The following is a 72,089-nucleotide window of genomic DNA, read 5'->3' as shown; positions in this document are numbered from 1 at the left end:
TTTTAATGAAGCATATGAATCAGAGTGTAAGATAATCCACTGGGTCACACAGTCAGTCAGTCAGTCAAGGACTGAGCCAGACAAGATGTGACATCACTGATATTGTGGATAAGATAAAGTAAATCCATAATGATTTGCCCTCATTATAAACCTGCACTCTATTTTATGTCTAAGATTCGACTTATTTTTGTTGAAATAACTGAACAATATATTTATATAATCTGTGGCCTCATTTTCAGATGAACTTTTAATGTTTGTGTAATTTAGAAGCCTCATTTCAGGTCGATTCAGGATGTTCAGGATGTTCCATATTGTTACACTCAAACTCAAAATCATATATACATTGTGAGCATATGCAAAATAATGCAGGCTCTGTTAAAGAGTTATCTGTGTCCGTCATTTCCATTTAAAGAAAATAAAAAACTTTCCAGCGCACTTTCTCCTCTGCAAATGTTTAAACAAATTCAAAACATTTTTCTCCCACACAAGTTTCGTCCTGCTCGTCACTGGATACAGGACCAGGTGTAGGAATGCACCCGTCTGTTTGACAGACTGAAGAAATCGAGGAGGTTTGCAAATCAGGTCACGATCCAGACACGGATCCACGCGGGACCTCAGAGTCATCGCTTAACTTTTCATGACTTTTTTTTTTTTTACAAAACTAGTGAAAGCACCCTGAGGACGCAAAACACCACTCCAGTTTCCATATCTGGGTCATAAACTACACTACATTTCCCAGAAAATGTCATCAAAATCTTTTCTTTATTTTCTTAAATTATGCTGCTCACAGACAAACACAAGTAAAAACATAACTTTTTTTGGCAGAGGTCATAAAACAAGAGCGCCAGTCTGATTTTGGATAGTCAATACTATGATGAGAGAAGTCCACATCCGCTGCTCAGCTGGGATCTAAGTCGTGGCCTAAATGTCAAGTTATTCTGTAGTACAGCCCTGGTATCAGTGAAAATCAACCCTGCACTTTATAATTAAATTCAGGTGTGTGCAAAGACTAACCAAGTGAAGGCACTCTTCTTTCAAGCTGCCCGCAACATCACCAAGTATCTCAGTGTCTCTTCAGACGCCTCACAAGAGCCAAACCAACATCTGCTCTCCGGGCAGGGATGGCACGATACCACTTTTTCGTATCCTATACCAATATCACAAACTAGAGCATGTACCGATACCGATATCCGTCCGATGTGGTCATTTAAGACTCAGCTAAAATGCTGCTGCTGCTTTGTGTTTACATTTTTAAAGTCTGGGAGTAGTAAAGCATGCAATATATAGGACTTTTTGAATAGTATCATTTTTTATACTGTATTTTAATCAGTCCCAGATCCCATCCTGTGATTTTGACTGATATCAGACCGATACTGATTCCTAGCAACAGGTTGAGATTCTTTTATACATCCAGATAATATGATGTAATTTATAGTGAACATTTCTGTCATGTGTTTTATGTGTAACTGTATGTTTATGTATTGCAAGGATGCAAACTTCATTTTAAGGCTGAACAATTTTTTAATGAATATCTAATTACCGATTATTTTGACAGGAATTGCGATTTAAAAGTATTATTGTCTGTTATTTGTGCAGATCTGTAAGAAACAAAAATGTCCTCTTCAGTCTGTAGTGTAAGACGTGTATAGATCAAGACAACAATGAATCTAAAATGATATTTTGACACACGGTTTGGCTTTAACAAATATCGCACCTGCGCCGTATTGTCAGTTTAAACTGAGTTATATCAAATCATGATCATTTTTTAATGCCGTACAATAAAACAACTATTTCTACAGACGCACGCATGACGTAAACAATGGAAATCAAATTTTTTAAAGGATATCGACTTATTATTGTTGTTGTCAAAATCCCAGAAAATATTGAGATATTATTTTTCGCCCATATCGCCCACAACCTGAGATCAAAGCATCAAAACTGTCTCCATAGACACATATAGAAGGGTAAAAACACAAAAGGACATCCTCTAAATACCATTAAATCCATAAAACTACAATGTTTTGCAGGGTAAAAACAGGATGAACTGTGTTTTCAGCTTTGGCAGAAGTGTTGTTTTAGTAAAATGATTGTACAGTAATACGTTTCTCCAATTTATCAAATAATCTCAAATGCAGTTAATCTGCAAAATTACAGTATCTCTGAGCTGCGTTAAGCCACTCAGGCTCCGGTTGAAACCGACTCGCGCAGCTCAATCAGTACCCCAGAGGAATGAATTGGTTTTTGAGAGTACAGCGTATTGTGTCTACACAGCGAGGGGAAATATAAGCCATGTCATACGCAGCTGTCTGTTCCCTCTGTGACCAGTGGGTCAAAATCAGCATCAATCTGGACGGTGACAGTGAAAGCTTGACTGAGCAGGAGTCTTAGTTTACAGCAGGATGGGCGCGCTGCCACACTGTTCTCTCAGTCACCACAGTTCAGCAACGTCTCTCTCTACATTCTCAGGACATTACTTTTTTTTAAAAGTGGATAAAAGTGCAAAGAAAAGCAGGATTTTTCTTAGTTGATATATTGACCAAATCCAGTCTGACAAAGAGGGAACTTGATAATCAAGTTTGAAATGATCAGATGATTAATTCAAGTATCAGTGGAAACATAATCACTGACTATTTTCCCACCTATTTCTCAAGCAAAAGCAGTTTTGGAAATGTCCCACATTCTCCCCACCCTCCTTCATTATTGGCAGGATTTGCTCATTCTATTCTCCTACATTTTAAAGTAGACTTAACTGTTCACCATCAAAGCATCAGATGGTTTCCAAATAAATTTTGCAGGGCGACTCTTTTGGACATTTGCATTATCACGTGCGGCCCTTTCTGCGTTAGATGGTGCCCTGCTCCAACGCACCTGATTCAAATTGTTAGCTCGTCAACAAGCTCTGCAGAAGCCTGCTACGAGCTGTTCATCTAAAATCAAGTGTGTTGGAGCAGACAATCAACACTAGAAACAAACTTCCTGCCAAGACAAACTGAGCAGTGGAACTGAGGAGAACTGGTGCAGAGGAGGGAGAGATTACATCTACTTTTGTATGAAGTAAAATATTCATGGCACTATGAAAATATCCTCACTTTACTCTTCGGGTCATGTCATCAAACCCAAACTCGGTGCCTCAGAGGGTGATTTCAGGTTGAACCTGAATTCAATCCTGTACTGTTTGCGGATGAGGCTCGTTGAGATCGCAGTACTGATTAGGAAATCGACATCTCCCTGCCGCGCTCATCAGTTTGACTCCGAGGGAAACAATCCATTTGACATCACTAAGGCAGTCGCGTCTCCCGTTTCTCCCTCTCGAGCGATTCTGCCTGCTAGAAACGCCACACGCTTCCTTTTCGTAAGATTTCTCTATGCGTGCACGACAGGCACAGGCAGGCAGGGGTCATGGCGAGGGAAGAAGGACGGAGAGAGAGAGAGGCTGCGTGGGGTTGTCAGAAATGCGACTGACAGCCAGCAGACAGCAGCTCCTGAGGTTTCCATTACCTGAGACACCCTGCCCACTGCCCAGCCACTGGCAGCACTGTCACCTTAGAAGGAACAGCATTCTCAACTTCAGCATGAACCCAGACAGGGACACCTGTGATGCAATATTCAAGATATTGTCACAAAATGTCAGTGACAGACAGACTATACAAACACATGACATGAAAATATCATATGCAGTGGATGGAGCTAGCTTAGCACAATCGAGCATAAGCTATTCTTTATACCTTACAAAATTAAATGGCTGTTACTCTACCATTCATCCATCATCTATCGCTTCATCCTCCACATGAGGGTCGCAGGGGGGCACCGTCTCAGCTGACATAGGGCGATACAGGGGGTCCACAATCACAGGGCCACATATAGAGACAAACAACTATCCACTATTGAGAGTGTCCAATTTATCTAATCCCCAAATCTGCATGTTTTTGGAATGCAGGAGGATACCGGAGAACCTGGAGAACACACGCACACACGCACCCACAGGGAGAACATGCAAACTCCATGCAGAAAGGCCCTTGTTCCGAATCCAACGTCGCAAACCCGGTTCTTCTTGCTGCAAAGGAAAGAGCGCAAACCACTACACCAACCATGTGGCCCCGACTTTACCATACACAAACAAAATAAGTGCCATACATGTGACCCAAACGTTACTAATGCTTGTGAAGCCAAAATTATGAGAAGTAGTAAAAAAGACGCAATCAGTGGCTCTTATTTTGAAAGCCAGATTAAAAGGAAATGGTGCTACTTAATATTGGCTTAATTGCCCTATGTCAGCTGAGATTGGCACAGCACCCCCCGCAACCGGTGCAGGATAAAGCGGTAGATAATGGATGGAAAAAAATTAAGATGTGGTAAAATACAGAGGCACATGCACAAACACTGCTTAAACTAGTTGACATCGTACGATCACTACCGGAGCCCTGTGAGCAATCAATAATCTCTAATCTCTGAAACCGTGTTTTCTTTCCAGATGTGACACATTAAGAAAAACACTTGTACTTATTACCCAGTCCGAGTTAACAAATTGCATGTGACGGTTAGACTGGATGACACAACGGGGTTAAGCAAACAACATTAAATGACAGTGAGTGCAGAGGAAGTAAATAAAAATCACAGACTTAAAATTTCCATGTCATGCATTTGTTAAACGATGTAGTTGGTGCCTTTTTGTCGTCACCGTGGGCAACAGTCTAATTTGGACTGGCAATTGTTCACAAAATGTGCTCCAACACTACACACACACACAAAGTTTCACCGCTATTCTTCTTTGGACACTGCATTAATTCAGTTAATTCAGATATCCCGAACCATAACCACAACTACAATTTTAACCAGTTCCACAAAAATTAGGTTCTGCCTAATTGGAACCAAGTCTCCATCAGGACCCAAAACGGGTCCTTCAGAGGTAACAAATCCAAGTCCAAAAACACACACATTCTTGTACAGCTCATGAGGACACTCATCCCTATTCCCAAGCTCCTAGCCATAACTTCAACCATAACAACTAAATGCATCACCCTAAAACCAGGTCTTACCAAAAATGTAAATCCTGTGCACACAGATCACACATCAAATAATAAATATCACCCTTAACCATTACCAGTTAATCAAGTTAATTCTGAGCCCTAACCTTTACCACAATTGACATGACAGTCATCTTAACCCTTACCTTAACAAGAGATTAGAAATGAGGTTCTGCCTCACTTCAGCTGGGCTTCGGTCTCCATGGAGGTCCTGACAAGGTCAGCGTTTATTCCGGAAAAGGTCTAGATCATGTACACACACACACACAGGGGCAGAGAGAGGATGAAAGGTTTAAAGTGGGGAGTCTGTACAGTCCCAGTGGCAGCTTGTCAGGGGGGAAACGTGAGAGAAACGTGAGGTGTAACGTGGCCCTTTGTGCTGTGGCACCTGCAGCTAGTGAGCATTACTGCTGCCTGCATGCAAAGCTGCAGCATTGGTTTACTTCAGTCACATAAGCAGGGAGGCGAGGGAGGGGAGGGGGGATGCATTTCAGCATGTCAGAGGTGGACTGTTTGGATTTGGCTTATTAACCCGCAACACTGTAAATAAACCTGCAACCATTTTTAAAAATGAGCCTGATTAACTGCAAATGAATCAGTAATTCTAATAACTAAATGAATTAATTAGTAATTGACTACTAAATTGATTGGCTTTTTTTCCCTAAAAAAAACAAGTTAATGTGAGTTTCTTTCTGGTTTATTTGCTCTTTTATGACAGTAAACTGATTATCTTTGCTAAATAAACCATTATAGGTCATCATCATTTTAAGGTTTTGACATATAAATGTCTATATAATATGATAAACATTGCACTGACAGCATTGTTTTGCCACGTGGGAAAGATGAAAATGCAAGTGATTTTAGTGAAAAGTGATATGAGCGGCACGTTCACACTCACAAATAATGAAGTGGGTCTGGAGGAGGTGTATATGCCTGCACTCAACGCCCGTTTCCTCACACATCGCCAACCACTCAACACATTCAGAGCCACGTACTGTCATGGACACGAGAGAACAGAGGAGGACACACGGGATGAGTCGCGTGGCTCTGCTGCCAATCTGCTAAATGAACAATCCTTTGATGTGGATTAAATTTCAGCTTTGAAGTTCAGGCCTTATCAGAAAATGCCATTCAAAAAAAGAACAATGTAAGGCTGATCTTAGTAAGTATAAGGATGGGCAGTGTCCTGCGGGGACATGCAGGACAGTACATGCATCCAGTGAAGCCTCTGAAGCAAAGAAATCTAGCTGGGCCAGACATGTTCTGCAGCCAGTAAGCAGCAGGTGAGGATACATTTAAAATGTGCATGTGCAAAAGCGCATTAAAAAATAATAATAAAAGAACGAGCAACAAAATGAGCAACAAAATGAATTCAGCCATACCTGTCTTGACCTAAAAGTGTCTAAAAAAGTGCACAATAGTAACTGTAACTATTTTCAATGACAAATAAACATGCAGAAAATCTAAAAGTTGCACATTATTAGCATTTGTTTCTCTTTTAAATAAGATAAACATACAGTTAGGCCCATAAATATTTCGACATTGGCACAGTTCTCTTTATTTTGGCTCTATGCACCACTACAATGGATTTGAAATGAAACGAACAAGATGTGCTTTAACTGCACACTTTCAGCTTTAATTTGAGGGGATTTAGTGTTGTAATTCCTACACCGTTCACTTGATTTGGATGTAAATCCCCTCAAATTAAAGCTGAAAGTGTGCAGTTAAAGCACATCTTGTTCGTTTCATTTCAAATCCATTGTAGTGGTGCATAGAGCCAAAATAAAGAGAACTGTGCAGATGTCCAAATATTTATGGGCCTATCTGTATGTCATATATGACCCACAAACATCTCAAAGTGCCTTTAACATAATACAAAATAACTAACACTGCTATCAGATCTCTGTAGGAACCTTTGAGGGACAGTGAAAAGTGTTTCTCTAGTTATTTCTTCAGTTATTACTGGTGGAAATAATATTCACTGTATATAGAGATGGGACAATATAAGATATTATCACTAATTGTGATGAAAAAAGCTTATAATAGCTAACAGTATACTGGGCTTTTATTCTTCTTTTTTTTTAATTAATGGGGACCTGCGTCTTTCCTTGTGAATTAATGTTATGAATATTTTTCCCTGAAATTGAATATGTAGCATATCTGTGCTGTTTCTTAAGTTAAGTTTAAGAATCTTAAATTATATTTTTTCAGTCATGTAACAAACAGTCAGGATAATAATGACTGGAATGTAGAGGCGCAGCTTGTGAACAGGCAAGGCAGGCAACTGCTTGGGGCCCCGAGCCGTTGGGGGCCCCCAACACTCAGAACCTGAGGGCTGTTTTTACTGAAATGTGCAGTGACCAGCCGCCTCCCCGTCCCCCTTAAACAACAACGGGCGATTTGCAATGACATCTCAGTAGAAAACCTCCCTAAAGGGGCCTCACCTCACGTTAACCTGTGTGAAGTTATCGTTCTGCAAGTTGGAAAATGAAGAGGATTATTTGCAGAGTAATGCATATCTTTTTTACTCAGTTTATATAGTTTTTTTCAGTTAATTACAGTATTTGTAGTTCTATATATTTATATTGTTTTATAATGTGGGTTCTTTACAGTGCAATGTATTTTTTTTTACTAAGTTAATATAGTTTTTTAAAAGCTATTTACCGTATTTTATTGTTCTTTAGATTTATAGTTTCACATACTTTTTAATGACAGTTTTTCCATGTTATTTCATTCATTTTGAAAAAGAAATAATATTTTGAACAACTGTTGGTGTCAGATTATTTGTAACATAACGGTGATGAACACTGGTTGGAATTGGGAATTTTTGCTTAGGGCCCCTACAGACTCTAGAATCGCCTCTGCTGGGATGCCTGACTGTATAATAGATGATGACGTATGAATATTTGTGAGGAGTATTACTATAATTTACTAAACTAAATGTTCTATCTATGTGGAATATGGCCTGGACGAAATTTGTGGTAATAATAAAGTATATAATAATATTTTTCCAAAAGTTAAGTACTGTATGTGACAGGTGCACACACGGCTGGACGGCTCATTTAATCAATCAAAACTACGCATGGGTTACTAGTTGTCAAGTTGTCTGCCAAAAAGTGAGCCACTTCACCTGTTCACTCGCTTTTCCCCGTCCCGTTTCTTACCTTCAGCTTTATGGCACAGCTCCACCACGGACTGACATCTCTTCTCAAAGAATGTTTGGAATTATCTCTCTCCGTGTCTCCGTGTCCGTGTCCGTCTCCCACGGTCCTCCTCTCCGTGTGACACACGCAGCTCAACCGTCACGTCAGTTTCACCATCACCCGTTAACCAGATACTGAGATGCCGCGAGCTCACGGGCAGGGGAGGGGGGAGAGGAGGGCGACGTGCTGCCTTCACGGTCTCCGCGCTCCCAGGTGTCTTCTCCTTCTTACGGGATGATTATCAGAAGGAAGACAGCCTTAATTACAAATACGTTGTTTTATGACTGCGTTAGTGGGTAACTGTTACCTGTTAACTGTAATTCTTTATTTCTGCCTTCACGCGTCTTTTGAACACATTTTATTACTTTGCTGATCCCCTGTGACCTGTCTGTTGATGTGAAGTTCTTTGGGATTTGATATAAATACATGCATTTCTATAAATAAAGACATAATTGTTATAATAGCCACCAAACATTACGTGGAACAAGCCAGTTAACTTCTAGTACTAGTTTATGGGCCATCAACATGCAGGAGGAGCAGTTCCCATTGTATTTGGGAGCACCTGAACGCAGCACATGCAGGGTCAAGTGCTTGGATGAATTACTCACAGTTTCCACCAGGAATTTGGAACTTTCAGATTAAAGATTATTATAAAACACTGTTACTAACTAGCTGCCATAATCCAGAGGGGAAGGCATCTGAACAATAATAGTAATAGTAATAGTAATAGTTAGTAAACAAAACAAAAAGGATCATACTCTGGAGGTAAGTGCTCTCTCACTGAGTTATTGAAATTCTCCAGCCCATATAGGCACTTATTGATCAGAATCTATCAAATCAACCTCTGAAATGTCTAAATGTTGGTAATTGTTGTCTCCTGGAGTAAAATAGGAGGCTCCAGGCTCCTCTCCTTTGGAACAAGCCACACGTTTTGGATGAGGAAGAATAAAAACCCTGTCGATCAACTAAAATATAAAAATAATGCCATAAATCCCAGTATCCTTAATTCATCTTCTGAAGGACAAAACATAAGAAAGTGGGACTCCTTCTAAAGGTCACATAACTCACACAAACTTTTTAAAATTTTTAAATATAAAACTTTTATTTTAAGGCATTATTCCTTATTCCTTGCAAACAAATCAAGTGCCCCTTGTTTAAAAAAATAAAAATAAAGCAAAAACAATTAAATCACCCTTTAAAAATTGATAGTGCATTTAAATCAGCAAATAGGTGTTGATTAGATCAAGCGTTGTCAGCCGCTCTGACTGTGAGACACGGCTCTGGAGCCTACGAGCTGGTTCTGACCGGTTTGACAACCACTGAGCTGCCAGTGAACTTTGTGGAGGAGAACTCCATCATGAAAGAATTCTTCAGGCGGTGCGTGAAGTGGACATATCTCACCCCAGGCCCGTAGCCGGAGAACACGTGCGACACCTGCAGGCCGACACAGAGACATGCAATGAAAGGTTTGCAGGTATTTGCACACACGTGCAAAACAAGACGACAGGAGGAATCGGAGACTTGCCTCTTTCCAGGTGAGCGAGTAAGCGCTGCGGTCTTCCTTGGGGCTCACGGAGTGCTCGGCAATCACCGTGCTTTTGTCCGCTCCCAGTAACTTCACCTGCAGCTTGTAGATGTAGTCGTGCAACTGACTCTCCTCATACCTTATAAAGGAACACATTAACACGTCGGTTAAGATACCGATGCTTTGTTTTTGAGGCAGTGACAAAGACATCTTAACTACTGAGAATATTAAGTATTGAGTTATGGTATTAAGTATTACAGAACAGTGTATTACATACTGTTACTATGTAAATATTTGGTGAAGGGATCAAGTAGTCCATCAACTGAGTTGTGTGTAATAGGAATGGGGGTAGGTGCATATAAGTTTATACTTCTGCCTACTTTTCAAACACGTGACTAAATGTAAATGTAACACTGTGTTATCATTGTAAATCTAAACTATTTATATTTGAATAATAACAAGGACAATAACACAAGCTAGTTATGACAAAGTAAATTATATTCCTGAGAATATAATATACTATTTACCAGCTATATTTAAATTCCCAACCTGAAAATGTCCAGTTAATTCCCATATATTCCCATGGAAAGTGTCCACTTTTGGCCACAGGCCACAGCATTGATAACTAAGTTCACGGTCTCTTGTAAAGGCATGGAGGTGAGCAGTGTTGCTCAGTGACCCACCAGTCATTGACGACAATTTCAGGCTGAAAGTGGTCCAGCAGTTCCTGCCACAGTCCCTCTGCTTTCAGGTCCACAATCTGCTCCATGGAGAACCAACTGAGGACAACAAAGGAGAAACATGTCATATGTGCCAGTTACTGTGCATGCATTCTGTTTAAAATGTGCAATCAGTCGATGTAACCAATCTCGGGCTGAGTGCTACAGGGTGTATAGAGTCATTGTAGATTTACATTCAAACCTGTGGTGGTGTTGTGCTTATGGAGTCAGGAGGAGGATGATTTACTCTCTAACAGCTCAGACAGGTCTAAGCCACATCTGCAATAAAAAAAAAAAAAGCACCCACCTGAACTGAGACATGTGACATACCACAACACCAGGCGGGATGCCGCTCATGTCATAGGGGAGGACCTCTGTGTTAGTGGTCCAGCCACTGAAGTCACCTATGACAGAAGAGATGGCCGAGATTAAATTGCCGCCACATGTTTTCCTATGGTTTGGGACAAAGTATTGATATTGTGCTGTATATGTATGAATAAATATGAATATTTTCAGTTAAAAATAGTTTTGCAATGCAGCGGCTATTGCAGCCCATACTGCATATCCTGTCATATGCTATTACTAACCCACTGTGTCTCTTACCGTCAGGTGTAAAACGTGGAGGTCCATGAGACGGCATATCAGCGAGCTCAGGTTCAGGTGGAGGTACATCTTTACTCAGGCCTGTGACAGGGGAGAGACAAAGGGGGAGCTGTAAAAAGGCACCACACCTAGAGGCCACCATAGTAACTCAGTAAATATGACAGAGCCTAAGAAAAACAGTAATCTTTCATTCTTACAGGGTTACTTTGTATGTATGGAAAACCACACTGCTACACATTACTCAGCAGTTCAGTTTATACATTCTGTTTTTACCTTAAAACAAACTGAATAGTTTACTTTAAAAGTTGTGCAAAATCTGACTCCGACTCTGCACAAGAGGCTCATGCACACCCACTTCGAGAAACCTTGCAACTACCCGTTGCTATGACACACTGAAGAGGAAAAGGGATTACCTAACAGGAATCTGTTTCACATACAGATATTTGGTAGAAACTTCATCACCAAGGTTACTAATTACTTCCTGAAAAGATAAGGCTTGGATGTACAGGGTCAGTGCATTAAAGACACAAGGGATCTTTTTTTTTTCCGTTGGCCCCATATCATATGGAGGTGTGTAAATAATTATGCGGTTGCTGTCGAAATCTCCACCGCTCATAGGACACTGATAAGAAAGCACAGAACCAAAGATATCACATGGAATAGTTCAACAGCAAGGTGGTTTTCAAGCTCAGAGGAAAAGGAATTTATTCCTGAGTGCTTTAACCTTCTGGTTGCATATTCATATTCATTCAATATTCATTTTTAGACACTTTATTTCTGCTCTTAATGGTTTTGTAGACTTTTTACTATGGTACTTAGTACAGCTCATGTCTGACCTACTTTGTGATGAGCAATGAAAATCAAAACAAAAGCTTTGGTCAAGCTAGTTCAGTCAAATCAGACAGAAACTAACTAAACTTGCATGGAAAGTTAGATTAGAATAGGTTTCATCAACACAGTGCAGATCTGTTCTCTGGATCAGCTCTATAAGAACAAACAAATCACATCATAAAGAGAAAGCTGTAAAGTACCGAAAGGCGAAATGTTCTTCAGTAGATTCCTGTTGAGCGGCTTCGCCTCGTAGATGGACTTCCAGTCCAGGCTGTCGGGCATCGGTGCTCCCTGTAAACCCCATTCAGCCTCACACTTGTTCTTCCAATCTGACATGACTGCGGTCGGTGCACGACTTGTAGTCCTACCTGCGACTCTTTCAGGAACTGAAGTGAAGGTTCGTGTGTTATTATGGTCCGTGTTTAACAGCCTGAGTCAGCGCCACACCCCGCTGTTGTAATCTGTATGTTGTTCCCTCTTAAAGTCACAGTAAACGAGTAAAACTGTTTCCAACAGATGAAGCTTTTTACGCCACTGACAGTCATTTTGGTACCCTAGCGACCATGCTAGCGACAGCGGAAGTCGTCACGGGCTTGGAGTCGCTGTCCGTCTGGAATTCGTTCCCCAAGTTTTTCCCCGTCGACATCCGACAAAAAATAATTCTAAAATATCTAATATTTGTCAGAAACGTTAGTTACTTAACAATTATTTTGTCGGACAGCTACTCCAAGCCCGTGACTACTTTTACTGTCCAAATTGAGCTGTCGCCAAAACTCAGTAGCCAATCAGCAGGCAGCCTCCTAAGCCCCGCCCATGTTCAGAATCGCATATAAATAATATAAATAAATGAAATGAAATATTTTTTTTGAATTTTTGTGTGTTTTGATTTTCTGGTTCATTTAGTTTTTGCTCAATTCATACATATGTTTACTTTTGAAAACGTGTTTGAAAATATTGACACAAATCCAATTCCATACATATATATATTTATATTTATATTATGTGATGAAAAACTATATCTTATGGTAGCCAACTACTTCTATTGTAAGAAGTACAATCAAGTAAAAATGTTCAAAGAAAAATGAAGATATGCTGCATAGTAATAATAGATAATCGTAAATAAAATAAATACGTAACTAAGCGACTTCTTGGGCCCCCATGACTTCACTTTTGCTTTTAAAGGTTTGTTAGCAGAATTTTTGTACCGTTCCTTTAAACCAGGGGTTCCAAACTCATTTTCACTGAGGGCCACATCAGCATAATGGTTACCCTCAAAGGGCCAGATAAGTGTCATACAGAATAAATGTAACCAAATATAAGGTAACTACATATTGCTAAATAACTTTCTGTATTTATTACTAATTCAAGTTACAAATATGATGCATTATAGATGTAACCCGGTTCGCGATGGTGTTTCTTGACAAACTAACAAAAGCACGGTCGATTTCCTCAGCCACAATAAAGCTAGCTTTCACTGTCTCAATCTCAATTTCACTCGTCGCATGATGCATATACAATGATACACTGCCATCTAGTGGCGGGAAATGTAGTTTATGGTCAACGCACGCCTTAAAGCAGCATAGAACTATTTTAACACAGATTTTTAGGACCAATTAATCACTCACGGGCCACATAAAATGACATGGTGGGCCACATCTGGCCCCCGGGCCTTGAGTTTGACACATGTGCTTTAAACAGACATCTCTTTCTTTTCTGTAGACAACGGCAACTGAGGACAAGAGAGGACAGAAGGAGTTGGAGTTCTTATGAGGAAGACAGGTGGAGTGATCCTGACTCATGTCTGTGTATTCCTCAGGAATAACTGAAAACTGTGATAGGATTTGTTTCCCTAAATACTGGAAAGCCCTGAAGCAAGTGGCAAACACCAGAACTTTCCCTGGCAGCTGGCAGATAAGTTGTCACGCAACAGAGGGGTAGAGAATAATAAAATAATAACGTTAAAGTTAAACGTTTTTAATACATTGTCTACACATAGACATGGCCAGAATGAAACCACAAAACCACTCCATATAACAAATGCCAATATAACTTTCTGATTCATATCAGAGTTCCATAAAGCCTAAAGACTCAGCTCTGCCTTGCAAACGTATGAATATGCTTATGCAGCAGATGCGGAAATTTCTTAAATGTGCAAAATAAATAAGCATAAATAATAGCTGTAGGTGGCACGAGCATAAAAGTCAAGGAGTTACAAGCTTTTTCAGTCTACTATTGTAGTCATTAGTCATATCAGCAGTGCACAAAATAACAACGTGTTAAAAGTCGTTTTATAACTCCAGATTATTTAACTTTTCAACTATAATTCACGTGTTCATCACATGTATCACTAACTTTATGAACAGATAGTGACGAGAAGACAAAGCAGCCTCACTGGGAATCAGTGGTGAAGTTCGCCAAGTATGTTTAAAATTTTAACAGCAAATTCAGTAAAGTAAACTATTGTAAAAGAGACAAAAATACATAAAATATGTATATATAACTTCTTAGAGAAATGTTTTAAAAATGGTAAGGTAAACATTATAAAAGTAGAACAAGTCAACACTATAGACTTTTACTGCCGGGTTATTGCTCTTAGTTTGTGTTGAATTTCATCACATAATATCATATTATATTTTCCCTATAGTCCCCTAAAAAGTAGACAATGGATTTAGGAGTAATAAGAAGAAATAATAAGACATAATTCTGTTTTGGTGATGATCCAGACATGGACCCAAATTCAGGATCTCAGGGGAAAATGAAAAAGTTGACAAAGGAGGATAGGGGAGGAAACTTGAGCAGCCTTAACCACTAGATGGCAGCAAATTTAGTTTTGGCCTTGAAGCTCAATGTACAGCTCACAGCTCAAAGGCCCTGTTCCCAGTCTATGTGCATATCTAATCTAATCTCACCCCCACCTGTTGTACAGACAGCAAATAAGAATATATTTCCCTATATTTCTATTAATTCTTTATCTGTAAATGTACATAAAAAAATAAAACATGGTTTACAAAACACTCGAGGGCATTTTAAGTGTTTATTTCTAACATTATTATCACATCAATGGACTGAATTTGTAAAATATTGTATTTAAGATAATAGATTATTTCTATGTTGCACATTTTTAAGGAGCCATAAAGATAAAATAAAAATATAAGCCTGTGCAATAGCCTGTCCATTGCTCTGTATATACGGTATATCCTTGAAACACATCAAGTGAAAGCAGCAGATATAACTTGATCTTATGCCATGGAGGTGAATTTACAGTTCAGCTGATGATGACATAAGAAGAAGCACCCAGAGCCAGCATGGTTCATGGTTGGTTAAGAGCCAGAGAAGCGACATTGGGAAGCAGACACAGTGTCTGAAGACAGAGCAGCTGTGGCGCGACATGCTGTGCTGTGGTTAAACAGTCCCAAATGATGCACTTATTCAAGCACTGGTGCATCTAAGTAATGAAATGTTTGAGTGATCGAGGTCGCAGGCTGTGCTGCAAAAGCAGGACAGGAGTCTAGAGTAAGGTTATGTAACAGACATTTAGTAACGTGAGCACAGCGATCAGTGATTGGACACGTGTTACTGTAATGACAGGTGTCTCGAATGAAAGACTCCACAGTCTGACTCAGCTGTCTCTTGGTGGCTTAAAGCTGCAGTGCACTGCAAATTCTAATGATTTTTTAGTCATATTGTTGCTTTTCACACTAATAGTCCGTTAGACTCGGTTCAATTGGGGGTTGCAACAGTCAGCCGGTCCGAGTTTGCTTTCACACTTTTGCACTTCAGTGAAACGAGCAGAGGCGATTCTAGAGTCTGTAGGGGCTCTCAGCAAAAATTCCCGGGGGCCCTTCCTTCCAACCAGTGTTCATCACCATTATGTTATAAATAATCTGACACCAACGAAAAATGTATGACTTCAAAATAATTTTTTTTCAAAATGAATGAAATCGGTCTGTCGGGGGGAGCCCAGGGGGACCTGGCCGTGGCTTGCCATGTCTCCTGGGAAGGGTGATGGTGGGCGGCGAGCTGGTCGCTCGGCGGGGGCTGACTTTGGGCGCCCTGCCCTGGGTGGACAGTGGGTCCCTATGCCGGGTGGGCGTGGGGTCCACCGTGGCAGATCTTTCGGCCTCTGACCCATACCTGTGCGGGGGGGCTTGCCCGGGGCGGATCCGGGACCCTGCTGTCTCCTGTTCCTTGGGGACCCCCGGCTGGGATCCCTACGTGAGCCTCTGCCTACCAGACGGCTGGTCACTGCACATTTCAGTAAAAACAGCCCTCAGGCTCCAAGTGTCGGGGGCCCCCTATCAGCTCGGGGCCCCAAGCAGTTGCCTGCCTTGCCTGTTCACAAGCTGCGTCCCTGGAAATGAATTGTACCTTTTGAATCACGTCTTACTGAAGGAGAAGATAAGACCACAATGAACTAGAAAACTCACTCGTCGAACTGGTAAATGCACGACAACTTCTGTTTCCGTCACATAAGAGCAAAACATGGAGCTGACAGTTCTCCTGGCTATCTTTGTACATGCTGCATTCTACCCACAATGCCCTGCGTTGTAGTCCGCTTCCTGCATTTGGTTCACATGAAGCGAACCGAGACCTACTGTACGTATTTAGTTGGACCAGAGTTCGCTTCTTTGGTGCACATCAGAATTTCCGTGCAAAGAAATTTGGGGTCGATTAAAGGTGCCATATGTAAGAATGTGGCCAAAAACGGTTACTACATTCAAATTCAAAATACCGAGGTCTTTTAGGTTTCGTTTTCTGACGTAACTGGCAACCCGTGGTTGCTCGGCAGCCGAGACTCTACTGACTGCAATGATTGGTAGACGGCAGTAGGTGGCGGCACATGCCAAAACATGATTTCAAAACATAAACATGATTTGCAGTCTGCAAATTTTTTTTTTTTAATGCAAATACTTTGTCTGTACTGTTGTTGTTGGTGAGTTCAGTTTGTTATATGAACATTATTCCTGAGTCTCTGTGACATATTAGGAGGATTTTATGGCCAGTTGATTTAGATTTATTACATAATGCACCTTTAAACCAGTCAAGTGGTTGAAGCAGTTGAAAAAATAGTTCAGAGTGGTGACACACACATTAGCTTTGCTCTCAGAGGATCATGGTGATGATAATAATAGTAGTATGCAGCTTTAAAGCGGTAGAGTTCCGGTGATTTTCTACAGATTGAATCTGACAGAGGGAAGGTGGTGGATCTCAATTAATCATCTCTGTCACCTAAAAGGTCAGCGTTGTCTAGAGGACGTTATATTTGTCAGTGCATGTTGTTGCTGGGTTTCTCGTGTTTTTGATCAGAGGTGTCAAATTGGCATGGCTCTAACATGTGACTATGAAAACATGGCCCGAAACTTTCCTTTAAACACAGCGTGTTTGTGGCTACGGTGATAGAATATGGACAGAATGTAATACTAAATATTACCATGAAATTACATATATAAGCTTTTCTGTTTTTTCTCAATTCATATTGCTCACCCACTACTGAACAGTTGGTTTAACCCATTTTTCCACTGTAGACCGGCCCCCTCTTAACTAGACTAGATGCTCATTGGCCCCCAGCTCCTTTGAGTTTGACACCCCTGTTGAAGCTTTTTTGCCGAGCTGATCATTTGAATCAGGTGTGCTGGAGCAGGGAAACAACTACAACATGCAGGGCAGTGGGTCCCCGGGGTCGGACTTTAACCACAATGTTACCCTCCCCAGCTGTTAACCCTGTTATTCCAAGAGAAACACAGCAACAACATGCATGGGTCCCCAGGAGCCTCTTTTATTTTGCTTTCCCACCATGTTTACATGTCTCACAGCTACTGTATCACGGGAAATGGAAATCCAATTCTTCTGTATGGACCACCAATCACTTTGTAAGCCCTTCACATGCCGTGACCCTGGTGCATGGCCACAACCACACCTCCTGTCCTTTATGTGTCCTTGTAATGGAATAAATGAAAGACCCTGTTGTCAAACCTGCTCATTGCTTTGATCAAACCACGCTTAAAAAGTGTGCATAAGTTAGCAGGAGGTTTGATATTCGCTGGATATTCGTTTTCGAAAGACATTTTCTCAATCAACAAATAGACATTTTCCCATTCTGATTGCTGTAGTAGTTGCCAATGGTAGACAGCTACTTACTACAGGTGAAGTTTTGTTGATATGTGCCATTATTGTGAAACAGTATGAAATTAAATATTATAAATATTATTCTTCAAAAATACTCTGTAATAAAAAAAATTACTTGTTGACGATGCCTTTGGTGTGTTTTTCAGAAGTATTCCCACTCTGTTTCACCGAAAGTCACCTTAAGTTGCAGCCTACCATTGGCAACAAGCCGGCTACGGCAAAAAGACGATGGAAATGTAATTTCGTTGAATAGCTGCCTACAATTAGCAACTACTACAGCAATCAGAATGAGAAAATTTTTGATTTTTGGTGAATATTTTAAATATTTAATTTCATACTGTTTCACAATTATGGTAGAAATCAACAAAACGTCACCTGTAGTAAGTAGCTGTCTACCATTGGCAACTACTACAGCAATCAGAATGAGAAAATGTCTGTTTGTTGCGAATATCAAACCTGCTAACTTATGCACGCTTCTTTAGCGAATGGATAATCACTCACGCAACAGACAAAACGTGCAAGCAACCGAAATGTAATTCAAACTGAGGACAAACATATCAATGTGAAACTTGAACTAGATTTACAATACGTGCATTTTCCCCCCTCCACGGTCATGGCTCTGTGCCAGGTGTAGATGCATTTTACGGCGTGTTATTTGCAGTCACATCACATGTGTGTGCAACGACACACGGTCACGTACTGTACTCAAAGCATCGAGCCTTCATTCATTCATTCATTCATTCAGGTGCACTGAAACAGATTTGATACACTCAAATGAACATTTTCCAAATGGAGCAGACTGTGTTGATTTATTTTTGGTCCAGTTAATCCCATTGAGAGGGTCAGACCCACTGTATTTGCTTGGCAACAGCACCTGAGTGACTCACTTGTGCGGTGAAGGGATAAAGTGAAGGACAAATGCCACATCCTTACCCTCAGTTAGCCCCCTCCATTTTCTGTTTAAAATAAATAAGTCTGGTGCAAATGTCAACGATGCACATTCACGTTTTTGATAACTAGTGACGCTTTGTTCCATTTGTACTCTTAAAAAAATGGAAATTTCAAGCTTGCCATGCAACAAAACACAATTTTTGTGATGCAGTATTTATGCAAGGTTTGTGCAAATGGGCAGGTTTGACCAAAGCCTAGAGATGTGTGGTCAAGTCTGAGATTTATGGAAAACTGACTCATTGAAATTGAATCAGGGTCTCGGTCGGGGCGGGGACTCCTGTTTGACAGGGACCAGCCAGCGTGGTTTAATTTTAGCCTCCCTCTCTGATCACACTATGTACACATGACACTAGTGGCCTCTGTGCCAATGGAGTAAGACCTATACCAGCAGTGCTTCCACAAGAGACCTGCGCTTAATCTCGCCTAATATTCAATTATTAATGTCATCTGTAATATTATTATTCAAAGGTTTTCTCTTAAGCACAAAATCAGAGTTATAAAAAGGGTAATCATTTGTATAACACATGCTATAGATACCTTCAAAACAAAGATATAAGAATTTATTTTTGCTTTTCACTTGTATTCAGTGCAAAAAATCTATATCCCCTTGCAAATTCTCGAAAGGCAGGTGTAGAATTTAATGTGGCAGACACGTTTTAAATAGTCTGCCATAAAGGTGTTATTTATAGAGGCTCACAGCGTCATTTGTATTTAGTTGCCAAGTACATAATGTGACTTTTCCAATCAGGGAAATAGTTCCATATTCGTGGCATTTGAACGACTCTCACTCTCCCGTTTTGAAATTGCACCAAATTTTTCGCTGTCTCTGACCAATAATTTGCCTCAAGCTTGAGTCTGAAACGCACCGCCCGCAGGTTGACACGGAGCTATTCTGACACAGGTCATCGCAGCTGACATGGACTCCTTGCCAAAGGTTAAGCTGTATATGTTTCAGGAAAGTGGTCTGAGACATCGAAACTGCAGCCAATGACTTATAGGCACCATCAGGGTCATGATAAAACAAATAAGCAATATGTAAAACTTAAGAAATTCAAATACAACCAAATATGCATCCATGCACACACCAGCCAGTGGGGCTACTTATACACACAATCACTTCTTTTTGCAAATGCAGAGACAAGAGGACAGGAATTCAACTACGGCGGCACCGAACCCTTCCACTATCTGACAAACATTTATCACTCAAGATGCAAACTTTTACACAAACAGACACGTTCACATTCAGACTTGTGAATGGGGTTTCGGGATCTTCCAAAGCTTGAGGGACCGCGTTGGCAACACTGGCATCACCATGCCATCCCTGTTGCATAACTGTTCCACTCGGGCATTAAACTTGCTCAGTGTGAAATGTCAGCAGGAAACGACAGAAGGCCTATCCGGTGTCAGACGAGTGAGTGATACGCGTCCTATCGAGAGAATAAAAGCCTATAGGGCTCCAGTCGCTGATGTCACGTAATCCCGTCATGCAATACTGTAAACCGAAACACCGCAATTTTGGCAGGAAGCCGTGCTGTATTGATAAATGACGAAGATGTAGATAGCCGTTGAGCTCTGGGACGCGAAGCGAAGAGGAGAGCGTTTTATCAGAGATAGCAGAGGTGGATCACTGCCATCAAACATAGTGAGCATAGAAGACGGAGCGAACCAACAGCTTGTGTAGCGATCGCTTCATATCACTTACAGACGCCAACGCTAATAAGCTTGTTTATTCTATACGAGCATTGTTGCAATGTCTGACCGTCCTCTGGAGTCGGATGAAAGAAAGGTTATCAGAAAGTTGAGAATGTCAGGTGACTGCAGGTCTTTTCATACTGCGGGGGGGCGGGGGGGGGATTATATGGCTCAGATATATTTAGTCTGACAGGTTCTGCGGTTAATTGCGATTGCACGATCTCTATTTATTAAGAATGTGCAGTGACCTCCGAAGGCTTGCGTTTTTGCAGCTTTTTACCGGCCAACATGGCAGTGTCAACACACTGAATCACGTGATGTCTGGAGCTCCACAGTTGGCGACAAAGAGTAGAAATGTAACGGCAATGAGGCCACATGGCGGCATAGTGGTTAGCACTGTTGCCTTGCAGCAAAAAGACTGGAATTTGCATGTTCTAGGTGGAGCTGTCCATGGTCTGACCTGGCCTTTAGCCCTCTGTGAGCTGGGCTTGGCTCCAGTGACCTTTGACCCTCTTGTGGAGGATAAAGTGGTGGACAATGGATGGATAGCGAACTACAAAGTTGAGCCTTTTCCAATGCAAAGTCTTTGTACATGCAGTATGATTCAGTAATCACCACCACTTTTGTGCATAATGTTCCAATCTTATTTGATTTGTTTTGATTCTGTGACACAATTAAAAACCCAGGGAAAACTAAAATAAAATGAGAATGAAATGTGGGAACTTGCACAGAGACTAATTTGGTAACCTCCCACTCGGGGGAGGACAGGCAGCAGACAGCTGTGTAACAGGAGACATGATTTCAATTCGGGGGGCAAGGGCACTGTGACCAGCCGACACGCCTCACTCCAATATCTTCACACTTTGACTTTCACTGGCAAATGCAAAATGTGAGAGAGCAAACTAGCAAATCACAACAATAGTACAGTACTTAGCTGAATATGAGCATAGAAATCAGTTTGTGGCAGTGATACCTGTATGAGAGGAGGTGGAGGGGCTGTTTGTAATGACAGCGGGTGGTAATGATATGTACGACTGGAAGGAGCAGGTGTGAGGCAGAGTTGGCCGGATTATCCCACAGACACGATTGCATGTTGGTATGCCCCACCCCCCCCACAACTCCACCCTCGACCCCTTGTGGAATGGCGCCTATGTCAATCGACCTTTGAGGCAATATTTAACATGTTGATACACCTTAAGAATCTCTCACACATTAATGACAACACACATGGCGCCATCACCAAGTATCTAAAGCAGGGGTCACAAAACTCAAAGGTCCTGGGGACCACGGAGCATCAAGTCTGGTCAGGAGGAGGCCGCTCAAGTGAAGAATAGTCCACATTTTTGGGTAAAAGCAACGGTCCAGTTGGGGTGGATGATATGAGTTTATCTCACTAACAGTGTCTGTGATGGTATTTCCCAGAATTTCAAAATAAAAGTGGCTGTATTTATATGGAACAAGATATATTTCACAATAAAATCTATGATAAATCTTTGAATTAAAAACAGGAGGGCTGCGTGTGGTGTGTGGGGGTGATGCAACTTACCACAAAGATTCTGCAGACATGGATCCCAGAGAAATATTGACGGGTTGGAAAGCAGTCATCTTCTAAGGGAGATATAAAGCAGTTAATGTTTCATTACAGAGAGAATAAACCATTGTTTTTTCTACGATACAATACCACACAAATACGCTTTAAATTCAGTGATTCTGTATGATAAAAGCAACTTGTACAAAATGTACAACATCATGAGCCATTTGTAGCACAGGAATGCATTTGCTGTAATTCCTTTATGTGTTGCACATACATGATATATGCATGTTCCATTAATTGTTGGGTTGAAATGCTTAAGGATCTCTTTTGGGTTTTCTGCATTTTTATGTCAACCAACACCATCTTTAAAATAAGAAGGAAAAGAGAATCAGATGTAACAAATTATGAGACATGGCAGGGTTCTTCAAATATTGATCTTAGAAATAGTACAACTTGCATGTATTACAACCTCTAAATTCTTTCAGACAAAAAGTATGTATGTAAAAAGTGGTTGCGGAGCATAAGACACCGGTGACACAGTGTCATGACAGCTGAGACGCCACGGTGTCAAAGAGCTGCCCTAATGAAGCTAATGTCAAACATGGCATCACATTACGTCCTCAACGTTCCATTTCACTATCAGTTTTACCATTGATGATTCGGTGTCTGATCATTGGTGTCATGTAGTAGGAAGTGCTGGTTTGATTCACTTTCTCCAGCGGGTTGGTGGGGGGTCAACATCGCAACATTGCATGGTGAATAAAGCACAAACATCTGCACAACTATCCTGGAATGGGCCTCCCCATATCTTGGCTCATTGGGGTCAATAGGTTATCTTTGTATTATGGGGTGTGCTGCCTTGATTTGGACTTGGTTATGAGTCTGGCTGATGTTAGGAGGCACCTGTCAAATTTGACCCATTTTAAAAGCGCCCTGTTTCCACATGGCCGTCATATTTGATCGGTGGTAAAAAAAAAATGACCAACCCTTTCCAACAGACTCCTGAGCTCCGTGTGTGTGTGAAGCAGAAGGGAAGCTCAGCTTTTTCCAGTTTCTTCAACTCAATCCCCCCAAACCCCCCCACACACCCCTCACCCACCTTCATGACCCTCCACCTCCCTCCCGAGTCCAACTGGAGCTATGTATGGGCCAAGGGTGGGCGAGGGGGTTGCAAGGGTATAGCCGCAGTGCCCGTCTTGAATGACCGAGATGTAAATGTGTCCCTTTCATAAACTGTCTCTGGCCAATGGGGGCACAGCAGGCACTAAAATGGTCAGACCAATGGCTGAGCGTGTGCCTGGTATATAAACATGGGGCAGACACCAGCAGAGTTGGGTGACCTCTATATTGGCTGTGGTGAACAGGATCTGATCCCAAGGACTGTTACCTCTGTTCTTGTCTGGTTGGAAGGTAAAGAATTATCACAGCAAACGACACAATTGAAGAAATAGGAGGCGAGAGTGTATGATTTAGCCTGTGGAGGATTTGGAATTGGTGAAACATTCAAACATTTCAAATTATTTAGAAAGGATTTTCAGTCCTCCAGTGATAAATAACAGAATACATTATTTTGTCAGATTAAGTGGCCCGAGTGTGCCGTTTTAGGGTAGCAGTAGCTTTTATTCTTGCTCTGTGGAAATGGACAGTGATTAATGAGGACAGGTGGTTCTCACTTTGACACATGTAAGGGAGAGACGAGCAGCCGGAGGAGGCTCTGAATGTCGCGATACTAATTTTAGCCATTTAAGAGCCACATTTACGATAGATTTTTACGGTTTAATTCATTTCACGTGTGTTGTTGCATGTGCTCTTCCTTTTCTCACTATGCAAAGATGTAAGTAAGGGATACCACGGAGATCAGACAATTTAATTGACGCAGTAATGCAATGTTTTGAAAATGAAAATGTGCGTAAAAGACGTTTGTATCGATGTTAACTTGAAAAACAAGTGTGTGTATGTGTGTGTGAAGAGGATTGATGTGTTAATTGCACATGCTGGGGACACTTTAAAGAAAGGCTTTAAAGTCAGATGCGCTGGCGCTAAAAATAAACAGCAAACACGCGTTCCTCCACCCCTTCTCTATTTCAGTCGAACATTTGAGCTTTGAGAATTGAGCGACACTTGTTACCAAGATTCCTGTGCCCGATACGGCGTCAAACCCTGCACCTGTCTTGCAGAATATCCCAGAATTTTTTTTTTTGATATTCAGCTAAACTGTGTTTTCCTCTCTCTCTCTCTCTCTCTGCAGTGTTAGAAAGCAAAGATGCCTTTCGGAAATACACACAACAACTTCAAACTCAACTACAAGGTTGAGGAGGAGTTTCCCGACCTGAGGAAGCACAACAACCATATGGCCAAGGTCCTGACCAAGGAAATCTATGGCAAGTTGAGAGACAAGCAGACACCCAGCGGCTATACCCTGGATGATGTCATCCAGACTGGTATTGACAACCCCGGTAAGTCCCAGAGAGACGCCCGATTGAGAAATTAGTATTATCATCTACACTCTCATCTTCTAATTCCTGCATCCTTGTGTGCTGCTTGCCTTCAGGTCACCCCTTCATTATGACTGTTGGCTGCGTCGCTGGTGACGAGGAGTCTTATGAGGTCTTCAAGGACCTGCTGGACCCCATCATCTCCGACCGTCATAGTGGATACAAGCCAACTGACAAGCACAAGACCGACCTGAACTTCGAGAACCTGAAGGTGCTTATACTTGGATGGTTCTTAAACAAAGAGCTCTTTGGTAAAGAAAAGAATGAGTGAGTGAGGACTGTCTTCAACTGTGTGATCATTTTCTCATTAGGGTGGCGATGACCTGGACCCCAACTACGTTCTGTCCAGCCGCGTCCGTACTGGCCGCAGCATCAAGGGATTCACCCTGCCTCCCCACAACAGCCGTGGCGAGCGCAGAGCCATTGAGAAGCTGTCCGTTGAGGGTGAGAATGCACGAAAATCCTTAACTATGGGCTGTAGAACATGTGGTTTCCTAACGTTACATCTGTCCCTGTAGCTCTGACCAGCCTGGATGGCGAGTTCAAGGGCAAGTACTACCCCCTGAAGTCTATGACTGATGCCGAGCAGGAGCAGCTGATCTCTGACCACTTCCTGTTTGACAAGCCCGTTTCCCCCCTGCTGACCTGCGCCGGAATGGCCCGCGACTGGCCCGACGCCAGAGGCATTTGGTGAGAATGACCCGCCGTGACAAGCATCAGTATGAATGTGTATGCTTTCACTATGTTTCCGTGTTACCTGTGTGGCTCGATGTTGACGCCTCGCTCCCATGTCCCCAGGCACAACGAGAACAAGACCTTCCTGGTCTGGGTGAACGAGGAGGATCACCTGCGTGTCATCTCCATGCAGCTGGGCGGCAACATGAGGGAGGTCTTCAGGCGTTTCTGCGTTGGCCTGAAGAGGGTAAGAGGAAAAACAAGCAATGATTAGACTCTCTCGAAGCAGTGTGGCATGCTGCTGCTGGGTGTTCCTCTAACTCGCCTACTTTCTCTGGCCAGATTGAGGGAATCTTTGAGAAGCACAACCACGGCTTCATGTGGAACGAGCATCTCGGCTACGTCCTCACCTGCCCTTCCAACCTGGGAACCGGTCTGCGTGGTGGCGTCCACGTCAAGCTTCCCAAGCTGAGCACACACGCCAAGTTCGAGGAGATTCTCACCAGGCTGCGTCTGCAGAAGCGCGGCACAGGTAAAAACACTTTCGAAAATTGTACACCTGTAGATGCAGTGTCACTTCAAACATCCTCAGATGTTCTGCGTAATAACCCCCCCCTGTCCTCTGTCCTCTTTAGGTGGCGTTGACACCGCCTCCGTGGGCGGAGTGTTTGACATCTCCAACGCTGACCGTCTGGGCTCCTCCGAAGTGGAGCAGGTCCAGCTGGTGGTCGATGGTGTCAAGCTCATGGTTGAGATGGAGAAGAAGCTGGAGAAGGGAGAGGCCATTGACAGCATGATCCCTGCCCAGAAGTAAAAGAGAGACAATCTTTTTTTTTTTTCTCTTGTGACCATTCATGTGCAATCGAGCCAGCTGAAGGGCATGCAGAGGGAACAGCTGCTCACCAAGAGACTCTTACCTCTGCTCGCCTCCTTTTTTTCCTTCTTCCAGTTTTTTTTCTCTTCTCTGTCCTTTGTCCTTTTTTTTCACGTTCTTCTGTGTTGGTTGGTAACATCCTGGGATCAGCCTCCACTGAGCTGGGCTTTGCCCGGCAGACGTGGCATCACCCACTTTTTATTATCAAGAGTAACGACTATGGAAGCTGTTCATGTACTGCTCAATAAAAAGTGCCCCATGAAAACAACCTCATTTTGGTCTTTTTTATGTTGCAACACAACTGGTAGTCACACATGAACGACAAGTACAGTATACTCGTCACGAGGGCATGATTATGCCGACTAAATAAGATTAAAGACTATAATGGACAGATTATACCTTTCTATTTTGGTAAGAAATATAGTAAAAACTATTTTTTCTTAAAGGTGCCATATGTAAGAATGTGACCAAAAACAGTTACTACATTCAAATTCAAAACACAGAGGTCTTTTAGGTTTTGTTTTCTGACGTAACTGGCAACCCGTGGTTGTTCAGCAGCTGAGACTCTACTAGCTGCAATGATTGGTAGACGATGGTAGGTGGCGCCACATGCCAAAACATGATTTCAAAACATAAACATGATTTGCAGTCTGCAAAATATTTTTTGTAATATTTGTAATGTAATATTTTGTCTGTACTGTTGTTGTTGGTGAGTTCAGTTTGTTATATGAACATTATTCCTGAGTCTCAGTGACATATTAGGAGGATTTTATGGCCAGTTGCTTTAGATTTATTACATAATGCACCTTTAAGATCTTATGCTTTAACTGTGAAACCAGGACCACAAAATGAAGGGGAGGGGGAAAAAATGCCAACATCAGTGAATTTTATTTATCTTCAGCTCCACATTCTCCCTTAACCAGAATACGAGAATGACACAATCTCAAGTTTTACAGTTTCTTTCTGAGGGGAGGGATTAACCAGTAGAGCAGGGTAAAATTACTCATACAGGTGCAGGTTAAATACTGAGCCCCCTGGGATCATTATACTGTACCATTCACCAATTGAAACCAGACCAGTGACGTGACACACTGTCTCTAAGCAGGTATACAAGCATTTACTCAACACGCAGTTTAAAAAAAAAACAAAAAAACAAACAACTCTTTTCAAGAATTTTTCACAGTAGAATTCACCTTAGGACAATATTAATCCCTCTTAACGCTAAAACCGAGTTGTTGTTTTTTTACACAAAGCTATTTGCATTTGAGCCTGCTTCACATCAATAATCTCCACTTTGCAGACCTGATTTACTGTATATTTGCAATCAGGAGACAGCGGTGTCATAAATCTATGGCTTGAATGCAACCCAGGGCCTTCCATGTCTCAGAGACAGTGTAAATTCAATTCGATATATATATATACTGCAGAACTGGCAATGAAGATTGCACCGTTTAGTTGTGACTAAAAACTTTTTTTTTTTCTTACACACTGTATGTTGTGGTATATTTTATGGCATATTTTAAATACTTCTCAGAGCTTAGAAGCCCTCTTGAACACACCGAGTTATCCTTCTGTCCACCAGGTGGAGTGAAGTCATTGTACTTCGCCCAAATCCGCCATGTCTGTTTTTGTAAAAGGGAGGAGGAGGGGACGATATGGTGCTACATTTAGCACCGTTTTCTTTGTATCAACTCATATCTAAAAACTGAGCCTGCATCTGACAAAGCTTCTGATCCTAGGTGTGCATTTTTATTTTATTTATATTTTCTTTTTAACCCTAAAACCCAAACTCTGAAGTCATGCAGGATTGCAGGTTGGTTTTTGTTCCCCCATTGTCACTGACAGAAACTGCTTTAGACTAGAATTACTTCCCTTGCTCTAGCTATAAATAAACCTTGAGCTCTAAGATATATACTATATTCATATATTTTTTATATACAGCCATCAACTGACCGATATAAATCCTGTTATTTTTTTTTAATGATATTATTCTAAAAAATAAATAAAGTAACTGTGCAAATATCCACAAATTGAAGTGTTTCACATTTAAGACATTGGCGCCCTCCAGTGGCTAAATCTGGGTATTACCTATACAGGTACACTGGAAGGAGCTGATTCGAGTCAAAGCAAAGTGCATTGAGGTCTATATTACCTGACGCCAATATACACCACAATGAGAAACGTCCAGAGAGAGGACGACGGCAGACCCATATTGTTTTTCTGCTTCTCACCCTGAGGAGGGGGTCAGAGCCGCCCTCCCCCCATCCTCCTCCCCATCCTCCCACCGCACACCAAACAGGAAGTGAGCAGACGCCATACACGGGGGGGGGGGGGGGGTCTACGACGCGAGAGCGTGGGACGACGAGAGTGTTTCCCTGTGAGAAAAGACGACCTCCGAAACAAAGCAAGAGGTCGACCGGTTTTGCTCAGTTGTGATGACACAAGTAAAGTTGTACAGTTATGCGTGTGGAAAAACAATTATGTCCCTTTAAGGTTTTTAAGAGATGGAGGGGGGGGGGGGGGGGGTTTAAGGAAACGGGGGTAGTAGAGTGTGTGTTTTAGGGTCACTGTGATCCACAACTGAGTATTAACAGTAAATCAGCAGCCAAACAACGCGAGCTGTAGCCGACATAAATATCACAGTATGTTATTCACTAAAAACAGGGAGGGAGAATAGAATAGAAAGCTTTCTCAGTGTTTTTTTTTTTTCATTACACTATGCACTGTAAGAAGGTGCAGGGGGGGGGGGGTCGGTCACTTTTGGAAGGCAAAAACTGAAGAAAATACCATCCACGCTGCCTTCACTGTGCCTTTTTTCAAATTCAGAACCCCCTTCCCCATCCCCTCAACTCCCCTCCCCCCCAGGTCCTTACAGTCATCAGTAATGGACAGACCAGTTTATATAATGTACTGTGCCACAAAAACGAGGAAGGAGGATACTCAGGAGTGTGTGTGTGTGTAATCTCGGAGGTTTCACTGGTTGGCTCATCCACTTTTTTTGGGGGGGGTGATGGGGGGGTTCCTGTCGAACATACTAACATGGTGACCGAGGCAAAAAATAAAATAAAATAAAAATCACATGGCACAAAACAGGAACCAAAGAATCGCACTGCACTGGAAAAAACACCATCACACCATAACAGTGTCTCTAATATCTGTGGCGGGACGACCGACTGTCGCGTTTTCAGCACAACGCTCTCGGTGGAAGGTTAAGGTGCAGAAAAGGGGGGCGAAAGGTTGGAAAATCCAAATGCTCACAGTGAGGACAGGCAGTGAATACAGCCAATCAGAGAGAAGCATGTGTCTCAAAGTCAATTTCATTCTTTCAGGACACCAGAAAAGACGACTGATGCCACATCTTGACATTTTAGCTTTGTTTTACAGTCTTTATCTACTTCACGTCGGCCTCTGATTGGACATTCCAAATGCCTGTCAACTCTGCTCCCCGCTGACCTTAATCCTCGCCCCCTACTGCAAACACATGAATCAAATCCACGTCATCTTCTACAGCCTCCTCACTAAAAATGTACCTTTTTTCCCCACATTTGTGCACGTTATTGTCCAAAAAAAATTGTCAGGAGAAAAACAAAAAAAGAGAAATTAACGGCGTACCTGAAAATGACGTACAAAAGAATAGTTTAAAAAGCTCGTCGATGACATTCACCACACGAGATATTGAGTTTTTTTCCGTGGTGGTGAAAGTGACAGTGGGTTTAAAAACGTAGAAATAAATAAGAAAATTAAGAGTCATTTATGGCTAGAGTAGCGATAAAAAATATGCTAAGATTCCATCTGTCTGATCCAGGTCCAGTGGGTGCAGCAGCTCAGTGAGCTGGGTGATAAAGTGTGGTGTGTGTAGGTGCCTCAGTGACTTTACGGGTCAGATTGTCTGTGTGTGTGTGTGTGTGTGTGTGTGTGTGTGTGTGTGCATGTGAGAAGTGTGTGTGTGTGTGTGTGTGTGTGTGTACACGCAAGAGGGGTGTAAGTCATGAAAGAGACAGAAAGAGAAGTCTTTTCTCTTGGGTCCAGCCCCTCACCCCTTCTGGGATTTTTTTTTTGCCTTCAGTTATCTCCTCCTCCTCTATTTGCACACACAAACACACACACACACAGACAGACACACACACACACAAAAAACCCCACACACTCGTATGCAAACACACCCCCTCTCTGTTCAAAGTTCAAGATCCTTTGAGATTTGGGTGGCAATGTCCCGGAAAGCTAACGGCGCCCCCCAGAGTCGCGTGTAGCGCACCCCGTTAGAAGTCTCTGAGTTGCCTGTAGAAAGATGGCACACCTCGGCCTCGAAAGCCACGCGACCCCCTGCCACGCCGTGGCTACAGGAGAGCAGGAAAGGGCCGGCATGGTGGACCTGGCAGCCACACCCGAGCGCTGCCTCCCGCAGAGCCAGTACCACCTCCGCAGGGTCCCGCCGCCCGCCGCCGCCGCCTCTCAGATCCCAGCCACGTCCGATGGACCAGGGCTCGGACGCTTTTTGATACCCAGGTAAATGGCAACTATGGGGGAGAAGAAATGAAGCAAAACCAGCATTAACGCGTTTACATCATACGATTGGCGTTAAAAACCAAATGTCAGTGAAGTAGAAGTGGGACAGACCTTGTGAGCGCAAATCTCCTGATTCCCTCAGATTCATTTGTGACCCTGGAAGACAAACACGCTTGGTTAAGACGAAAAAAAAAAACACAACTCGCAGATGAGGTGGGCACCAAGCAACAAGAACAAGAAGAAGCATGTGATGTGTCGTCTCTCACCACTGCACGCTTCTGTATCCTCACTCACAACTTCCAAAAGCATGCAGATATTCCGGTTATTTTTTCCCTAAAAGTCGGCCTGACCACGAATACAAAATAAGGGATGATTGCACACTGAAAACCCTCGACTGTAACCATGCTTACAACTAACATGCAGACAAGCAATCATTTAAAGACACAAGTATGAACATGTCAGGCAGGCATTCATGGACCAGAGGAGATTCCCCCTCGCTGGAGGAGGAAGGCAGGCAAGACAGACTGGGGGGGGGGCGGCACAGGTCGACAAGAAAGAAGCAAGAGTCATGGGAACTTACTAACTGTTTTTGATCCTTGTGGAAGAGTACAACCCGAGACTGATTTGTTTGAGCCCTGGCGCTTGGACGGGTCAAGGTTGACCCTGGTGCCATGACAGAGGGGGGGGAAACGGAACAAGATAGAGATGGAGGAGGAAAAAAAAAGAGACACAGGGTAAGAGCAGGGGGTTGGGGGAGTAAGAGAGAAGATAATTGAATCACAGGAGAGCAAGTGGTGAAAAAGAGCGCAGCGCTGCAGCTGATTGGCAAGGATAAAGCTGAGGTTTGATAAGATTAGACATGTGTGATTATGACGACTGAGGGAGGGAGGGAGGAGAGAGAGGAGCAGAGGATAATCCAGGCCCAAAAAAGCCACTGGGTGAAAGGCAGGAAGTGATAACGACAGTTCCACATGTTTTCATATACATTTATTTGTTGTTGTTTTTTTCTTTTTATTTAAAGTGAATCTTAGTCTCACTCCGAGTCTGAAACAAGCCTGAAAATGTTAATACAAGACCAGACATGAAATAAAAACTATACGGTTTACAGAGTAAAGGTTTACAACTGAGTTACCTTTATAGATTAGTATAATGTCAAAGGGGGACAGGGTTAACCCTCTGAATCTGTTAAATTCCAGTGCATAGAAAGAACACATGCTCCCCAGGAAATTCAATGGTTGCCCAAATTAACTGATAGTTTCATGAGAAATGGTGTTAAACTGTTTGCTGCTGGTACGTTAGGGTTATAATTAGAAAGTATACTCATTTACATACAGGGTTTCCTTTAGGATTTGTTTTCAGCAGGGGCCATAAAAGCCCACAATCCATCATATATGCTCATTTTTCACTATTCCAGGTCATTGATCGGGAATTAGAACATTTGTTTGGTAATTCAAAGGGTGCAGATTGTCAACAGTTGAAGCCGCGAAAACTAGAAAGAAGTGACTTTTTAAAGCAGCAGTTCGCAGTAGGATTTTTAGAAAATTAGATTAAATAAGATATAATAAGAAATACAGTAGATAATGCATTTTTTTTAATTATTCAAGTCCATCTGTTTGTTTTAGCCTCGGACATTCACAAGAACCCTGTGCGTGAAGATCACCTCACACCTTACACAGCCACACACGCACGCACACACGCGCACACGCACTCTTGTACTTGCTGCATTACAAATATCTACTTCATGAATGACATCTATCAAGAACTACTGGGTGTAGTACCATAAAATGTCTGCAGGTGGAGCCCCAGCGCAAAAAGTGTGTGAAACAACAGGGTAAACAGGTTTTTGTACCAAATTGAGGACCTCCGTTAATAACAGTATAGCATGTTTACAGCCTAAGGAAGTGATTTGAATGAAAACAAAGTGAGGACCAGCCAAAATGTCCTCACTTTGTAAAAAAGACCTCACTTTGTTGGTTAAAAACCCTCTCTGGTCCTCAGTATGCCGCAAGTACAAGAACACACACACACACATCAAAGGAAACCTATAGACTTCATAAAGTGTGCAAAAGATAAAAAGATTAAAAAAAACATCTCTTTCCAGGCCCTTCGTTTAAAACTGTGCACGAGGAGATAAAAGTATGATGTGGAGACACATACGATCAACTGAATACTGTGATACTGGAAACACATGAAGGGTTTAGAGATTAAAACAACAAAAGACAGACAAACAGACAGACATCATTATTGTAAAGGCCAGTTAGTGCCGCCCATCGTGTGTGTATGGAGCAGTACTTGCATAAGTGTGTACGCGTGTGTGTGTGTGTACGTGTGTGTGTGTGTGTAACAGAACAGACGCCGCGGACCAAAATCTCGCCAATTAGTCCACCTCGTGTTGAGGAACTGGAGTCTTTTTAGATTTTAGAAGCGTCAGGGTCGCGGGACATCACGGCTTCATGTAGTAATTTAACATTTTAGACAATATGCATGTGCGAAAACAGCTGCAATATACAACTAAATTAACAAAACGCTCCATAATAGATAAATAAATAAATACAGATTAGTAACGGAAAAAGGCTATCTCATATACTTTTGTATTCATGTATGTAATCTACCTAATCTAATTTTGGCAATTTCAGCGCCATATTCCCTGTCTCATTGAGAGTTAGATAAGAAGATCAAGCGTGGATACATCGGACACCTGACCTCTTTTTTCCCCTCTGGAACCAGTTTGTGGTTCCGGTTTCTTCCTAAACAAAGTCTTGTCAGGTGAGAACTCTGATCCAGTTACCAGGTGAATCAGCCTCAACGTTCTGGGCAGACGTACAGAAGTAGCAGCAGTGTTTCTGTCACAGAATTATGGACGAGAACCCTTTTTGGCTCCAGGTATAACCTTTTTATAAAGGTTCCACAAGGAACCCTTTTGGAGGGTTCCACCAAGAACCCTTTTAAAACCCTTTATTCAGTAAAAGGGGTTTAAAGGGTTCTCTGGATCAAAATGGTTCTCACTGGAACCATTAGTGTTAACAAGAACCCTTGACCCTGAAACCCTTTTCAGAAGCAAATGGTTCCAGGTAGAACCTCAGGACCCTTTTGCAACCCTTATTTCTAAGAGTGTAATAAGCAGAGTAAACGTTCTCATGGTTTTTATTTTTGGTCTGTCGACTGATTTGGACCAGAGCAAACAAACTACCAATCAGTAGTTGGCCCAGCTTTACGCAGCAGGCCCGACAACAACTTTGAAAGACGACATAGCTTCTAGAAAAGTATCGTATGTACTAGAACAGTTGGTTTATGGCTTTAATGTAACGGGAATCTTTTGATCATTGGCCGCAAAAAACAAGACAGGAACGCGGATGAAAGCGGCCGCACAAACAAGCACACATGCTGTGGTGTGATGTGTTTGTTTCACTTTGTTTTTTTCAGCCGTTATATTGCCTACTTTTATTAATTCATTATTTCATTCAATCGTCCACAAACGGCACAAAATAATTGAAAATATCCTTGTGTGTTATATGAGGCCACTTCCTCACGTTCTCCCGCCAGTTTGATTCTTTATCAACGCACAAAAAATAGGAATTTGAATCCTAAATCCCTGCAAAATCAGCCTTTTCTCCCCCCAATCGATTGCATCTGCATTTTTAAATATGTAATAAATGCAAAAATACTTGGATTAAGCTTCATATTCACTGCATCGGTCAGTACTTTTTGAGTTTGAATAGATTCTACAGAAGTACACAATAATAACCGCGTCAAACAACGATGTCCTTTAGATGTTTGGAGGCCGAGAACGGCGTCACTGTTCACAAACACGACCCGGGCCTGTCCGTGACACACATGACATATGATGTAGTGTAGACATCTACCTGCGAGTGAGTTTCGAGGTTATCTTGGTAAAGAGGTTGGATGTTGCCCTGGTGCGGGCGTGGGGCAGGGGGCTAGCTTCATGGTGGGACAGAGTGGGCGAAGTGGGCGGGGCCGAGTAAACCGGGGGCCCGCGGTCCCTCAGCTGTCCCCCGTGAAAGGTGCTGCGGATCGTGGAGCCTCGGGTCAGGCGGCATCTGTCCGAAGAAGACGAGGAGGAGGCCGCTCCAGCCCCGGTGATACTGAGCGTGGAGGGAGAAGCGGCGGGCATGCGGTGGCTCAAGGAGCTGCAAGGGAAGGAAAAAGAAATAAAGATTTGAGGTTTAAAAGCCATGTTTTAGTTCAAGATAACCCCGAGTCAGGTGGTCTGTAACAGTTAGTCCTCAGCTTTAAGGTCCGACTACAAGATCTTTTTGCCTGTTACGATGGTCACTATGCTACATTAGGCAACGTTGAGTCATGAATTCATGCAATGACGTGACTGACAGATACATGGTGTACTTAACTATTCATCAAATCTGGGCTGGACCAGTAGAGAAAACTGTTAATATTGGTGTTGGAAGTCTGAGCTGCATCCACCTTGTGGATCGTGGAGGTACTGCAGGTCTGAGTTCATAAACAAACTAATAGAATAGAAACTAATAGGTTTCTTTAACCAACTGTAAATGATAAGAGAGCTACTCTCCATCTGCAAAGGCCTGATTCAAAGCTCAAAAGTTATTTTCTCCTGGTTTACAATATACAAAATATATGTACGGAAATACTTCAAGCTACTGTCTAGAATGCAATATAAAGTCCTGTACCTGTTATCTTTGCCGTTCTGCAGAAGAGAGTGTCTGTCACCTCCTGAACGGTCTGTGCACACGTATGTGTTCCGACGTGTCATGGCGCTTCCAGGGATGTTATTCTACACAGAGTGGAATTAATAAATCAGAGGCAGAATAGATAAGATTGACTTTGGCATTCAGCGCAGGGAAGTCCACCACATATATATATATATATATATATATACACATTGCCTTCTCTGCTTCATACAGTTCTTGTACATCTATCTATCCATCTATGACTCCTATCTACTATCGGGATAAAACCAGATCCGTCTCCCTTCCCTGCTTGAGAAGGACCTACTGTGGTGGCAGTCATGTCTTTGCGGCGGTCAGGGATCTCAGACTTGTTGGGGTTGTTGGCACTGCTGACCATCGGGCTGGAGGGAGGGAGGCTGTGGCTCCCCATCACGCTGCAGCTGGCTTTGCGAGAAGGCATCCGTCCCTCGCGCAGCTCCCGCTCGCCCGTGCTGGTCGGGCTCCTCTTGGGGTGCATGACGGGCATGGAAGGCCCACCTTTGTTGTGGAGGACAGCAGAGCAAAGAAACACAGAAACTCATATAAGGAGTATTCTGCAGAGAGTTTGCACGTGCGGTACATGGTGAACCCTGCAGTGTTTGCAGTCGCTCCTTTATCTGTAACAGCCGTGTTTCCGATATTTTATAGATGAGCTACTGCGAACCAATGCAAGCGTTAATGCATTCATCACAGCTAATTAAAGATGACATATCTAATAAATGTATTATATAAGAAAGAAAAAATGACTGGCATGTCATCTCACCACCACCAACATGGCAATAATGAATGATACAGGACCCAAAAAGCCTCAGTACCCCTCTCAAAATCATATCGACCAAAAAATCTCCTAAAAACCCGTCTGTGGGTCCTGACCCAGCCTCCGGGAGCGACCATGTTAGAATAGAGACTCACAGAAGTCACTGTGCCGTCGCTGCCTGTGGTAAGTGGAGGCACTGCGCTGGGTCTTGCTGTGCGAGGACGAGGTGGAAGAGGAAGAAGAGCCGGTGGCTGACGAGTGCTTGTTGGTCCCGTTGGTGATGGGGCTGGGTCTTACCCTCGCCAGAGACAGGCTACTGGCTGAACGAGCCTCACTGCCCTCCTGTGATGTCACAGTGGACAGAAACGTGTCACACAGTCACAGTTTTTGGAGAATTTTATGGTCAGTTTCAGGTTAGAATCATTATGTCATGGGGACAATGGTAACACCCTTTAAACAAATGTTAAGTAAATTCCCCTGACTAATTAAGGGGCTTTTATTTTGACACAAATGTGCAAAGCAGGGACTTTTACAAATAAACGGTTCCTTCATATAATCATCCAAAACATTCTGAGGTGGTTAAATGGTAGAATTTTGCACCAGTTCATGATTGCTAGTTTTTTCCCCATTATCTCTTTTTGCCGCTCTTAAATCATAGTTGCCCTCCAAAAGTATTGGAAGTGAAGTGAAGCCAATTCCTTTATTTTTGCTGTTCACTTTCGGTTTGACATCAAAAGATGGAGAATATAAGAGATCATTATTTCAGCTTTGATTTCCAAGTAAGCTTGTTTGCCATGGAACATCAAATATTTAATATCTAACCCTAACCCCAACCCAAACCCAAACCCCAAATATTTAGGTGGGTTAAGGCTAACCCTAAGCCCAACCCAAACCCCAAATATTTATGCGAGTAAAGGCATATGAACAGATAGACTTGAATTAGTTCTATCAAATGAAAAGGAGCTACTTTTGGCTCCTCCTCTTGACGGTCGAGCAGAACACTTTTACGGTTACAGTCCGCTCTACTTTTGTCATCATCGCTTATCTGGAAATATTTCCAAACTGCTGACAATGCGACACATCCGCTTATCGCCTCACACCTGCTCAGCTCACTTGAAGACGCGTAAAGTAGTATCAGGTGCAGAAGTGTCGGAGTAGTTTTTTTACAAACGCAAATACGAGTGCAGCGTTGGACCAGAAACTGGTATCGGTGCATTCCTACTTCCTGTAATTTATACATATGTAACTCACGTCTCCTTTGCGGCCCAGCAGTAAATAGGTGGCTGTGACCTCATTGTATTTCTGATTGAGCAGAGAGTCCTTGATTTCCTCTGGAGTGAAGCCCATTCCAACCATCACCTCTGAAGACCACAAACAATCCAGGGTAAGAAAGAGACAGTGACAAAACACATTGCGTTATAACTTGACAACATTGATGTGGTTCGGTTACCGATGCGAGCCGGATCACTGAAGTCCTCGACAGGTTCTATGTGTGGCTTCAGATCTTCGTTGTCGTACCCTGCATTTATCCACTTGTCCTTCATAACTTGCTGTAGTCACAAAGAAGGGGAAATAAAAGAAGAAGAAGAAGAAGCTGCAGCCGCTTCCAATTTCAATGTGATTTTTATTTTTTTTTTAATTTGCATGCTCTTTGTCACCCACTCACATCTAGGGTGCAGCGCTTGGTGGGGTTGAGCACCAGGAATCGGCGGAGGATGCCCTCGCAGTCTGTAGACATGTAGAAGGGCACGCGATACTTTCCCCGCAGCACACGCTCCCTCAGCTCCTGTTGACCGCAGGATGGGGAAAATTGGACATTAAAGTAAACACCAGATCATAACACTGCCCCCTCACACAGACACCAAGCAAAATGCGTTTTGTATGTTTTGATTTACTACTAAGTGGAGCTACAGTTGTAGGTCGACTACACCACCACTGCCTTTGTCCCAGTATAAAAGCACTGGCGGGGTATTGACATATTGAATGATGTATGTCTGCTTCCTCTCTGCTCGGGGGCAAAACGCCCACCACCCCTGTAATGCTTACAGCCTGTAAGCATTAGACAGTGTCCGTTAACATGATGAGTGTCATTCCACAACTTCCTACCATCCATTAACTTGAAAATATCAAGTCCTTAAGGCTGAAAGAGCATAAAAAATTGGTCCCTGGCTTAAATTTCACCATGTTTTTGTCACTCATGTCTTATTCTTCTCTGCACCAACAGCTAGAGTCCAGCTCAGTTCCAAATGAAGGTAAATGTGCAGTAGTTTCTCAACTACTAATCACATTATCTGGGTGTGTTCGTCCAATTTTGAAAAATCCAATTTACTACAATTTCAGTCGGTCAAAATGCATTTTTACATGAATTTTAAAATACAATAATTGGATTATTTGTAATGTGTGTGTAAATATGTGTGAATCCGTTTGGGAGGCGTAAACCACAATATGTCATTATGTACATTAAATGTGTGTACACTCTTAGAAATAAGGGTTCCAAAAGGGTTCTTCTACAAGGGCTGAGGTTCTACCTGGAACCATTTGCTTCTGAAAAACCCTTTTTCCGAAGAAAGGGTTTTTCAAGGGTTCTTGGTAACACTAATGGTTCCAGTAAGAACCATTTTGATCCAGAGAACCCTTTAAAACCCCTTTCCTGAATAAAGGGTTTTAAAAGGGTTCTTGGTGGAACCCTCCAAAAGGGTTCAGGGTGGGCCAAAAAGGGGTTCGCCTATGAGGACAAGCCGAAGAACCTTATATGGTTCTACTTAGCACTTATATTTCTAAGAGTGTATACATATATATTCGCTATAAAAAAGATTCTGCATGGATTGGATTGTGTGCACAAACTCTTCAATAAAAAATAATCACAGACTGTCTGCTGTGTCAAGTGGCAGGAACGAGGAAGGTGTTTGGACTCTTCGCTATCGCACACATTCAGACAAACACAAAGACATAACAAAAGCTGTCGGCCTGTTCATAGCCAAAGATTTAAGGAGATTAGTTGAAATTTCATATACAGTTCAAGGAAAGCCACTAAAGACAGAACGTACAGTTTATTGTGAAAAATTGATGTATACTGGAAGTATTTTTGTTTGGTATGAAACCATAAACAATGTGACTTTTTTATTTACATGTAATGCCACTACTGGCTGAATTTATTTTGCAACCGAATCGTGGGCTTGTTGAGCTGTTGCTCCCCTAGTGGCAGCAGTGCAGCACAGCAACAGTCACAGCAAGTCATAATTGAACTGTGTCGAGGGAATTCTGATTCTCCACTTTTGACAACTGCCAGATTGGTCCATCACTGTACGTGTTACTCACCAACAACTCGTCCACTCATAGTACATTTAATTATTTAACGTGTTGGATTAATCAGTGTGATGTAACGGTGACTGTTGTCGGAGCTGTTTTTCCTCAAATATTACAATGTTTTTAACCTCACTAAAGTGCCTTGAAATAATGCATACTGTCATTTGGTGCTGTGCATAAATAAAACTGCAGTCTAACTGCTTGAAAAGCAGACAGTCTGTGTAGATGTGAGCGCTTAAACACACATTTGTCTCCACCCTCTGCTCCAGCTCTCAGGGGCTTCCATTGCCATCTGCTGGATTATGGATAAAGGTACTATTTTTACTTTCTTTTTTTTGCAATAACATCACAGACAGACAGACAAACGCTCCTCCCACCCCCGCTTGCCTTCAGGTTCTGCCCGTCAAAGGGCAGCGAGCCGCTGACCAGTGTGTAGAGGATTACTCCCAGACTCCAGACGTCCACCTCAGGCCCGTCGTACTTCTTGCCCTGGAAAAGCTCGGGGGCGGCGTAGGGCGGCGAGCCACAGAACGTGTCCAGCTTGTTCCCCAGCGTGAACTCGTTGCTGAAGCCGAAGTCGGCAATCTTGATGTTGGCGTCGGCGTCCAGCAGAAGGTTCTCCGCCTGAATCATTCATACAGTTGATGCAGAGGCAGGGATGGGCAGAGGGGGGGGAAAGGCAGAGAGCAACACAATGAAGGAAGGAAAATGGTAGGAGGGGAGAGGAATGAGAGTTGGACACAATAACAGGGATTGTAATGAAGGAAAAGAAAGAGTGAGATTCAGGGACAGATGGGGAGGGGGGGTGGGATTATTTGCATGTTTTCCAACAACATAAATACTGCACATGACTCATACTGTGTATGTCACTGCATGTGATCACATTTAATGTTATAATCTATAACAGTCAGAATGTGACCGATAATAAATAATAATAATAATAATAAAAAAAAGAAGGCTTCACGCGCTAAAGGGCCTTTTACACAGGCACAGATTAGGACTAGTCCCAGATTATAACTTTCCGTTTAGTGTAATCTGTCAGCAGCAAAACAAACGCCCTAGTATTGGACGAGCCGTAATCCCCCCCCCCTCATCGCTAAAAACATCTTCGGAGATTTTTTTCCTCACCTTCAAATCTCTGTGGACAATGTTCTTGGTGTGGCAGTAGTGGACAGCAGAGACTATCTGTGAACACGGAGGACACGGAACAAAACGTTAAGGACTGACAGTTTAACATGTGGCGTAATGTGGTGATGACGAGGCGGCGAAACTCGTACCTGTCGAAATTTGGCTCTGGCTTCAACCTCCTTCATTCTTCCGTGAGACACGAGGTAGTCGAACACTTCACCTGAGAGCAAGCGCGAGGCATTACAGTCGCTGGCTTCTTTAATTATATATCACTGATACACACAATCGATTTCATGCACATCAATATTTATAAAGGCTAGGCTATGAGCGCTATCAAGGTGTCCGCTTCAACTTTATTCTTGTTGAGAGGAAAGACTTAAAGGAAAAGTTTGACATTTTGGGAAATACACTCATTCTCTGTCTTGCCAAGACACGAGAAGATCAATACCACTCTCGTACCTGTCAAAATCTGAGCCCAGTTAGCTTAGCGTAGCATAAACGTAGCACACTGACAAAATTCGATTATTGTTGTTAAAAATCATCATAACCATGATACAATATTAGTTTAATGCAGCAAAACAACACAAAATAATGGAGAAAGATGAGCTAAGCTAAGCTCAACAACATTTTTCTGCAATAATGCTAAGCTACGCTAATTTAACAGCGCAATGTCATTCATTTCACATAATTCCCAGCAAGAGGGCCAATGCGTGTATTTTCCAACATGTCAAAGTGTAGCTAAATAAAGAAATAATGTAACTTTAAAGCATCAAAGTTAATGTTCAATTCCTACGAAACCTTGAATAACATGGAAAATGACTCGACATGCACTGAGCTGCTTTTACGCCCGAGTGTGTGTTGAACGTCTGCACCACCACAGCAGAGGGACTGCTCAGTTATTTATGCTGTGGTTCCATAATCTATAAACATAATCCTACTGTATGAGGTCTATTAAAAGAAGAGGCTGCCGTCATTTTTAATTCATCCCGTCTTTCATCGGCAACGCTTAATCCCTCAAACGATCGTTAATCGATTATAAAATAAATAAATAATCTAGCTTCTTTAATGTGAAAACTTTCTGGTTTCATATAATAATAAAGAAGTCACTGAAACTGAATAACTTTAGTTTGTGGGACGAAACAATACAATATTGTCCTTGAGAGATCACTTTATTGACCAAACATGAACTAAATTAATTGATTGATTGAATTGATTTTTGCAGTCCTACAGTATAATGCATTTTTACTTTACTTTACTTGGTCTCACCTTCTCAGAATACCCTCAAAGGGCCAGATGTAACCCTCATACAGAATAAATGTAACTAAATGTAACCAAATATAATAGCTAAAGTAAAATAAAGGTAACAACTCCGTAACATATTGCTAAATAACTTTCTGTATTTATTACTTATTCAATTTCACTTGTCGCATGATGCATATACCATGATACTGCGATATAGTGGCGGTGCTGTCACTTTGTGGGTAACACAATCGCCATGCATTGTGGGAAATGTAGTTTATGGTCAACGCACGCCTTAAAAGCAGCATAGACCTATTTCAACACAGATTTTTAAGACCAATTAATCATTCGCGGGCCACATAAAATCACATGGCGGGCCACATCTGGCCCCCGGGCCTTGAGTTTGACACATGTGGTCTTAGAGTAAGGGGGTGGATTACAAGACAATGGCATACTTTGATTAAGGACACTGTATTTTAATTATATACAAATTATATATTTGTATATCTGATATTAAAATTGTGCACCAAATTTATTTCAAATACTTCAGCACAGGACTTTCAAAGAAGCAGATATCTCCCGCTCTCCAAACTTTCAAAAATGTGACCTCATTAGTCAATGTTTTATATTAAATGTAGGATTTAAGATCCCATGAGCGATTTTGACAATATTGTATTCTATGCTTTTTTAGTTCTTCAAACCATAAATGACAATTAACTTGGACATGTTGAAAAAAACCAATCACCAATCGCTATATCCCTAATGTGTCGATAGGAAGGCTGAACGATGAATTGTGATATCAGAGGGAATGGTCATTTTTACATCATTATTCTCATTTTCAATGAGATTTTGACACACATTTTGGCTTTAACTGTTCAGCCATAGTAGATACGGAACTCGACCTCAGCTATGAGAATCCAACTTTAGCTCGACTTTTCTGTTAATGTACATGAGTGACGTATGGAAATGCAATACATCCCAAAATATCAAAGTGACATTAAAAGCTGTTCTTCAAATGCAATGGGAAAAAACTCCACTGAACACATCATGTTTCAGGACATTGCACAATAAATCAGAAATGAATCACATGCTCAGAATGTTCCATTTGAAGCATAATTCAAAATAAAAGACGAAACAATGGATGACGTATTTGACAGACAGATGTACCCACCTCCACTGGCGTACTCCATTATTAGGTAAAGGGTCTTATCTGTCTCTATCACCTCAAACAGCCTCACTGTAATACAGAAAACAGAATTAGACGCAGATTAAAATCAAATATAGATAAACAAATCCCGCTCGCACTATAAATAATAGCACAGCTGGCCGCCTGTCACTCTCAGCACAGAGGAACCTGCTGTTAGTTCCGTGGGGGGGTTTTGATCCATATGACATTTCAGCTTTAGAAAATCCAACCTCGTGACCTCGGTATGACGCCTGAGACGCACTTCAGTCAGCGACACACACACACACAAACACACACACACAACTCAAATCTTTGCCTGACACGGTCACAGTTTATGCCAGAGAACGTCCTAAAGAGGTAATAAATAAACACACAGCAACACAAGGTGGACATACATGCATGTTCCTTACCTATGTTCGGGTGATTTAAGGTTTTCATTATTCGTACCTCCCGAAAGAGCTGGAAAGAGGAAGAAGAAGCATGTTATTAGTGACATAATAATTTGAAAATAAACTGCAATTAATGCCTTTGATTGTTGAATATTGTGTCCACTGCAGTAAATGGTAGTGATGAGAGAACTGTTGTTATTATCATAATCACAAAACATGTATGTATGTTTGTGGATTTCCTGACCCAGATGCTGATATACTTAGATTTATAGGGTTATTGACCTCCACCAGGAGGTATATGTTTGTTTGTCTGTCTGTTAGCAACGTAACTCGAAAAGTCGCAGACAGATTTGGATGAAATTTTCAGGAAATGTCTGCAATGGGACCAGGAACAATTGAAAAAAAAAAACAAGGTGCATTATGTAATAAATCTAAAGCAACTGACCATAAAATCCTCCTAATATGTCACAGAGACTCAGGAATAATGTTCATATAACAAACTGAACTCAACAACAACAACAACAACAACAGTACAGCCAAAATATTTGCATGAAAAAATATATTTTGCAGACTGCAAATCATGTTTATGTTTTGAAATCATGTTTTGGCATGTGGCGCCACCTTCCGCCGTCTACAAATCACTGCAGTCAGTAGAGTCTCAACTGCCGAGCAACCATGGGGTGCCAGTTACGTCAGAAAACAAAATCTAAAAGACCTCGGTATTTTGAATTTGAATGTAGTAACTGTCGTTTTTTTGGCCACATTCTTACATATGGCACCTTTAAATCTCGGATGTGATCCATAGATGCTATCACAATTTTTTAATCGCTATTTTGTGGGGGGGCTGAGCTGCCTTGGCGGAGGTCTGCGCTCTCCGAGTGCTTTTCTAGTTTTAAAATCCATAATTTTTAACTCTTCTGTCTTTCGTCCACTCATGGAGATTTCAGGAGCAGATCATACCCAACATAACTCAGATTTTTTAGGAAAACCCAATAATTGACAATTAAGAAGTTCTACTGACATCAAAAAAATGACAAACATAGGATCCTCATAACAGAGAGTAAAAACCTGTGTATTCTCTGTTATTTAGGCCTTTCAGTGCGTTAGGCGCTTCATCTTGCTCAGAAATATTGACCGTCAAGGTAGAAAATAGGACATTCGTGCAGCTTTTTGTATTGACGCTCTTAAACCATCTTCTACCATGTTACTTTAGACGTGACACTGTCCTGATGAACGGATACATTAGCATTAGAAATGTATGTGTTACCAATATATATATTGGTATAATTGCCATATTAGGAAAATTATATTGTGATTAAAGCTGCAACTCTTAAAACAACAAAGTATTTTCATAATAAATTGCTGAATAATTGAGGACTTTCTCAATTAATTTGATGGACTTGTTTGGTCCATTTGATGATTTCTTCCGAAAACTTGGTTTAATTATTGAAAAAACACACAAGCCTATTAATTATCAAAATAGTTGAAGATTAATTTATGAATCGATTAATAATTGATTTATTGTATTATCGTTGCAGCCCTAATTGTGATGATGACCCAGGCAAAAAAACATTTATCACAGTAATTTGCACATTTAAAGGTTAACGCCACCAGTTTTACACATCAAAACAAAAAGCAGCATAATATCCGATCAAGCCTAAAATGCTTCCTTCATGTCCGACTAAACTGTTGGACTCTGGGTAATTTCGAGTCCTCCAGCTGACACTAAGAGACACTGGAGGCTGACCAGTACAATTTTATACTTCTGTCTCACTTCCTCTGTGTCTCTGAGAATCACCGAGGGTGACAACGACCAGTTAAAAGTGACAAACGGACGGCCCACGCACACAAAACGTGTGAATCAGCAGCGAGAAAGAGAGACCCAACTTCCACTCTGTCCGAGCACGTCTCACTGCGTGTGATATTTCTGTACAGGATGCTAAATATGAGCCAGCTCCCATGGTTTCCTGTAAATAACAGCGACGGCCCCTCAGTAAAAAAAAAAAACGTCCTCAACTCCAACTGGGAAAAAAAAGGAAAAAAAGATGGTGCGATAAGCTTTTCTATCCTCTTTCCTCAATCCTCCCCCTCTCCTATTTTCCGATGCGTCTCCCCCTATTCCCTCCTCCTTCATTCAACTGCTCTGGCAGCCTTCTCCTCTAGCAGTGCCCCAACGTCACTGTTGCCATAGCGACCCAGGTATTAAGACCGGGCCTCTCTCCCCGCTTCTCCAGCTGTGCTAGAGGGAATCTTGGGATACATGCTGAAACCTCTCATCATCATCATCATCATCATCATCATCATCCCGGCGTCCCGTTAATTCCCTGCTCGTTCCGGCAGCACGGAGCGGCCCGATCCGTCAAAACGACACACAACCCTCCCGACGACATGTTTCGACCACGGCCGTTGTTAACGACCGCCTGCGATGAAGCCGACGAGGGGGAAACACGTGCACTTGTTCCTGGCTTCCATCAAAAATGATATACAATAAGATAGAATTAAACACGTGTTTTGCTTTCATGTGTCCTGCACCAGCACAGAGAGGCCACTGTGGTCCTTTCTCATAATGTTCCTCTGTGTAATCGCGTTCCTCGTGGATGATGGAGGTTTGAAATCACATCCTTCTTCTTCTCCCTTCCATCCTCGTCCCTTTCATCCAAGCCTATACAATACACCTCCCTCCCCCCCGCCCCCCCCTCTACATCACATCACCCCCCAGGATTATGCTAATATGGGATTTTTCACAACTTCAGTACCGAGGATTTTCTCTAGCCCCACGGTTATGTAAAGAAGACTGCGATCATCACCGGCAATTGTTACGGTGTTCTCTCCAAATCAGTGGCCAACCCCTTCATCTTCCTCATCAATCCTACGTTCTGAACCAAAGAGTCCAGTCCATGAATGTATAGCTTCTGCAGAGTATCCAGTAATCAGACCAGGTGGGGCTTAATTCAATTATTTTACGTTGTGATAAAATCACTAGAAGCACACGATGAGTCAAAGTATGATGATTACAGGAAGTCGGGGATCAAAAATGGCAGCGGATGGCTCTGGGAAACAGAAAACAATGAGATCTTGCTTTTACGGACCAAAAAAAACTTACTGTGGAGAAGTAACAAAATGAAAATATATCATTAAAAAGGAAGATTCTCCTTGTTTTGACCACATGTAGCAGAATATATAGACATCTTATGGTCAAACACACACACACACACACATGCATGCATGCATGTATGTACGCATGCATGCACACTATACACACATAAAGCTTTTTTTTCATGACTGATTTGATTCTTCTGGTCTGTTCACTTCTTGCCCAGAGGCAGAGCAGCTCAGGCCGGCAGAGCGAGGTCGAAAGAGAGGGAGGAGGGACAGACTGACAGACATATGGCTCAAAGAGGAAGTCACTTTGACCAACATCTATACATATATATGTATAAGCAGCATTAAAGGCAAATATCTGCACTTCCTCATGTCATCCTTCACCCACAACCTGCTTCTTCACCTGTGACAAACATGACAGGGCAGAAAAGTTGACTCCTATAGATGGTAGCTAAGATGGAGATGTGATCAGGTGGCCTTCATGTCAGCCATGTTGGGTCATGGAGATCCTCCAGTCTCCTGTTTTAGAGGTCTTCTTAAATACCACGTTCTGCATCTGCACCTCTCTGAGGCTGCAACTTGACGGCTGGTAAAGCCAACAACGTGTCCACTGTTGTTGTTGTTGTTGTACGCGTCTCTGACCTTCATGCAGAACAAACCTTCAGTGTCCACCATTCAGGCTCAACACTCTGCTGCTGCTGACCAGCAGAAAAGAAGAAGAAGAAGCTAGCCATCCAAAAAGCCCTCCCTTACATCACTTCCTACAGTGTCGAAATGACCTGAAATTAAAACACCACTATACTGAGAAATAATCAACATTGACAGTGGTTTGAATGGAACTGAGATTTGTATATTTTTAATTTATATTTCACATTTTTTTCAATATTTGTGTACAATTTTTCACAATAGCAGACAATAGACAAAACTACATATGGTTACATAACTCTTCTGTGCTGCAGGTGCACCCCAGGGTAAATTGCCATGGGAATAATGCACAACTCCTTATATGGACATCCTGGGGGTGTTTGATTATAGGTCACACATTCATTTGTGTTATATGTTGTTGAGTCAAAGTTATAATTATTTTTAACAGTGATATAAAGTAGCGATAATTGTGCAGAAGTCACCAAATAGACAATGAACTTTGAAATAGTTCCAAATTTCACAAATTCAATCCGATTTCCAACAGTTTGAGTACTTTTTGCTCAGGTGTGTTTATATAGTTGAAAAAAAGAATATACGATATTTGCACATTATTATATCCTCTGTATCTACAGTACGTTTTGACATAGTAATGGAAAAAAGCAGCCAAAATGCTCTCAGTTTTAAGGGTTAACTAAAGTTTACGAAACTGTAGGTTCTCCAAATTGGAAGAGAAGTCGCAAAAACAATTACAGAAACATCTTTATCTGTTGAAATGTTGAGAAAGACAAATTAAGAGCATAATTTTTGCACATGAAAGGATGGACTGGATGACTCCCAGCACGTGTCACTCTATACTCTCTGGACAGTGATTAGTCTTTGGAGCAGAGGTTTCTCTTCTGCGCCTCACACCTGCCAAACAGCATCTCATCCCACAAGCACAAATCTGTACGTCACCAAGCAGCACATTAACGCTCTGACTGTTGTGACCAGATCATCTGCATTATATCGTGTTTTTTGGAGTTTCAGAGAGTGCTGCATGGGTTTCATTTAGAAAAAAAGGGAAGAACTTACCTTTTGTAGGCTGGTTGGGTTCAACTGAGTTTTGTCGATGATTTTTATTGCAACCTGGAAGAGACATCAGACAAGAGTGTCATGATCTCGTTCTGAATAATCACCTCCCTACACAGTGATCAGAGGCTCGTCCTGCTGCTGATGTCACTGATCCACATACAACAATCATTTCATTTCATTGACATCCAAAAATGTAGGAACAATTTGGTCAGTAGCCGATACGGATTTGTTTCTTTCGTTTTTATTTTTGCAGCAGGGACCAAAATAAATCATCCGTGTAAAATAACCAAACATTTTAATTATGAATTAAAGGTGCCATATGTAAGAATGCCAACAACGGTTACTACATTCAAATTCAAAATACCGAGGTCTTTTAGGTTTCGTTTTCTGACATAACTGGCAACCTGGTTGCTCGGCAGCTGAGACTCTACTGACTGCAATGATTGGTAGATGGCGGTAGGTGGCGCCACATGCCAAAACATGATTTCAAAACATAAACATGATTTGCAGTCTGCAAAATATTTTTTTTAAAGCAAATATTTTGTCTGTACTGTTGTTGTTGGTGAGTTCAGTTTGTTATATGAACATTATTCCTGAGTCTCTGTGACATATTAGGAGGATTTTATGGCCAGTTGCTTTAGATTTATTACATAATGCACCTTTAACTTGTAATATTTCCTTGAACGACCAAGTTAGTAAAACAGTGACATTAAAATACACCGCTGATAAACCAGTTTGGCTCCCTTAATTCAAACGCACACTGATTTCTGGTGTCAGTGTATTGTGGAATTATCATTTTTTGGGTTTTATTTTATAATTTTAGCTCGCACTTTGATTGACTGATTCAGAGCGCTGCTGCACCAAAGACCCAACAAAGTGGAACACATAACTCTGTAGTTCTGAGGTCCTTACACCGTCTGCCAAAGGATTGATTTTTAAATATTGCTTTGTTCGTCTATAAAAGCACTAAGTGGTTTAAGCCCAAATTACATTTCTGACCCGCCGGCTCACTATGAACCGTTCAGACCACTGAGGTCATGTGGGTCAGGTTTGCTAAACATTTAAGTTTTAATGGCCCAAATATCTGGAACAAACCCCCAGAAGAGTGCAGGTCTGCAAAATCAATTCTTATCTCTGTAGATGCAGTTTTTGCTGTGTTTTATCATATAACGCTGCTGGATTTCTATTTCTAGCATGTTACAATACCTTGTTGAAATGCGCTGTACAAATAAATTTGCCTTGCCTTGTAATTATGTCTATTTTGCCTCATCAGTTTACCCTTTAATTAGCTTTCTTAATTTGACTTTGTACTGTATTACGATAATGTATTAATATATGCATTTATTTTCACACATCGCTCTATTATTCATGCAGTTTTTGCTAATTCATTAGCCTTTTAGTCTCCAGTGTTATTGTATATTCATCGTCTTCTGCAAGTGTGGGGGAGTCTTCTAACTCTCCTGAAGATGGCAGTAATGCAATATTATGGATGCAAACTGCCATTAAACCCCATAAAAGAGGAGGAAGAAGAAGAAGAATGGAATCTTGTACATTTGGCATAAAACTGTACTTATGAACAGATCAATGGCACATGAAGGATAAGAAATATAATATCACAACCAAAGAAAGGTGGTAGATGATATATCAAGAGAATTATAAATAAACAGGAAGTGAAGAGTTGGGAATTGCTGACTCAGCATTCCAACAATTATTACAAAAGCCATCAGCTTCTTCTTCAAACATCACTTTCTCATGATTCATCCACACATCAGTGTCCGTGTCTCACCTCCCTGCCCGTTAGAATGTGGCGGGCCAGCTTGACCTTGGCGAAGTTTCCTTTGCCGATGGTCTTCAGCAGACGGTAGTTGCCGATGTGCGGCTGCTCGTCGGAGCAGGAGGCGATGGAGTTCCTGCACCGGGCGCCCAGCGAGCGGCTGGACTGGCTGGTGGCCTTGTCTGAGCGGCTGGCCCCGAGCGACACATGCTGAAAGGGAACGAGGAGGAAGGGAGGGAGGGAGGTTAAAGAGGCAAAAATATGTTTCTGCAAAGTGGTTTTGCTCTCTGCACAAGGGTTGAGAAACGTTGATGCAACACGATAAAGATCTCAAAATGCTGATAAAATCGGAATCAGTCAGCGATGACTTCATCCACAGATTTTTGCGTTTCTCAGCACAAAACATCGCACACACAACAGCTGTGACGAAGAAGTGACCACGTGTCCATGTCTGTTTGTATTCTGAAGTCACGTTAAATCACGTGAGTTTCTGTGAGATCTCAAATCCCTGGAATAAAGAACTTTGAACCATGGTGGATTAATTATTTTTGAAAAACTACACCAAATATAATTTATTTGATGACATATTCTCCCTTTCTGACTTCACTTCATAAACATGACTATAAAGAAGGTAATTAAACTAAGTACATGATGATCATTAAACACTGTGTACCACTACTTTTGCACATGTAGGAATATGCACACATATCTTCCTGTTGTACTTTGTCACTTCTCACAAGAGCAGAGCCCATATTATATTCAGTATAATCTACTATTAGCCTGAGAAGTCAAAAATGAGATTGCTGAGCTGTTTAAAAGTGTCCCCATGCACTATGCCACCATATAACAGGAGGTATGTCACTGCAACGTGAGGTATAATACTGCAAGTGTCCTTACACTCGAACAATAGCACAAACCTGGCTGGAACCCTAATCAATGTTATTGGTAAATAATCTGGATTTGTTCAAATATCTGCTTGTGAAAAAAGGATCTATTACACCAGGTTTTTAAATTGACAGACACAAAAACAACAAAGCTGCTGGTGCTTTAAGATTTTTTATTTTTTTTTTTGCCCAGCACCGCAGCTGCTTAAATCTGGAGGCCAGTGCTTCAGAGAATTGTTGTGCAGCCATGATGGAGTCTAAAGCTTGAGTCACATATCATTTTCAGCCAGGGAAACAGAGCAGGGGGAGAAAAAGGAGGACAACAATGTGCATTTACACAAACAAAAGCCTGATGTATCGCAGCATTGAAGCAGCGACCTGTCATGTGACAAAACAAGCGTCGAGGAGGAAAGACGGAGAGAGGATAGATGGTGAAGGGAGGGAGTGAAAACATGAGACTACACCAGGAACCAAGATGGAGAAGGGGAGGAAAAAAAAAAAATAGTGTAAAGAGCAATGTAGAAGGGAAGCGTAAAAAAAGGGAGCAGATGCTGGCACAGTGGTCCCTGGCCAGTACCTCGCCCTGAGGCATCACACTTCCATCCCCCCAGCATGCCATTTTGCTCTCAACTTCACACACACACGAATACAAACACAACCACGCAGTCCTAGGCCCCCACCTTCAGACGCCGCTTCCATTCCTGTTCCCACGCCCCACCTACAGCCAATTTGGACTCTACCACATCAACGGTTGTCCCAGCCCAGAGTGTTGAAGGCTTCCACAGTGGAGCACACTAATCCACCGACTGTACGGCGCTCGTCGGGGCCAGACCTCACCTGTGCCAACATGGCAACACAATAATATTCAGGCCAAGTCGATTCACGCGTCTGTCATCGCGGCTTAATTGTTAAGCGGTGACAGGTCCACTCTAATGGAAGCATTCAGATTCAATCATGCATCTCGTACCAAACACACAAAGCCTCATCTGTGACACTTCACATGACACTCATTTACTGCACATTTTATTTACATTGACATAAACCTAACCTCTTACAATTTGAAAAATGTCAATTATTATTGGGGTGACACATCCCTATGATGCTCTATCATGCTCTATAATGCAAGTGTGTGTACAGATTTGGGTCCTCACAACATAAGCAAAGATGCAAAACACACACACACACTCACACATACAGAGAAATCTTGTGGCTTAACCATCCCCTCTGTGCTCAGAGCTCTGCTAACAAACAGATGGAGGGAATCCAGCCAGAGAGTGTTTTAAGGCAGAGAAAATGACATGAAAGCAATGTCAATCACTCCAAAAAAAACATATTCATGAGACAGATAATGTGTGGATCGTATTATTCTCCGTCTCCGATGAATAAACCCTCTTGGATTCCTTTCCTTTTTCTGCAGGCCTGGCCTCTGTTATGCACTGTACTCAATGTACGCTGCTGTCTGACACCCACTGGCTCTGGGGTTGGGCGCTTTGTAGACTGCGCAGCAAATGGACTGCACACATCATTTTTTTTTTTTTTTTACGCAGTAATCCTCTCGCTTCATGCGAACAACAACCCACATATTTTTCGCCCCGTCTCTGTGCATTTGTGTCGGCCTTCTGGTGCTCGTCTGTGCCACCCATCCGATTTCTGGAGAGGAGAGGAGGGGAGGGGGGGGGGGGGGTGGAGGACACACACACACACACACACACACACACACACACACACACACACACACACACACACACACACACACACACACACACACACACACACACACACTGAGGCAGCAGCAGTAAGGTGTAGCTATAATGTGACATCACTCGCTCCCTCGCTCTCTCTCTCTCTCTCTCTCTCCACAGTCTTATAATAAGAGGTGACGGCTGGTTTTCAGGGTTTCTGCGCATATCCGCTGAGCGTTATTACAGTCCCGGGCAGTGCGCGTTCCATCCATCGGCTCTTTCCCCTGCGCACACACTCAAGGTTAGCCCGTTTAGCCTGAGAGGCTGTTCTGCTAAAACATCCCTCCCTCCCTCATAATAATCCCCACAGTCCATTCTCCTAATGAGGAATAACAGCACCGTGTGTGTGTGTGTGTGTGTGACCCCGGTGCGCACTGAGAATAAAGCCAGTGCATGAATGAATGAATGACTGAATGAATGAATGAATGAACGCCACAGGGCGCACACATATATGATGAGGAGCTCCTGTGTTATTTAAAGGATGCACATTCATCTTCTGCACACACACACGCACGCGCGCACACATATAGAGGCTATAGGCTGTAATTGCACTTACATGGTCTCCGGTGCTCCTGTCGTTTCCAGACGGTAATGCAGACCTTGATGACATGTTGCTTTTCTTTCCTTCTGCCCCCCCACACACCTCCGTCTCCTTTCCTTTTATTTCCCTGAGTGAGAATCACCACAGCGTGTGTGTGTGCGCGCGCGGATGATATTTATCAGCCTCCGCAGACGCAGATGCGACCCACCGTCCCGAATCAATCTGCCTCTTCTCCAACCGGCTGAGCCGCGCTCGAGAGGAGACCTCTGCCTATCATGGCAGCAATGGACATCTGGAGGATGGGGGGGGGGGGGATAGGATGGGGAAAAAGGGGGGGGGGGGGTGTCCTCAAACAAGCTGCATTTCCACCATGCACTGTTTTTGCAGAATATAGGACCAATCAACGATGCAGCAAGTGCAGTGCAATGCAAAGGCCGAGCATGGAATAAGCGCTAAAATGCGGCGACGTTTGGCCGCAGCCCAGCAGCGTCTCTGTGGCGACTCTCCTCCCCCTGCCTCATTTCTCCGTGCAAAACAAACAGGGCTCCTCCTGGATGCGTGTCATCGTCTCCGTGTGACATTACACTGAGAGCGAGGGCTGCAAATACGCTGTCACCGGCGGGAGGCGCGTCTGCAGCAGCAGCGGCGGCGGCGGCGGAAGCGGCGGCAGCAGGAAAACACAGCTGACGGTGCAGCGGAGGAAAAAGGCCCGAGTGTTCACTGATCGGTGTTCCCGGTCGGTGAGATGCGCACCAGCGTCAAGTGCGCGAGGAGACACCGGGTACAGCACTTCCGGTGGTCAGCTCCAAAGTAAATGAGGAATTATAATTTTGCACAAGCACAACTTAATTTGAGCAAAATTTGATTATGATAATATCAGAGACACAAATGTTATAAATAGGTTTTCATTACTTCACACACTATGCTGCGGAGAGGCATCAGGATCCAGATGTATGAGCAGATCAAAGTCCCACTTTTCCCAAGTATGACTATTTTATTTTGGAGAGCACATCTTCACACTTCCTGTCCGAGCAGTCTAGCCCAGTTTCACTTGACGCAGTTGAGATGCGTCACATCAGAGATGTGCTGACAGGTCCAACACAACACAGCCCCACTGCTGCCGCTTCCACCAGCGTTAGGTCTGTGCGTAAAAAGACCATAAAGTCTCCAAAAATGGCTGAGGCGCAGAGACTCACAAGAGTGTTCTGCACTGAAGGAGGAGAGGTTTACACCGTGGCTGCCAAGGTTGCTCTCTCATATGAAGCAAATCATTTAAAAAGACAGAGCATGTATCCAGCATTTCTGTGGTGCTTTAATCTTCTGGAATTTGACTGAAAAACTGCAAAAAAAAACCTGCTCAAAAGCAGGGGTCTCAATCTTAAATAACATGGGGGCCACTTAGCATCTACTCTGGTTAGTAGGGGGCCAGTCAAGTGAAAACAAGTCCAACTTTTTGGGGAAAAACATCCGTTCATTAGAGGTGGGCCATATGAAATTGATTGGAGTTCCATGGACTGCAAGTTTGAGACTTCTAGTTTATATTAATCCTTTACCCCACACCCTGAAAACTGCAAATCCCTCCTTCTTCATCTCCAGAATTGATAACATTCCCACAAATACTGTTGTCTTCACTCTGTCCTTGCAGTTCTGGCTGGTGGGGGTCATGTGATGACCCACTCTCACTTCCAGGGGTCCGCTCTGGGATTTGGCAGGAGAGAAAATGGGGACAGACGGTGTAGTTGTGATGAAGTGGTCGTTTGTTATTGGACCACACAAGATTCATGGAGGCGCTTGATTTGTAAAAGCTTCATTTTAGACAAAACACCGCTTGTATTCCGGGAGCCTTCTGCTCTGCTGTGGGGCAGCCACGTTTGATAACACTCTCCCAGAGCTCCGATTGTTCAGTTTCGGACCCGACATATCACCCGATGCTTCTATTGTTGTAGAATTAAACATCATGTCGTCTGCTTCTGGCCAGTAAAGCAGGCGACTGCCTAAGGCCCGAGTACTTGGGCAACTCAAGAACAAATGATCAGTCTACAGCAAGATGATTTTGCAACACCAGTTGGTGCAGAAGAAGACCTTTGTTGACCAGAGGCAATTTCACATTATCTTAGACTTTTTCACCCTTCACTGTACAACTTAACATCTGATAATCCGCACAGCTCTGCCTAAGACAGCGTCAGAGGCTCCATGTACGTGCCTTTACTGGTCATTTCTTGTTTTCAAGACATGGAGGCTTTTTTGTTTTTGTCGATGCCATTTCGCAGACTTTCACATGCCGTTCAGTCTACTTTTGTGTTTCCTTCACCTACACTCCCCCACACATTCCCAAGAAACCCTGTAGTCTCTAATTTCCACTGACGTTCTAATAGCTACTGTGATCTTCCTGCCAAGCACATCCTTTTCACCCTGTCTGCAGGATTCCTTTAGTTCAGAAGGAAATGAGTCAGTAAACGTTGTGTTGGTTGGATGTTGCAGCCTAAGTCCTTCTTTTGTTTTCTGTTGTGTATTGCATCACAGAGGCAATGCTAACATGCTTTAATGCAGCAATGATGCTTATTAGCCGAGGAAAGTGAATTTATCATTTGAAAAAACTGACCCGATGATGGCGCTAGACTACAAGAAAAGTTGTCCAAAAGGATAGTGTTAGTCATGGGCAACGTTGTGAGCATGCTTTCCTACGCTGTCATCAAGGTTACTATAGTTTAGAAAAACTAAATTAAACTAAAAATTGTTAACTTAAACAAAAACTAGCATTTAAAATAACAATAAATAACTGAATTGTGCGTTTACAAAACTAACTAAAATTGTACCGAAAATGTCTTAAAAACAAACAAACAGACCCCAATTTTTTTTTCCATATAAACAGAACCAGAAAAAAATCTCGTAAAAACAGACCCCGCAAAGAATTTGGGTAAAAAAAAGTCCCCGAAAAAAATCTCAATATAAACTGTCGAAATATATATAATGATACTGTACTTTTAATATAAGAACTAAAACTAGTTTCAGCAGCGTTTAAAAGGTGAAAAGTAGTCCAGCAGATGGCAGCATTTCACACACAAAAAAAACGATAACTCACTGAATTGCAAACTATTTGTACCGATAACGTCGTAAAAAAAATACGGAACCTGACCATTTTTTTTTCGCAAAAACAGACCCCGAAAAAAATATTTCGTATAAACAGACCCTGAAAAAAAAAGGCTCAATACAAACTGTCAAAACCAGATCCTTTCAGCAACGTTTAAAAGATGAAGGGGAACGGTACGTCCAGCAGGTGGCAGCATTTCCCAAAGTGCAATTCAACAACAACAACAACAACAAAAAAGGGATTCATTAAATTAAAAGCACGGGGCAGTTACTTACAGTTACTTACAGTTACAGGTGGTGGGGTTTTCCTCTGTTTCAGCAGGTAAGGCTGCTCCTGCACACGCTCTGTTCTCACTGTTGTTAACAATCCGAGCTGAGCGATCTGTTCACAGGTGTTAAGATTATACCTGCTGCTGCAGCTGATGTGACGTCACTGCTCCGCATCACTAACCATGCAGGTGTGTGCTGTCAATGCAACAATGCAACTATTAGTCAAAAAAATCTCTTCATACTGTCAACAATGTCCTAGGATAGTATGTCATAAAAAAAGTCAAAATAAATAAACAATTAAATGTCCTAATCCACTTTGGTATTATTGGGCAGAATGTTATTGTTCTGCTTTAATTAAAGACAGGCTCCTCTCTGGAAGGAGATGGAGGAACTCCAGCTTAATGTGGCCCTGCCTACATACCTGTATTCAGCAAATGCCCAAAAAATAAAATAAATAAATGCAAAAAACCCTCTGGTGAGAAATATGATTATACATTGATATCAATTTAAAAAAGATATATCTGGTAGATGCATCCTTTCTCTCTCTCTCTAACTAACTAATACATTTAACATACCCTGAAATCACTTCTTTAAATACTTGCAGTTCATAAGTTTTATTATTTATTTAGCAGTTCTACAATTGCTGGGTTGTTCCAGTCCAGTGGGTTTGGTTCCTCAACCGTGGGCCCAAAACGTTATGGAACCCAACCTGGCAACCCTTGCGCTGCACGCATCCCTAGCCGTTGTGGAAACCCAACCTGGCAACCCTCGTACTGCACGCAGCCCCAGCAATTGTGGAAACCCAACCTGGCAACCCTTGTACTGCACGCAGCCCCAGCCGTTGTGGAAACCCAACCTGGCAACCCTTGCACTGCACGCAGCCCCAGCCGTTGTGGAAACCCAATCTGGCAACCATCACGCTGCACGCAGCCCCGGCCATTGTGGAAACACAACCTGGCAACCCTCGTACTGCATGCAGCCCCAGCAATTGTGGAAACCCAACCTGGCAACCCCCGCACTGCACACAGCCCCAGCCATTACGGAAACACAAACTGGCAACACTCGCGCTGCAAGTCGCTCTAGCCGTTGTGGAAACCCAACCTGGCAACCCTCGTACTGCACACAGCCCTAGCCATTTTGGAAACCAACCTGGCAACCTGGACCCAAAAAAAATATCGAAAAAAAAAAATCTGAATCTGAATCTTTTGTGAAACTGGCAACCATCGCCCCCTCCACCAGGCACCATCAGTCACCCATCACCTTGCACACTTCACCCCCAAAACAATATGGCTGGAAACATATATAAGGTGCGTTCACGCTGTAAATAAAGGAGACCATCAGATTAAAACGACTACCACAACTTAGATTTAAAGAATTTTACAACCATTACTGCCATAGAGCTCACCCATGGGTACTACCCACCAGGACAGTACGATGTTTCTCTAACAACAAACCCTGGATTAACCCTGACATAAAGGCTCTCCTTAAGGAGAAAAAGAGAGTTTTTAGGTCAGGAAACAAGGAGGAGCTGAAGACTGTTCAGAGGGAGTTGAGGAGAAAGATCAGGGAGGGAAAGGACAGCTACAGGAAGAAGATGGAGGAGCAGCTGCAGCAGAGAGATGTCAGCGGAGTCTGGAGAGGCCTGAAAACCATCTCAGGCCAAAACAAGCTGGACTCCCAGACTGTAGGGGACCAGAGGTGGGCTAACGACTTGAATTTATTCTTCAATAGGTTTGATCAGGCCCCCACCTCTCCCCCGACAGCCCTGCTGGAACCTCTTTCATCTGGATCACCAGTAAACTGCCCGACCTCCACCCCCCTCCCTTCATCTCCAAGCTCGTTCAACAACACACAACCCCCCTGCTCCAATCTGTCCTTCACACCTAACCAGGTGAGAAAAGAGCTCAAAAAGATCAAGGCGAAGAAGGCTGCAGGTCCTGATGGCATCAGCTCCAGGCTCCTCAAATCCTGTGCAGTTCAGCTGTGTGGGATAATGGGGACCATCTTCAACATGAGCCTGAAACTGGGGAGAGTACCACACTTATGGAAGACGTCCTGTGTGGTACCAGTGCCAAAAACACCACACCCCAAAGACTTTAACAGTTACAGGCCGGTGGCACTAACATCCCACCTGATGAAGATCCTGGAGCGTCTGGTGCTGTCTCATCTGCGCCCTGTGGTGAGACCAGCGATGGACCCACTGCAGTTCGCCTACCAGCCCAGCATCGGGGTGGATGACGCTGTCATCTACCTGCAGGACAGAGCTCTTTCCCACCTGGAGAAGTCGGGGAGCACTGTGAGGATCATGTTTTTTGATTTCTCCAGTGCTTTCAACACCATCCAGCCAGCATTTCTGAAGGACAAGCTGGAGCATGCAGGAGTTGATCCTCACCTCACATCCTGGATTGTGGATTATTTGACTGATCGACCCCAGTATGTGAGGACTCGGGATTGTGTGTCGGACATGGCTGTCTGCAGTACAGGGGCCCCACAGGGAACAGTTCTGGCTCCGTTCCTCTTCACCCTGTACACTGCAGACTTCTCCTACAGCTCCCCCTCCTGTCACCTGCAGAAGTTCTCTGACGACTCTGCCATTGTCGGCCTCATCACAGACGATGACGACAGAGAGTACAGAGAACTTGTTCAGGATTTTGTGGACTGGTCCCTGCGGAACCGCCTCCAGCTCAACGCGGGGAAAACTAAGGAGCTGGTGGTGGATTTCCGCAGAAGACGACACTCTCCTCCATCGCCGGTGTGCATCCAGGAAAAGGACATAGAGATGGTGACATCTTACAAATACCTGGGTGTTCACCTTAACAATAAACTGGACTGGTCTGATCATGCTGCTGCGCTCTACAGGAAGGGTCAGAGCAGACTCTACCTGTTGAGGAAACTAAGGTCTTTTGGAGTTCAGGGAGAACTCCTGAAGACCTTCTACGACTCAGTAGTGGCATCAGCCATTTTTTACGCAGTGGTCTGCTGGGGCAGTGGCATCACAGCCGCAGACAGGAAGAGGCTGGACAGGCTGATTAAGAAAGCCAGCTCTGTCCTTGGATGTCCCCTGGAACCAGTGGAGGTGGTGGGAGAGAGGAGAATGGCTACCAAGCTATCATCTCTGATGGACAACCTCTCCCACCCCCTGCAGAACACCATCGCAGCACTGGGCAGCTCCTTCAGTCACAGACTAAAACATCCAAAATGTCTGAAGGAGCGTTATCGCAGGTCGTTCCTCCCTGCAGCTGTTAGACTGTACAACAAGTACTGCTCTAAGTAGACCCCACACACACACACACACACACACACACACACACACACACACACACACACACACACTCCTCTCTCCATGTGCAATATACTGTTAATTCTCATTGGTGTAATATACTGTATATATTTTTTCATAATGTAAACTTTTTTTGAAGTGCAATATATTGTCATTTTTCATACTGTCAAATTTTTTATACTGTAGTTTTCTCATCAGTGCAATATCCTTATCCTTATTTATTATCCTTATTTAATAGCTCAGCCTTGTTTCCGTACACTATAAATACCATGTGCATACTGTGTATATTCTGCAGACCGGTTGTAATGTACATTCTATTTTTAAACCTATTTTTATAGTCAGTGTTAATATCTTTATATATTGTACTTTATAGATTCTATTTCTTTTTGGTAATGCATGTTTATTATTTATTATCCTTATCCTTACTGTCTTGCTGCTGTAACACTGTAAATTTCCCCACTGCGGGACGAATAAAGGACTTCTTATCTTATCATAACTGCAGGTTAAAGTTGCCCTGCCTCGTCACTGCAGTTTGGCCGTCCTGTGATATACCACTACAGCCACTAGAGGGAAGCAATGTGCAACTAATATTGTTTATCACCATGAACTGCAAGTTATACATTGAAAAAAATACACCTACTGATCTTTGGGTTACACACTTGATTACATGTTTTACCAAATGGCCATATTCAGTCACTTGAATGTAAACTGCAAGTTTAATACTACTAAATATGGTATATAAAGAATAAATACTCTGATTTATGAGGCACAATATACACAAATAAATAAATTCATATAGACAAACAATCACGAACACTTCTATAAAGTTCACAACTGAGCCTCCAGAGTGTGTTTATGCATCACAGGTGTTCCACTACCGTTGATTTCATGCTCCACACCACTCAGTAACTCAGTACATGTGACCGGTTGCGTAACGCAGACACAGGAGAGACGTATTCTTTAAGACACACTGAAGAATGTGAGGCGAGATTGAGGAGGCGGCTCACGTGCCAAAGGTGAAACAGGCCAATTGTAAAGTGTGAGAGGGGCAGGTTTTGCAGAGCAGAGTCAGCAGGAGGCCGGAGAGGATGTGTGGAGTCATTAAACTCAAACTTGGACTCGGTGGCTGCTGAAAGATGGATGGAGGGTTCATGAAGGGGTGAGCGGGGGCATTGTGGCCTCGTACTGCCTTCACAGTGTGTTTGCTGGTGTTTAACGCTGAGAAAACATTCAAACTACAATGTTTCTACAATCTAATTATCAGTCACTTAGTATCTCTTCCAGGTCAGATGTAGATGAATAACAAAGAAAATAAACACAGGCAGAGGTTATATAAATCGTACACAGCATCTGAAAGAGGAAACGGCTCAGAAAACACTGGACGACGTAGTCTAACACAATATTGTCAAATTATTCCACTAGAAAAAGTTTATTTTCTTGGCTGTGGTTCTTGACTGAGAGCAAAATAGACAACCTCTGCTTTATAAGGAGGCGAAAATAAAGTAAGAGCAGATCAGAGCGCATGCATAAGTGCAGTTTGGACACATTATCAACACCGTTTTTTTACGATCGCTCTGCAGAGTGTGTTGTCGATTCCGTAAGAGACAAAAGGTTAAACAGATTTTTGGCAACTTAACAAAAGGGTCATCAAGTGTTTTATGTCCAAACAACGTTTGCTGCTTTATCTCACTATTAGAAACCCAACCTGGCAACACTCGCGCTGCACGCAGCCCCAGCCATTGTGGAAACCCAACCTGGCAACCCTGGCCAAAAAAAAATAAAAAATCAGCTTTTGTGAAACTGGCAACCATCACCCTCTCCACCAGGCACCAAAGCCCAGTATATATCCATTTTAATTTTATTATACATTTTTTTTTTACCATTAAACAGAAATTTTGGTGCAAAATCAATGCTGATAATGTGTCAAAACCTCACACAAACACTCCAAAAACCCTGAGCTATCTCTTTTATCCCCTTTCTTTCAATCAGTAAAACAAGACAGTTGGAGTACTGATTAATTTCCTCACAAGTAGAGGAGAAAGTTTACCTTAACCTCGTACAGAACTTAAACCAAATGTCCTCATTTATGTAAATACACGTGTTTTTTTTTACAGGAGATTACCTCAGCTACGTAGGTTGCATTCAAAACACAGATTGGTCTATCTATTGGTATTCCTGGAATTCAACACAAGAAACAACAAACAGGTTGCCCCTGCAGGTCAGCACAACCTCTCAACAATGAGGGAAAACAACAAACACACATAATCAAAATCCACCCGAGTGAATCTTTGGTGCACAGGTCACACTTGTGTTTGGCCTTTCCCTCACCTCCCCTCAGACATCAGATAAGCTCTCTTTTGGGGGGTTCTAATGTGATGAGTTCACTCAAAATCCTACTCCAGACTTGGTTTTCCTGCAACACCTCTTCCTAATGGAGAGGAGAAGACAATTTGCTTACGTAAATAAGCCGGTGGGAGAAGGCACACGGAGCCAAAGGTGAGACCCTCTAGCAATATTTCACAACTGGAACCATTGTTTAGCTTTAGTCCCTTTCGTTGCCATGCAAAGTAGTTTCCGTCCTCTGCAAACGGCCTGAGCCAGTAAATTTGTTGTTAACAGGAGGGAACAGGCAGCTTACTGGCAGGTAGACGAGAACATGACAAAGGAGGAAAGAGTGGGGGGTAAATAAAGACTGGAGCTGCTGTGGCAGAAACGCCGTCAGACACAAACATGTTGTTGTTATGGACGATATTTGAGGGCATTTACGGCATCAAGATGACAGGCAGGGAAAAACACTGCAGTTGCCACACTTTGGGATCTTTTTTGAGCTATTAAGCTTTCAAGTGGAAGGAAAACAACCCAAACACATTTAGTCATTTCCTTTCTGTCACACAAACTTAGTTGATCGTGTCTGCACACAATAGTTAATACTCTACCATGTCAAAACAACCCAAATAAAAACTTTCCATGGGAAATAATAGGAATAAGCTGGAAATTTTCTAAACTGAAGGTTGGGAATTTAAATTATAGCTGGTAAATCATATTATTGTAACATAATCTTGGCTAAAAACAAATCAGATGTGATGCACATACATTTTTTTCCCAGTGGCCACTTGTGGTGGTGCAACAAAAAATGACTCATGTGGCCCAAAAAGCTAATTTCCTATAGATCACAATAGTAAAAGTCAAAAGTGTAAAACTATTCACAGGACACGTATAGGTCTTTATATTATGAACTATGTGTTTAATACATGGGGTTTTATTTTTGTAAAACCATCCTAAAGGATATACAAAGCTAAGAAAAACCGTATATCCCAGAGAGACCCAAACAAAAAGTTCCCATGGAAAGTTTCTGGAAATTTACTGGGAATTTTCCACCCGTTTGCAAGAATTTATCTCTATTGTCCTGATTTGTCAAAAGGAAAATCTCAATAACCCATCACTAATAATAGCAGTTTGTTCATATACTTAATGATCTAATCAATAAAACTGTTAATTGCCAAAAACATGGTGGAATTAGAGTATTAATTGGTTAATTAAATAAATATATCAATTAAAAATAAACACCCAGTCCCCTGTTTGAACCTGGCATCGCTCTTCTGGTTTCTGTTGTGGTAACAGGGAGACAATGCCTTCACTGGTGGTGTTTCAAAGAGAAATCCCTGCCTGCTATTGGCGACTGTGACTCATGCAGTTATTAAAACTTTCCAAAAAGAACAACAAAGATTATGATCTTTAAGTTTCAGTTTTGCCCACTCGATAACCCCCACATGGCTGAAACAGCGTAACCACATCACCACCTCCTGCCTCTTCCTCTCCGAGGTGTTACGGTACCATGTTTGTGTTCGGAGTCGCAACAACACAAATGCCTCCCGATGAGTAAAAGGTGAGGCCATCGAAGACTTCCCTCACAAACACGCAGCCTGTAAGGATGTCCGCTTGCCCACCCTGTTTTCCATTAAAAGATCTGACAGCACAGTCACTCACTGTCATCCACACACACTCTCTCTCTCTCTCCCTCTTCTGGCTTTTGCTTCTCATCTATTTTTAACATCTTGTTTTCGTGTAGTTATTGTAAGCGCTGCGGTGACTTTATGACAATACATGGCACTCTATAGTGGGACATGGGCAAAGAGCATGCTAATAATAACTTAGGGAGTACAGGTAGACGGGAGGTCACTGAAGGGTGGCGAGGAAAGATTGACAACAAAAGTACAAAAGCTAATGATGGCAGTGTATCATTATGGTTAATAATTTCCAAAATAGTCTGCATTTACTGTACAGGAGCAACATGTGAATATACTCTGATGATGCCAGGTTCAGTAACCTATGATGAACAGTCACAAGTACATTAACCCAAGCACTCAAGAAGCTTTATTTTAGCTTCATGCAACAAAAGGAAAATATTTCAACTTACTTTGCATCTTAAAAGTATCAATATCAAACATAATCAGCAAATAATCTCATGTTTCATGAAAGACGAGATTTAAAAAAAAAAAAGACCCTCGTAAATGTACCAGTTCGCAAACACTGTAAGAATAAAATCCTTCTCTGACAAACAAAGACAAGCTCAAAGCTACAGTATACAAGAGCCACAAACTCTATATATTTCCTAAGGACATACACAAACAATTGCATCTTTTTGAGATAACCTGCTGCTCTTTGTAAATAAAGAAATATACAATTTACAGAGGTTAAAGTGAAAAAAGGGAGAAAAGAAATACTGTATATTAAGTCGGTGGCTCTGCTCTTACCAAACAGTGGAGGTGAAGTCAGGGGGTCACTAAATAGCGTACAATTAACTACATTTCCAAGTTTGACATTTTTGTCATATGAACAGACAAGAATTTGAAAATTCTCAAATGATACAGTAAAACAGATTGATTTTCAAAATGTGGGTCGTGAACGATGACCTGAACTCGGATAGCCCTTTGCGAGAAATGATGGAGCAATATATATAAGATATAGCACATCTAAATTTCTGATTTCTGTAACATGAACATACAGATAGGGATGCAGTCAATGTGAAATTGCAGATTTCATTGCTGGAAATTCTTTGACATGCCAAATTTAGTGCAGGCTGGTTTGACCACAAGAGCAAACATCAGCTGGTTTTGTTTACAGCCAGGGCCACAAAAAGTAACTACAAAATCCTGATTTTAAATTGTACTTAAAGGTGCCATATGTAAGAATGTGGCCAAAAAAAAAAAAAAAAAAATTGAGGTCTTTTAGGTTTCGTTTTCTGACGTAACTGGCAACCCCTGGTTGCTCGGCAGCTGAGACTCTACTGACTGCAATGATTGGTAGACGGCGGTAGGTGGCGCCACATGCCAAAACATGATTTCAAAACATAAACATGATTTGCAGTCTGCAAAATATTTTTTTATTGCAAATATTTTGACTGTACTGTTGTTGTTGGTGAGTTCAGTTTGTTATATGAACATTATTCCTGAGTCTCTGTGACATTTTTTTTTTATGGCCAGTTGCTTTAGATTTATTACATAATGCACCTTTAATGTCACAATTTTCCACATTGTTGACAATAAGATTAACCAATTAATCTAACCTATCATATTTCACCAAAATAAATACTTGTTGGTCAGTGTCAGTACAGAGGATGACAAATTAGAAGGTTTCATCTATACCGACCATGAATATGCATTTATCCACTGACCAACAGACAGACTGACACACCAACATAGCATTATCATAAGAAAAATGATTGTTTTCCAAGACAATAATTGACTCCTTCAGCCTCTTCTATGATGCTCAGGTCAGAGGTTCTCCGTCTTGTTTACTGCTGTATCATTGGTCAACTGGTGTTAATGCTGAGTGTCCTGCTGTAATGACGCCAGGGGATGTGCTTGCATAAATACAGACACTCAGGAGCAACAAAGCCACCCCCCAGGATTCTTTTCTCACTATTATATACATGTCAAAATGGTTTAAACAAAGGAAAACAAATAACTTGCACAGGTTGGGATGTTTACAGAGTCGGTGGCATCAGGCCAGAACAGACCTGAGTAAAATATTTATATCAATGCATCCAGCCATGCTCATACAAATCAAGTATATCAACAGTTATCAGGAATATAACCAGGCATGGGCATAGTTGGCATATTTCAAGAAAGAGAAATGATTCAAGATATCAGAGTTTGTTTTAGATTGCAGACCCCGTTTTTGAACAAAGGTGCACTTCCTCTGCGCCATGATTTAATGTCACGGCTAATAATGAAACAAACAGGGTGTCGTGTCTGCTCCACCTGACCCGGAGCTGGAGCGGGCACTAGGGAGGCAGAGAACTCGCACCTCGTCGGGGCTAAATAAAGATGCACTTGACTGAGACACGGGGATAACATAAATCAGGATATCCCATCAGGGGTGACAAAGAGCACCATTGTTTTGGTTCAAGTGGGCAGTCATCCTGACAGACGGTGAACACTGGACATGGGAGAGGACAGGAGGTTCTCCCCAGTGAATCTTGGCCTGATGGGTCATGTCAGAACAGGTCGTTATTTGTGCGGTTACACAATGTGTGTGTCGACTCCCGGGGACCACACCTCGACCAAAACCAATCTAAAAGGAACCCGTTTATCTCAAAACGACAAGCTGACATGCTCCATGGGATAGGTTTTAGGGTTTGTTACGTTAGATAATGTAAATAAAGTTGCGTTTGATGGGCTAGCATGCACAAGGATACAGTATCACAGCATGAAAACGTAATTATTAAGGCTAATACATACTATTCTGGTCACAACCACTGCTTTTAGCGACCAAAAACTATGAAGTTTGCTAGCTCCTAGCTTGCTACTGCTAGCTCCTTGCTTGCTACTGCTAGCTCCTTATTCATTTGAATTTAACAGGCCTTCTTTTAGTCTCCCTGGGCAAGAATCAGATACGTTAAAGGTGCATTATGTAATAAATCTAAAGCAACTGGCCATAAAATCCTCCTAATATGTCAGAGACTCAGGAATAATATTTGTATAACATACTGAACTCACCACCAACAACAGTACATCCAAAATATTTGCATTAAAAAAAATGTTTTGCAGACTGCAAACCGTGTTTATGTTTTGAAATCATGTTTTGGCATGCGGCGCCACCTACGGCCGTCTACCAATAATTGCAGTCAGTAGAGTCTCAGCTGCCGAGCAACCACGGGTTGCCAGTTACGTCAGAAAACAAAACCTAAAAGACCTTGGTATTTTGAATTTGAATGTAGTAACCGTTTTTGGCCACATTCTTACATATGGGGCCTTTAAGTGCATTAACTTCCAATTTAGTTCATATTAACACTTACTCTACTATCAGTTGTGAAACAAAAAGTTATGCTAACACTGTCAGTGTCAAAAAAACAAACAGTTGACTGAATGAAACAATGGTAAATTAAAGCAAAACAGCACACAGGTAACGTAAAATAAAAATAAAGCCAACTTACGCGGGTTAAAACCACACGGAACAGGAGACACGGCACAAATCAACGAACAACGCGAAAAGAGCGAGTATATAAACACACTACGAAGGGAGAGACAACGAGAAACAGGTGACACTAATTAGGGCAATCAATCAAAAACCACGGGAAAGCAGACAAAAAACCATATACCAGGATAAAGTAAATAAAGGATAAAGAGGTGAGCGTCTAATACAAAACAGGATGTGTCAAAATAAAACAGGAAATTCACACAAAAAAACAACGAGGACAAAAACAAAACACCAGTAGACAAGATAAAAAAAAGTCAAAATAAATTAAAACATTATACACATTTTCATTTTAAGTATATGAAAATAAAATAAAAGATTAAAAGATTCTTTACTAGTCCGGCAGTAGGGAAGATATAGATAATACATAATAAACATGCATTTCCACGTGTGAAAGCACAGAAAGATATTAACAATAAACTGCACTATAAAAGGCCGTAACATTGACTGGACCCAGCCTATATATTCAGTCATATGGAGAGTAATGGCCATTACTGTATTATTAGTTCATTATCTACACAGGGAATCAAGTGATAAAGACTTTTTGTTGGCACTTATTTGTACCCGGATGGCGCACAATGACGGTGTATTTAAAATAACAACAATTTCAGTCATATTTTGAGAATAGCTCACCATTATATATAGACATGTAATCTGACTGTGGAATATCTGTCTTATCTGTACAAGGTGACAGCATGTGGGAGTCACCTGTGTTAAAAAAAAAATCTCCCCCCCCCACAGCGACTTCCTGGCCAGGAAATCACTGGGCCAGACCAAGAAATAATTTGAGCACATACCTTACTTAAAGCTGCCGCTTATCATTGTTACATGTGTTTTGACAAGAGCTGCCCGATATTAGAAAAACATCCAGTTCACGATAACATTGTTGAATAATCCCCTGATGACGTGATTTGCAATAATTAAGCACTTCAGTATATGGTATTAATAGTTGTTTTTTTTGTTTTTTTAGTCTTTTCTCCCCCGGAATCATAATATCACTAATGAAAGAACTTACAAATGATAAACAGAAATAGCTAAAATAGGCAGAAAAAATAGACACTTTTTCCAAGTATTTTATATGAAGCATGTTAGCCTAAAGGCTCACATTTGTACTTTGTCCTGTTTTGAGAGGTTCTATTCATACTTTATTTACTTCTTGACCTGATTGTATTTTAAGTTATTATTAGTGGAAGGAATTAGACAAATGACTGACACTGTGTGATGTGCACTGATTTTGGAAATGTGACCTGTGTGTTACTGTCTCAAGAACTGTGTGATTCAATTTTGGTTTCAAGTAAGAAAAGGAAAAACTGCAATAAATCAAAATCACACATCACAGATCAAATTGGCACTCAATTTTTTTTAACTTTCTAACATTCCCAGATTAGTTTCTTACCTCTCAAGTAGCAGCTAAATCTCATCTCCATGTTGTAAAGTACTCATACTTCTGTTTATTTATCTCTGGGACCATATGCAGTTCATGTTTTGTTGACGCTTAAGCCTGTGTGAGGTGCAGTATGTAGTAAATGATTCACTGGGTGTTTCCTCCTCGTTATTGTGATGAACTACACATTTGAAAAATCACACAGTGATGCGTTCAAGGACGCTGTGTCGTCCCACTGTTGATAGTATTCTGCTAAATAAACCTCTAGGCCTTTGTATGAAAAGAATCTATCAGCACACTAACACGCATTTGACAGTGTTTTCGTCAACTGTACAGTCGTGTAATATAAAGTGATTTAAAGGTGCATTATGTAATAAATCCAACAACAACAGTACAGCCAAAATATTCGCATTAAAAAAAATATTTTGCAGGCCGCAAATAATTTTTATGTTTTGAAATCATGTTTCGGCATGTGGCGCCACCTACCGCCGTCTACCAATCATTGCAGTCAGTAGAGTCTCAGCTGCTGAGCAAACACGGGTTGCCAGTTACGTCAGATAACGAAAACCTGAACGACCTCGGTATTCTGAATTTGAATGTAGTAACCGTTTTTGGCCACAATCTTACATATGGCACCTTTAAATTACCTTTTTTTGTCATTTATCTTTCCATCGATTCGTCTTCTACCGCTTTATCCTCCTCATGAGGGTCGCGGGGATCACAGAGCCACATAATCTATAGAGACAAACAACATTCACTCTCACACTACACACACTTACGTTCAATTTAGAGTGTCCAAATTGGAACTTGGAGAAAACCCATGCACTACTTTTTATAATAAATACATTGCAGTTCAAAAAGTTGATTTCACTTTCACAAAGTTTGGATATGAAGCTTTAGATTGTTGTGTATTTTCAGTATAGGCCTCATGCTTGGTTATTATCTATTTAAAATCAGCCCAATATTCCAGATAACTGTTGCCTACTGTGTAATTATGAACACAGATCTACAGCCTAGACTAAACAAGGTCCAGTGCTCAATGCTGACCCGGAAGAAGTGCAGCCTCTCAGCCATATCACGGTATTTGAGATACTTAGATATAAACAAAACAAACAAACAAAAAAAAAAGAGTGGGACCCTAAAACGTGCATGACAGTGTGAACAAAGACAGGGGATGGCTTGCTTCCGAAAACAAACAGCGAATACAACCAGATGGATTTTCCATCGCAGCGCTGTGTTAATGAGAGGAAGCAAGGGAGTGCTTCCCTGGGATTGCATTGTGATACTTGCGGACCGTTCCACCTTCAGCAACTTGATCGAGGGAAACCTCTAAGAGTTTGGCCCTCATCTCGACTTGCCCTTTCTCAGTCAGAGATGATAATCCCCGCTTGGGAATTAGAGCCATCGAGTATCCGCCTTGAGCTTGCTATATAAGAGAGGATATCTGATAATGCTCTCACATATACTGTATCGCTGAAGCCTCACTGCCAAACTTAACATTTAGTCGATGCCAACTGCTTTCAGAGCACTTCCCGTGCTGTTCGACGAATTCGTGGAACTTATTAAAAATAAAAACAAGTGCACAGTGCAGCCCTCGGTCAAAGATATCCGAGGGCCTATTGTTGGTGGGCGGTAAACAGTTTGAAGACATATTGAAGTGGTCGTTGTTGTTGGGTTTTTTTTAGACCTATACGCTTCCTTCCCCTGTCGTGCATTCTCAAGAACATACCAAGTTTGATCTTTTTGAGCCATAAATCAGGACGTGTCAACAACAGGAAAAGCGCTCGCAGGACCGAACGTATCGTCCGTCGAAAACGCTCGCCTCGCACTTTTTCGTTTGTCGACATGTGCACAAGCGCTTATGCATGCGGCGAAACACGGTGCACATGCACGCGTGACTTCTAAGACCAGTGTCCCAAGAGGATTACAGTACAACTGCAGTAGGATTGCAGCATAATCCAACATAAGTGAAGCACATTCTATTTAATATCTTGCATCCTATCATACACCTGTGTAATGTAGCTATCAAGTTCTAGTTTTATTTTTAAAGTGTGTGTGTAAGTAAAATGAAAAATACATAAATATAGTTTATAGTTTCTCATCTTCACTTTACGCAGGATAAAAAGCGATAGATAATGGATGGATGGATGGATGGATCTTCACTTTACGCATGTTAGAAAACAGAAAAAAAATAAACACTGAAAACAGTTTCTCTCCAGTCTCCAGTCAATCATAATCCCAATACTTATACTTCACTAATGTATATTGATTGATTTGTTTATTTAAGTGTCAAACACCATGGTGCCAAGCCCTCATGGGCTTATTAGACACTACAATAATTTCTCAGTAATTTCCAGATAGCCACGTGCTGTGACGTAACACAAAACCCAACATGACATAACTAAACCAATACAAATAAGTACACATACTACAAATAAAGATGCCTTGTCATATGGGATACAAAATACTACCAGGCCTTTTCTATAAATTTTGCCAAAGCAAAGCAAAGCATCATATGTATAATTTAGACTCTGGACTGATACATTCTTGACTATAAATAATAAAGTCAGAGAGCCAATACGGTGAAAAATGTGACCTTGTTCATATGTCCATAATGTTTATATCAACTTATTTTTCTCACGTGTTCATGTGAGTTTGTTAAATTTTGCAAGAATTATAGTTAAAAACACAATTTCACATTTTGTGTTCCCACTAGCCATGCAGTGCTTGCAAATACAGCATGCGCCAGGCTCCCCCCCCCCCCCACCATCTCTATTTTTTTTCATCTTCTCCTTATAAGGCTGATGATTGCATGATGATAACCTGTTATTGTGCCACCTTCTGGTAACAGGAAGTACGCCTTCAGTAACAAACTTTTAATTAGCATAAAGCTTTCAGGGTGCGGCCTACATTTGCTATATTCTGATATAAGAAATTATCTGTGGCCTTTCTATCTCTCTAGGGCCTCACATTGGCTATTGCGGTCACTCCAAACCGCAACATGCATTCAAGGCACCCCTAAAATGTTGCATATTTTTTTACAAATATGTTTTGTATGCAATTTAATTTGAGGATCAATCTTGTGTCACATTAAAGTTCTTGAATGTTGAATCTTTTTTCTTTTATGACAGATGACATATGAGTGAAATAGTGTTTCTAATACGTCACTAATTTAATTAACCAGTCTTTTTTAAATTGCTGGGTGTGACTTTAGTTTCTCCATATCTCTGCTACCCTCCGACTTTATGCGTCCAGACACAATCTATAAAATTCCCAGAGGATCATAACCATCCTTATGATGTACTGTAGTTCAGCATTTCAAATAAACCATCTGGTCATTAGGTCTCAGTGTGCTGATCGG

At 42.0% G+C, this 72,089-nt stretch overlaps 3 protein-coding genes across 3 annotated transcripts; 1 reads left to right on the top strand and 2 right to left on the bottom strand.

Annotated features, from left to right (window-relative positions):
• Positions 1 to 9,361: 9,361 nt before the first annotated feature.
• On the bottom strand, positions 9,362 to 12,443 carry nccrp1 (P1, F-box associated domain containing). Its single transcript, XM_083903770.1, has 6 exons — positions 12,106 to 12,443; positions 11,075 to 11,155; positions 10,779 to 10,875; positions 10,436 to 10,531; positions 9,753 to 9,891; positions 9,362 to 9,661 (listed from the first exon to the last, which is right to left on the bottom strand). The coding sequence occupies exons 1-6, from the start codon at positions 12,239 to 12,241 to the stop codon at positions 9,515 to 9,517; spliced, it is 696 nt and encodes a 231-aa protein (XP_083759896.1). The 5' UTR covers positions 12,242 to 12,443; the 3' UTR covers positions 9,362 to 9,514.
• Positions 12,444 to 23,487: 11,044 nt separating this feature from the next.
• ckma (creatine kinase, muscle a) lies at positions 23,488 to 26,520 on the top strand. The gene is made up of 8 exons (XM_083909980.1): positions 23,488 to 23,618; positions 24,457 to 24,664; positions 24,760 to 24,914; positions 25,015 to 25,147; positions 25,222 to 25,393; positions 25,502 to 25,625; positions 25,721 to 25,910; positions 26,014 to 26,520. The coding sequence occupies exons 2-8, from the start codon at positions 24,472 to 24,474 to the stop codon at positions 26,190 to 26,192; spliced, it is 1,146 nt and encodes a 381-aa protein (XP_083766106.1). The 5' UTR covers positions 23,488 to 23,618; positions 24,457 to 24,471; the 3' UTR covers positions 26,193 to 26,520.
• Positions 26,521 to 30,656: 4,136 nt separating this feature from the next.
• mark4a (MAP/microtubule affinity-regulating kinase 4a) lies at positions 30,657 to 53,294 on the bottom strand (the record flags this gene model as incomplete). The annotated part of the gene is made up of 18 exons (XM_083910749.1): positions 30,657 to 30,769; positions 30,870 to 30,914; positions 31,339 to 31,421; positions 34,622 to 34,906; positions 35,423 to 35,526; positions 35,748 to 35,959; positions 36,374 to 36,560; positions 37,470 to 37,579; positions 37,669 to 37,768; positions 37,885 to 38,004; positions 39,912 to 40,148; positions 40,653 to 40,709; positions 40,802 to 40,872; positions 43,063 to 43,128; positions 43,488 to 43,536; positions 48,285 to 48,338; positions 50,071 to 50,268; positions 53,241 to 53,294. The coding sequence occupies 18 exons, from the start codon at positions 53,292 to 53,294 to the stop codon at positions 30,705 to 30,707; spliced, it is 2,097 nt and encodes a 698-aa protein (XP_083766875.1). The 3' UTR covers positions 30,657 to 30,704.
• Between the last annotated feature and the right edge of the window lie 18,795 nt (positions 53,295 to 72,089).

This window comes from Microchirus variegatus, assembly GCF_963457635.1.
Source record: "Microchirus variegatus genome assembly, chromosome: 2".
Taxonomy (NCBI): Eukaryota; Metazoa; Chordata; class Actinopteri; order Pleuronectiformes; family Soleidae; genus Microchirus; species Microchirus variegatus.
This window is presented reverse-complemented; position numbering and strand designations above follow the sequence as displayed.

Coding starts and splice junctions, on each gene's coding strand:
- nccrp1 (XM_083903770.1), bottom strand. CDS start 12,241: ATGTCAGATTGGAAGAACAAGTGTGAGGCTGAATGGGGTTTACAGGGA. Junction 10,532..10,778: donor TGTCACATGTCTCAGTTCAG/GTGGGTGCTTTT, acceptor TGTTGTCCTCAG/TTGGTTCTCCATGGAGCAGA. Junction 9,892..10,435: donor GAAATTGTCGTCAATGACTG/GTGGGTCACTGA, acceptor TTCCTTTATAAG/GTATGAGGAGAGTCAGTTGC.
- ckma (XM_083909980.1), top strand. CDS start 24,472: ATGCCTTTCGGAAATACACACAACAACTTCAAACTCAACTACAAGGTT. Junction 25,148..25,221: donor TGAGAAGCTGTCCGTTGAGG/GTGAGAATGCAC, acceptor CTGTCCCTGTAG/CTCTGACCAGCCTGGATGGC. Junction 25,626..25,720: donor TCTGCGTTGGCCTGAAGAGG/GTAAGAGGAAAA, acceptor TTCTCTGGCCAG/ATTGAGGGAATCTTTGAGAA.